Consider the following 56,391-nt stretch of genomic DNA (forward strand, 5'->3'; position numbering starts at 1 on the left):
TTTATGTTTAAACTGGTTTACCGTCTTATTGACAGGCTGGTTCCTCACTGGTTACTGGTTTTCTGTCTCATTGACTGTCTTGTTACCAGTTATCAGCCTGTTTACTGACTGTTTTATACAAGATGACTGTTTCCATTTATCAGACCATTTCCTAACTGGCGACCGGGTTTATATTTAGCTGAACTGGGTTGAGACAGACTGGCAGACTGGTTCCCAGTCATCAGACAGTTTGCCGACTGCTTTGCTGACTGGCGGTTGCCTTTGTCCGCCTGTCCTGCTGTCTAATTGTATTTCTCTGAGTCACTCTCTGTATGTTCATTAGCCTGAAGGCAGATCAGCTGATGATGTCATGCTTCGCTCTGATTGGCTGCCCCTGACTTCCTCCCTCCCTCCCTCTCCTCTTCTTCCTCCCTCTGTATCTCTCACTCATCTCAGTCCCGACTCCCTCCATCGCAACTCAACACAATCCCTCTCCCTCTTCCTCTTCCTCTCCGTTGTGGTGATGAAGGTGATGTGACGGCGTGCGGGGCCAATCGTCTGGGAAGAGGGGCGTGGCCAGAGAAGGAGCTCAGAGCTGAGCGATGCTCAGAGGACCGAGGAGGAAGAGGAGATGACAGGGAGGTAGAGGAGGGTGGGGGAGGCCTTGTCCGAGCCGAGGAGCGCCGATAAACGAGGAGGAGGAGGAGGAGGAGGAGGGAGGAAGCTGCTGCCTGTCGACGGAGGATCCACCTGCACTGTCATGGATAAATACCGACCAAAGAGACCAACCAGCCTGAATCTGTTCCCACAGCTCCCACAAGCCGGCACCCAGGTAGGTCCGATCGGATCGGGCGGACCCACCCAGAGGTCAGCCGATAACTGGGTGACTGTGTGTGTGTGAGAGAGCATCTGTGTGTAATCGAGTGTGTCATTCGGGTCACATCCCTTCTCCCGGGATGCTGAATGTTCCTGATCGGTTCCAGGACTGAAGGAGTCAGAGTGGATCAGGGTGAAGTGATTCATCGAACGACGCCTGGCCGTGTTCGTCCCGGCTGCTGCTGATGCCGCTGCTGCTCTGCCATCTTGGGAAAATATTCAGTTGCAATCATGATTAAATAGTGCCAATTCTGGAAAAAAACACGTCTGGACTGCTGACTCCAGAGCAGTAGAAGATCGGATTTAGCTCATCGTCTCGGGGTGTTTACAGAGATAGGAGGCAGGTCTGGTTCAGATCCAGCCAGACTCAGACAGAGGCTCTGAGAAGAGTCCACACCCCTTTAAAAATAAAGCTTAGAATCTTAAAAAGAAATTATAATATGGATCTTTAAAGGGACGGTATTATGCCAGGCATATAAAATCATTTTATAGCACAATCAAGTAACCGTGTTACCTTCAGTTGTTTTGAAAATGCTGTAAATATCAAATATGACTTAAAGAGAACCTATTATTATTTTACACTTGCATTTGGGTCTCTGGTGCTTCTAAAATTAGCGTAAGTGCTTAGAAAACTACCCAACCAGTTAACATTTTTTGGTGTCTTGAAAATGAGCTGTTTCAAAAACCTTCGGAATGTAACGTCACAAATCAGCTTGTTACCTAGCAACCCCAGCAGAGTTCCGCCCGTAACCTAGCAACCCAATTGGAGGCCCAGCAGGTTTGTTCAGCTGGTTTTACTGGCGTATGCCCTGTACAATGGCTGCTGGAAAAGACAAGAGTATTGTTGTTTATACATGCCATCCAGAAACCACTTGCTGCATTCTTGTTGGTTGTGCAGGATACTGCACATCTGCTTTTCAAAGATGTACAGTTGTATAATTGTGCATCTGTTTGCAGCTATTTTCACGTACAAGTGTGACTAAGTTGGGGGGCATGGCCAGCAGCAGCTTGTTTGGATTGGAAGTTAGAAGAAGCCCTAAAACAGCTCAGAATAGTCTAACAACAAACTAAAACCTCATTTTGTGCAAATAGTGTAGTGAATATGTTTTGTGTAGACCACAAACCTATCCTAACATGTTCCAGGAAGCTTAATAGGTCATCTTTAAAAGAAAATTGACATTACAATTTAATACCTTGATATTGGGCATCTGTCTCTTTAAGAAGCTCCTGTTCTTTCCAAAATGCCGCCTTCAGCATGTCATCACAACACTCCTACATTAAGCCTTGAACAACATTTTCCCCAGTGTTTCTCTGAGAAGTAGTTTGTATAATGAGCTCAGCAGATGTGCAGTTCCACCAGATATTTGCTAATTGCTGTTAGCTAGTCTGAAGGAGCAGAGTGGGAAAGCTTGGAAACTGCAAAAGAACTAATTCTTACCAACTAGTTTTGGTCTAGTTTCTTGTACATATATTAGTACACTTGAAAAAAGTCAAAACTAATTTAAAAGTAACTTTTCAGCAAGACTGAAGAAGTGTTTTCAGTAAATGTCTTTAAGTTAAATCATTTGCCAGTGGAGCCCATATAAGATATTTGTACTAGAAACTAGAAAAAATACTTGGTAAGATTTTGTGTTTTTGCTTTGTGATGCCACCAGCCTCATACTTCACAGTTGGGATGGTTTTCTCCCTGTTAAATATTTTGTTTCCAAGGATGAAGCCGACTGGTGGAGGTTCTGATATATTGACTGATTTCTTTTAATTTTCCCATTATTTAAAAATGTAATGTTAATCTTTCTGTTGTTTAGCAAATGGAAACAATTATTGGCGCTTTAATGGTAATTACGGCCTCAGATGTTTTCAAACCATAAATGATTTCCGATTTTAATTAATCATTTTACTTTTTCTTTTTTTTTTCTTTCTTTTCTAAAAACAAAATTACAGAAAATATTTTCAAAACTTGGCTTTTATTTCAAACATCCCCTCTGTGAGTTGTACAACAGAGTATCAGGCAAGGCTACGATAATTTTTATGAGAAAATCGCCATTCGTAGAAATAAGATGCAATTTTGCCATAAAAATCTGTGAAAATTGTGAGAGAAAAGTTGTTTTAGTGAGAAAGTTATCAGGGTCTGAGGTGAGCAGCTCCGTTTGTGTGACTGTTTCTTTGAAATCGACTCTGTCGTTTCAAAATCCTGCTACTGATAATAATTTGATGCTGATGTGTTAAAAGATGAAATATTTTCATATCTGTGTGTTGTAACATGAGTAAATAGTAGATGTGTAAATATGGAAAATGTGGGACATATTTGGATGGAATTTAATAAACTTTGTCTTCTTCCTCCTGCTCATCAAACTGGATATGAAGGTTTAGTTTTTTATGTTTGATTATTATTATGGTATATTTTCTTCTTAATTATTTTACCTTTTCTCTGACAGTTTACTTGTTCAAAATAAATGAAGATTTAATTTAATTTCATTCACTGGTTAAACTGGTTCCAAAATATAACTTAAGAAGAGGCTCAACTTTCCTCAGTTTCATTTTTTATTATTTGTTATGTTGCAATTCTCATAAAATTAGTGTTTTTTACGACTTTATTCTTGTAATTAAAGACATGAAATTGTAGTCCTGCCCTAGTATTGTGTTGAGTTCAAAATCCAAATAAATAGAAAAACAAGATGGCGGCTCTGGGTGCGCTAGCATCACTCTGAACTATGGAAACCCAAGAAGTGAATTGGTGAAAAAAAATCAAGATTTTTCTAAAATGAAATCTTCACCCAGTCTTGGTTATAAGGCAGATAGTGGAACATGCAGCTTCAGAGTGTCGGCAGGGATTCAAAGTGAAAGGAAAACAAGATGGCCTCCAGCCCTCATTACTCAGAACGAGTTAAAACCGGGGCTTCCCATCCCATAAAACCCACATTTTCACTCACAGTGATCATAGAAATGCAGGAAGGTGATACTTTCAGAAATGAAGCAACCTTTTTTCACTCTGGGCTGCGTTCGGCGCTGTTCTGCTGCTGATGCTGCAGTATTTCAGTCTGATCCCTCAGGCAGAGCATCATCCTCAGCAGCAGCAGCGAGTTCTGGAGTTCCTCCTTAAATGAGCCTCTTCCTGTTTACTGGGTTGGTTCAGACCAGTCCAGCCATCCTTAACAGAACCTGATGCAGACACAAATTAAAGGCTTCAAAGCTTTAAGGAGCACCAAATAATTACAAATCATTTCTTCAAAATAAGATTATAGTTCTCCAGGAGGAAGAAAATGGTGAATGTTTTCTTTAGATCTCAAGATTAAGTTGAAACGATAAGAAAAACTTTTTTGCTGTTTTTAAATCAAAATATTAAGAGTAAAGTGGAAATCAATTGAAAGAAGGCTGAATTATTGCAACACCTTTTCCAACTTTTTTCTCATAATTTGGATTGTTTCATCATGTCAAAGTTTCCTCATTATTTCAACCTTTTCTGATAATTTTGTCCTTTTTCTCATGATTTTTACTTTTATCCTCATAACTTGGATTGTTTCATCATGTCAGATATTTTGTCACCATTTAATCTTTTTCGCATCATTTAATCTTTTTTCTCATTTGGACATTTTTTCTCATAATTTATTTGTTTTTCTTTTCATTTTCAAATTCTTATAAATTTGTATTTTCAAACTTTTTGTTGATCGTTTGACTTTTTCCCATCCTTTCTTGATTTTTTTCATAATTTTGTCTATTTTTCTCATTTGAATATTTTTCTCATCATTTCTCTGAAATGATAAAACAATAAGGATGAGAAAATTAAAAGAAAACAAACTTTTCCTTGGGCTTTTCTTAATTTTTCTCATTATTTTAACTTTATTATTAATTTTTTAAAATTTTTCTCAACAATTAAACTTTTCTTATTTAATCATTTTTATAATTTTGCCATTTTGAATTGTTTTCTATTATTTTGACTCATTATTGCTGAATTTAATCATTTCTAACTTTTTCTCATTATTTTAATTTCTTTTTCATCTCCTTTTTTTCTTTGATTCAACATTTTCCCATCATTTCAATGTTTTTCTCATCATTTTTGACTTCATTTTGAAATCGTTAAACACAGTTTTTTTATTAAGTTGGTTGTACCAACCAGGATTTACTCTAAGTTTAGGTTGGGAAAATAACATAAAATCCTTAAATCGACAGAAGAGACGGTCAAATTAATCTGTGGGTTCCTGCAGAAACAGCAGGAGATTTTTTCCTGATCTGTCCTGCTAGAGAGGAAGAGGAGGATCTGAACAAATAACACCCTAATAAATCCATTTAAGATCTCCACTCTGCAGGTTCTGACGGCTGCCAGTGGATCAGGGAAGGATGTGCTGAGTTGGCGTAACAGGACGCTTCATCGATTAGTTGGGTCTGTTTCAGTCCAGCAGCTCGCTGTGAGACAGAAGATCTGGACTCCTTCTGATCGTTGCCTCTCCGCTTCTGAGATTTATCAGCTGGAAAACGCAGCAAGTCGCGAGTCCAGTAACGGTTCTGGTTCCTCATGCTGAGGATGCACACGGAAAAAACACAAAATCTTAATCAAATATTTTTGGTCTCGTTTATTAGTGCACTTGAAATAAAACAGAACTAACTTCCAAGTAACAATGTAGGATTTTGTTTTAAGTAAAAAAATCCTTAATATTGATGAAACTCTTACTACTTACTGAAAAGTTATTTACAGCGTAGTTTTGTTTAAAGTGTACAAAGATCTTTGCACCAGGAACTAAACCAAAAATATTTGGTAAGATTTTTTTGTTTTTGCAGTGATTTCAAGGAAATTAATGGAAAAGACTCACAAAGTGTCCTGAACTGAAATGAATAAGACAACAGCTGAAAAACATAAATGCAGAACAACCATAAAATGACATAAACGCCCAGAAATCAACCAACAAGGACAAAAATAACAAAAATGAAAGAAAAAAATGATGAAAGATATGTATGAATTTTTAAAAAGCTGGGTCTGTTCTGGTTTAGAAATCCCTTTAAAGAACTTCAGTCTGCGTTCTGACCTGTGATGTGAGTGATCGTCTTTATCTGTTCATGTAGTTTGTTTTTACACCTGGGGAAATTCCTGCGGCTTACTGGGTCAGGCGTTTATATTTAGAGAAACTGAAAGAACTTCCAGCGATGAATGAAAATGTCTCTGGTGTGTTTGAGCTCAGAAAAGAGTGTGTGTTTCGTGATGAAAGTCGAAATATTTATTTTTAGAGGTTTGGATCTGACAAAGTGTTGCTCAGAGTTAACACGGTAACCATGGTAACCAGGTGTGAGACCAGCAGGACAAATTCATGATTGTATGTTGTTTATTCTGGAAATATGCTGGTTCTGATTCTGGTTTGGTCAAAACATCCGAGATTTTTCAAGCAGTAAATCCATTGGATGGATGGATGGATGGATGGATGGATGGATGGATGGATGGATGGATGGATGGATGGATGGATGGATGGATGGATGGATGGATGGATGGATGGATGGATGGATGGATGGATGGATCTTTGATGGTCTTTCTCTCAATATGTTGTTTCTTTCAGGACTCCATCAACAACAACTCTTTGGGTAAAAAGGACAGCTGGAAGGACTCCCACTCTTCCTCCCCACACATCACAGGTACAACAAACAGACATGTGAAGGGTGCAAGACAAGGGTACAACCAACACGTAAAGGTTACTACTAACATGTAAAGGGTGCACCAACATGTAAAGGGTGAAACCATCATGTAAAGGGTGCACCAACATGTAAAGGGTGCCACCATCATGCCAAGGGTACAACCATCATGCCAAGGGTGCAACCATCATGTAAAGGGTGCAACCATCATGCCAAGGGTACAACCATCATGCCAAGGGTACAACCATCATGCCAAGGGTGCAACCATCATGTAAAGGGTGCACCATCATGTAAAGGGTGCACCAACATGTAAAGGGTGCCACCATCATGGCAAGGGTACAACCATCATGCCAAGGGTGCAACCATCATGTAAAGGGTGCACCAACATGTAAAGGGTGCAACCATCATGCCAAGGGTACAACCATCATGCCAAGGGTGCAACCATCATGCCAAGGGTGCACCAACATGTAAAGGGTGCACCAACATGTAAAGGGTGCAACCATCATGCCAAGGGTGCAACCATCATGCCAAGGGTGCAACCATCATGCCAAGGGTGCAACCATCATGCCAAGGGTGCAACCATCATGCCAAGGGTGCACCAACATGTAAAGGGTGCACCAACATGTAAAGGGTGCACCAACATGTAAAGGGTGCAACCATCATGCCAAGGGTGCAACCATCATGCCAAGGGTGCAACCATCATGCCAAGGGTACAACCATCATGCCAAGGGTGCAACCATCATGCCAAGGGTGCACCAACATGTAAAGGGTGCAACCATCATGCCAAGGGTGCAACCATCATGCCAAGGGTACAACCATTATGCCAAGGGTGCACCAACATGTAAAGGGTGCAACCATCATGCCAAGGGTGCAACCATCATGCCAAGGGTACAACCATCATGCCAAGGGTACAACCATCATGCCAAGGGTGCAACCATCATGCCAAGGGTACAACCATCATGCCAAGGGTACAACCATCATGTAAAGGGTACAACCATCATGTAAAGGGTGCAACCATCATGTGAAGGGTGCACCAACATGCCAAGGATGCACCAACATGTAAAGGGTGAAACCATCATGCCAAGGGTACAACCATCATGCCAAGGGTGCAACCATCATGCCAAGGGTACAACCATCATGCCAAGGGTACAACCATCATGTAAAGGGTGCAACCATCATGTGAAGGGTGCACCAACATGCCAAGGGTGCACCAACATGTAAAGGGTACAACCATCATGTAAAGGGTGCACCAACATGTAAAGGGTACAACCATCATGTAAAGGGTGCACCAACATGTAAAGGGTACAACCATCATGTAAAGGGTGCACCAACATGTAAAGGGTACAACCATCATGTAAAGGGTGCACCAACATGTAAAGGGTGCACCAACATGTAAAGGGTGCACCAACATGTAAAGGGTACAACCATCATGTAAAGGGTGCTACAAACACTGCAGCGGCACCCAGGGGTGTCAAAGTTTTGCAGATGTGATGGCAGGTTATTTCATGGACAGTACTTCAGCACCTTTTCTATGATTGCTGTGATTAAGCGACAGTCCGGTCAACATTAATGATAATGATTCTTTGTTAGCTGTTTCCTTCAGGCTCTCAGGCAGGAAGCTGTTAAGCCTCTGAGTTTAGAGTTGAGTAAGAACGTGAAAAGAAAACGAAAAGTTCCTGCAGCACCGGTCCAGACTAATCTTCTTACTACATGTATAATCTGCCTGTTTTCTGTTCTGTAGGTTGAGTAACACATAATCTGATGTTTTCTTTTTTTCTTTCTGTGTTCAGGAGATCCAGCACCTCAGGATGCCAAGCCAAAACCAGAGGACAAAGTCCGGCCCACAGCTCAGCGCCGGCCGGCACCAAAACCGCCCACCGCCGGCACCTCCAACAGCAGAAACAACGCACAGGCTGCCGCCTCAGCCGCAGACGCACGGGTCCGACCACGAGAACGGTCGACATCCACAGCCACGCAACCCTACAGCACGCCGAGGAGTCAGCGGAGAGCCGCAGGAAGCGGGGGAGGCGGGAGAGGAGGAGGAGGGAGAGGAGCGATGAAGGAGAAGAACCTGGGAGAGCTCAGGGGCAACGGGACGGACAGGAGAGGGGGACGGCTGTGTGAGGACAAGGCGAAGGACAAAGACAGGAACGGACATCAGAGGCAGAGGGAGGTAAACGGGCCGAGAGGCCGGCCAGCTGAGGGGAGAGGAAGAGGAGGAGCGAAGATGAGCAGCAGAGGAGGAGCAGGCATCAAGTCCCACAACAAGCTGTCCAACCAGGAGGTCTACCTGCCTGCCATGGTGGTCCCACGCACACCTGTAGCAGCAAGAAGCCAGGAGAAGGGCCAGAACCAGGAGAAGGGCCAGAACCAGGGCCAGAACCAGGAGAAGGGCCAGAACCAGGAGAAGGGCCAGAACCAGGAGAAGGGCCAGAACCAGGAGAAGGGCCAGAACCAGGAGAAGAGCCAGAACCAAGGTGGGAAACCCCAGACAGCACCTCCAGAGAGTTTAGAGAGAAACTAATAACTAGAGAAAGAGTAACTTCAACATGTTTTTACTCAAGAAAAGGAAAAGTAGCCGTCTGAGACATTTTCAAGAGAAAAAATTATTTGGTGAAAAATCTACTCAAGTACTGAATAACTGATCAAATTATTAACCATTTATTATTTAAAAATTACATCATCAGACCAAAATATACATTTCCATGGAAATTATTTGTATTTTTAAGGATATGAATAAAAATAATTCATAGTAACAAAATTCAAGTAACAAAAAATTAAATCAGGCAAAGAAAGTTTTTCCAAATTAGTTCCTTTCAATAAAAAGTGTGCGCGTGCCTGTGTGTGTGTGTGTGTGTGTGTGTGTGTGTGTGTGTGTGTGTGTGTGTGTGTGTGTGTGTGTGTGTGTGTGTGTGTGTGTGTGTGCGCGTGCGTGTATGTGGGCCTGTGTGTGTGTGCGTGTGTGTGTGTGTGTGTGTGTGTGTGTGTGTGTGTGTGTGTGCGCGTGCGTGCATGTGTGTGTGTGTGTGTGTGTGTGTGTGTGTGGGTGGGTGTGTGTGGTTAATTTCTGAGTTGAAACATGTTTGTTTTTCATCCAGTGGGTAGAAAACCCAGAAGTTTTACTGAAGAAAGAGTAGAAATACTTCAACATATCTTCATTCAAGTGAAAGTAAAAAGCAGCCTTCAAAGATATTAAATAGTAAAAGAAAATACTTGGTAAAAAGGCAACTCAAGTGTTAATTCTGTAAAGTGACATCAGACCAAAAAATGTGTCTGTTGTTAACAATAACAAGGAAATTATTATTAATAAGAGCTGATTTAAGATTGGAAGAGATCTGGATGTCATTTTTCAGCAACATTTAATTTATACACTGCAAAAACACAAAATCTTAAAAGTATTTTTGGTCTAGTTTCTAGTGCAAATATCTTAGTACATTTGAAATAAGAAAATCAACTTAAACGTAACATTTTAGCAAGATATAGGAGCTTGTTTAAGTCAAAAGATAAAAACTTTTATCATCCAGCTTTTAGTAGAAAGAGAGAAAAAAGAAAAACAATAAATGATGTGATTATTTGATATTGATTATTGCGACAGGCCCAACCAACTCTGATTTGTTTTCTCAGGCCAAAACCATGACAGAACCCAGGAGAACCCCCCTGCTGCGCTGTCCCGGTCCAGCAGTGAGGGGGGGTCCAACCGGATGTCCCTGAGCTCAGACACAGAGGGGCCCCCTCCTGGACCGCTGCATCCCTCTCTGTCCTGCAGAACCAACCCGGACATCCGAGAAGAAGACGGGGAAGGAGATCCGACTCCCTCCGCGCCCGTCCAGAACCGCCCGGCACGCACGTCGACGGACAAGGACAAACCAGAGGCGGACCGTACCGCCGCAAAGACGGGTGCAGGCGGGGACAAAGCTGAAGACACGGTGGACATTAAGTTGGACCGAACCCGACCGAAGAGCGAGTCGGCATCCGGTCTGAGCTTCGCCTCGGTTAAATACACGCTGGTGGTGGACAAGCATGCGCAGCTGGAGCTGGGCCAGCTGAAGGACTGCCTGCACGGACCCAACGAACACAACGAGGACAGCGACGCCGAGACAGTCTACCAGTCGGCCAATGAGGAGGAAGACCCCGAGTACGAGGAGGAGAGGAGGAAGAGCGAGGAGGCCAGGAAGCTAGGTAGAAACAGAGGAGCTGCTTTATCAGTCAGTCAGTCAGTCAGTCAGTCAGTCAGTCAGTCAGTCAGTCAGTCAGTCAGTCAGTCAGTCAGTCAGTCAGTCAGTCCTTGAAACGTTACATTTAGTCAAGTTAAATTTTTCATTATGTTTTGACAGCAACTCTAACCAGCTGGGTTTTCAGCCTGGATTTAAAGGATCAGTGTTTCGGCTGTTTTGCGGTTTTCTGGAAGTTTGCTCCAGATTTGTGGTGCATAGAAGCTGAAGACTGCTTCTCCGTGTTTGGTTCTGGTTCTGGATGCAGAGCAGAACCAGACGACCTGAGGGGTCTGGAAGGTTGCTATGACAGCAGCAGATCTTTAATGTGTTGTGGTGCTGAGCCGTTCAGTGATTTATAAACTAACAACAGTATTTTAAAGTCTGTTCTCTGAGCTGCAGGGAGCCAGTGGAAGGACTGTAGAACCGGGTGATGTGCTCCAACTTCCTGGTTTTAGTCAGAACTCCAGCAGCAGCGTCTGGATCTGATTGATTTTTCAGGCAGACCTGTGAAGATGCTGTTGCAGTAATCGATGCAACTAAAGATAAACGCATGGACCAGTTTCTCTAGATCAGAATTAGTCCTCTAATCCTGGAAATGTTCTTCAGGTGTTAAGTTGCAAGGGTGAGTCCCTTACCCTATCCCTAACCCTTACTGCGCATGTGTCGGATGTGAGGTGATGGGAGGCGGGGCTAGAACTGCAGTTTTTCCTTCTGCTGTGAGAGGAGCGCTGGGCATGTTGTTAACTATGTTAATGAAGACCATTAAAGTGTGGATGCTAACATCAACAGTGTGATTATTGAGTCAACAATAGAAGGCTGACTTTGTAACCGTCTTTATGTGGCTCTGAAGGTTCAGGTCAGAGTTCATCACTACTCCTAGGTTTTGCAATTCTGGACCCAATTCCCAGAACATATTGCTAAAAAGAAAGACTAAGCAGCTTCTGTTTCCAAAATTTAACAAAACTATTTTTGCTTTAAAGGGGATTTCACATTTTATATGTTTTTATACTTCCATTTACGTCTCAACTGCTTCTAAAAAAAACATCCCAACCGCTTAAAAAAATCACCCTTTGGCAATAAGTTAATGCGTTTTGGTGACTGAAAAATCAACCGTTTCTAAAAACTCCTGACCATTACATCACGTGTGCCATCAGTTAGCAACCTTTACCGTTTTAATAACCGCTTAAATGAGGGCTCTAGCGTATAAAAATCTGGATTTCTTTCTGTTGACTATTATTTTAGTCTTGATTTTTACTTCTTGATTCTACATTTACTTTATTTTCAGTAATGTTTTCAAAGTTTTTAACATTTTTATATGAAGGCAAGTATCATTTGCATAGAGGTAAATAAGGAATTCCTTCTTTAAACTGGAGGAAGATAGAAAGGGCCAAACACAAAACCTGGTGGAACACCAGAACTGTAAGAAAAGCAACTAACGCTGTGCTTTCTACTCCTTGTTTTCTGTTTCAAGAAAGGAGAAAAGAGGAGGAGAAACAAAGACAAGAGGAGAAGAAGAGGAAAAAAGAAGAGGAGGAGGCAAAGAGGAAGAAGGAGGAGGACCTAAAGAGGAGGAGAGAGGAGGAGGTGAAGAGAAGGAGGGAAGTAGTTGCAGTTGCACGGGTCTGCAAGCAGTCCAAGGTTTCGTCGGCCACAACTTCAGAGGAAGACGAGTCTAATGGAGGAGGAAGAGGCCCCAGAAGCAGGAAGTTCCTCAACCTGTTCACCGCCAACAGCAGCAGCCCGTACAGCGCCACAGGTGAGTTTATCTGCAGATATTCCCTTCTCACTCAGCACTGTTGTCACGAATAGAGGAAAAATAAGCCGGTTACATAAAAAAGTACCAGGCTGTACCAAACCAAATTCTTGGCTTTATTTAGTGATTAACATGATTCCAAGGCACTGAGCTCTTAAACATGAACAAGTTTCAGCTTGTAATACATCAAAATTAAGATATAAATACAACAAAAAAAACACAAAAATTATTATAATTTTTTTTCTTAATTTGAACAGAGGAAGCTTTTTTACTGAGTTTTCTGTCCATTTCTGATGGTTTAGCGATTCCTAGTATTATGTTTCAACCATTTCTGTTCATATTTTCAAGGTTTTCTAAAAATAGTGCATCTTAAATCAAAAGCTCCTGCTGGAGGACAGTTCAAAGTGGACAAAGATGATACTAGAAGCAGAGTTTTAAATGCGTGGTACCTGAAATTTGATAGGCTTTTAAATATTGCATAATGCATCCTCTGCAGTGTTGCTGTTGGACGCAGTCGTTTTGTGGTGACCACTGTGAGCTGATATATTGCACAGCTGTAGTTCTGAATTAAAAACTACAATCCTCCAGGAATGTGGAGCATTAACACATTTTAAGCATGGAAAAACAAAGTTGCATGTTTTCTATGAGTTTGCAGGCATGTCAGGTCTATTTCAAGGTATACAGTGTTAATTCACAATACAAAAATATATGAAAATGTTTATATTAAAGCCATAAAGTAACATGTTTCAAACAGTTCAGTAGTCAGATTATTTGAGCTGTAGGAAGCCAGAAACGTTGTTGTGGCGGGTAAATAGAGATGATCTGCACTGGCTGTGGGTTGCAGATAATTTTATTAGCCTTATTATAAACAGTTTAAATAGTTAACATGCTTGAATTCCTGACATCAACTGATAAACCTTCTATAATGTACAAGACTGTAGCATAGAAATACTATTCAGTTATCAAAAGTTAAAAAAAATCAATTCAAGACGTGGAAATGGAGGAATAGGAAGATTATTCAGATGTTGGAACAGAACCAGTTGCTTTAAAGTAACTGGATTATATGAATTAAACCAGAATTAAACTGAATAATTATTACAGATCTGTTTACCACCAATCAGTGATTTTTGCATGACAGATTTCCAGCTCCAGCCCTAAAGCGTCAAACCTTTCCTCCTCAGAAATGTTGACGTTTTCGTTGCTTCCTGAACAACGAGGCTCAAAAACGTAGAACCAGCTCCTCCTCCTCTTTCATTTCTCCATCTCACTTCTTCCTCCAAAACAACAGATAAATCCTCAAATCTTCACCGAAATCGCTCACATCTTCGCTATGCTTCTGTGTATTCAGCCTTAGTTGTTTACATCTTGACTGATTACATGACAAGATGGCGCCGGCCTTTGTCCCAATTACTACAGACGATGCTGTAAAATTTATAGTAGATTTGTAGTAGTCTGTGAGGAATGTTTATTTTTGAAAGCTTTTGTGTGCATCAACACGGAGTCAGGTCCCAGTTTTAAAGTTACAATGAACTATAGAGTAAAACTTGATTAATTTATTAATCTAATTTTATCTAAATAACATGCTGTTTCTGTGCTAAGCTTAATATGTTGATAAGACCAGGAAGATGTTTTTTATCCTACAAATATTTTATATAAATCTTAGCTGTATAGCTGATAAATATTTAAATATCCTAATTTATTGTTGATTTCAATAAATGTATATGTTGAATAGGTTTACAACAAAACAGCATATAATTACATTATATTTTTTACAGTTTGTATCATTTTTCGTAACACTGGCTTATGGTATTACATGAACTCAGAAAGAGATCAGCGTTTCAACTTGTCCAATGTTAAAGGAAATGCAAAGAGAAAAAAATACCTATTTTAACTCTGAATATTTTCACCAACATAATGAGACATTTTACTCTCACCGTTGTTGAATCGACTCTTACAGAGTTCACGTTGAATATTTGACAGTTGGGGTGTGAAGTTGGCTTTTTGCTCCTCAGGTGCCAGCTTGTTTGGTGTGTTTTCCTGCGTTCTGGACGGCGTGGAGAGACAGCAGAGCCACCGGGCCGTCTACAGGTCGGCACAAACACAACACAGACCCAAATAACAAGATGAATGAAAATCATCACACATCGCAGCTGACTCTGTTTCTGTCCACAGGTTTGTTCCCCGCCACGCAGACGAGCTGCAGCTGGAAACGGACGACCCGGTGCTGATGCTGAAGCAGAGCGAGGATCTGTGGTGTCAGGGCTACAACATGAGGACCGGGGCCACCGGCATCTTCCCGGCCTTCTACGCCGTCAGGGTGCCCAAAGACGGGAGCCACGGTACGCCAGGACGGCAGGAAGGCATCCAGTTTTCCTAAACTGGAAGAATGGACCCCTTGTTATGAGAAGAGATTAGTTTAATTCTTTACTGTAACATAAAACCAGTTAAAAAAAGTCTGTGACTAACAAGGAGATGCTTTATTCTTAAGGGAGAGATCTGGGTCTGAGTTTTCAGCACTACTTCATTTATGCACTGCAAAAACCAGAGTTCTGTAGTAACTAACCACATTTATTCAATAAGATTTACCTGAGTAACTTTTTAAAAAAACAAAAAGTACTTCTAGGAGTATTTTTACTACGCTGTACGTTTTACTCTTACTTGAGTAAAATTTCTGGATTTTCTACCCACTGAGTGAAAATCAAACACGTTTTAACAAAAAATCCACCAGACACAGAAACACACACCTGCACTTTTTATTAAAGTTTAATAGTTTTTTTTATTGAAAGAAACTGATTTGGAAAATGTTTATTTTTCCTGATTTTTTTGTGTTTTTTTTGTTATTTTTGTCTTTTTGGTCCTCAAAAAAGTTTCCTCTTAACTTTATAGTTTGGTCGCCTGTTGATGTATTTTCTAAATATTAAGTGATTGATAATTTGATCAGGGGCTGCACAGTGGCACAGTTGGTAGAGCTGCTGCCTTGCAGCAAGAAGGCTCTGGGTTCGATTCCCGGCCCCGGTCCTTCTGCATGGAGTTTGCATGTTCTCCCTGTGCATGGTGGGCTTCCTCCGGTTACTCCGGTTTCCTCCCGCAGTCCAAAAACATGACTGTCAGGTTGCACCAGCAACCCTCCTGACCCCACTGAGGGACAAGGGTGTAAGAAGATGGATGGATGGATAATTTGATCAGTTACTCGACTCTTTACCAAATACATTTTACTCTTACTTGAGTAATTTCTTGGACGGCTACTTTTTATGTTTACTTAGGTAAAAATATGTTGAAGCATTGCTACTTTTACTTTAGTATAATTTTTGGAAACTTTACCACCTCTGGCAAAAACACAAAATCTTACCAAGTATTTTTGGTTTAGTTTCTAGTGGAAATATCTTGGTATGCTTGAAATAAGAGAAAACTAACTTACAAGTAACTGTTCAGATACAGGAGTTTGTTTTAAGCCATTAATTTCATAATATTGATAGAAACGTACCAGTTCCATGAGCAGATTATTTTACTGATGAGGTATTTTTCATGTAACTAGTGAAATAATATGTCAGTGGAACTAGAACTCACTTATGTGTTATAAGTGTATTAGAATATTTGCACTAGAAACTAAATGAAAATATTTGGTCTGATTTTGTGTTTTTGCACAAAAAAAAAATCAAATATCTTGTTACAGTGTCAAAATCTCAAAATGTGAAAAACTATTAGCCTCAAGCTAAGAAAACTGAAAAAAATAGCAATGAATAAATATTTTCCAAGACTCCGCAGTGCCACAGTTATTAACATTTAAAAATAGACGTAGCTGAAACATTTATATGTGTTTATTATTTATTGGTGTTTCTTTATTTGCCTTTCAGTCCGTAACGACGGCTGGACGGAGCAGTTTGTGGTTCGGTTTCTGGGCTCGGTTCAGGTTCCCATCCACATGGGAAACGACGTCCTGTGTGCAGCGATGCAAAAGGTACAAAAAACAAAAATGTTTTAAACAGTTCTTACAGCATCTGGCCTTTCTAATAAATTTACTTTCCATCCAAAAGACAAAACTAAACGGCTATCTGCAGGAAATAAATTCTAACTTTGTGTTTCTTTCTGTGTTTGTCTGCGTAGCTGCTGCAGACATGCAGGTTTTTTTCTGACTGTCTGTCTGTTTGCTCCAACAGGTTGTGTGTAACAGGCGGTCAGCCGGTCAGCTGCCGTCAGCCTGTGTGCTGGAGGTCAGCGTGAAAGGCGTGAAGATGATCGTTCAGGACCAGTGCCACTCTGTTCACCGGGTGAGTCCAATCATTTGGTTTCTCTTTCCAACTGCTAGAACGTCCGATGAAGCTGAAAAAAGGTATGCCGTTCTCAAAACGTTGAGTAGAGATCAATCTGGAGGGCATGCAAACTATTAAATATCTCAATTTAACATTTAAGTTTTATGGGGAAAAGAGTAAAAAAAGGGAAAAATGGAGTCGCAGCACAGAGCCATGAGGAACACCAGAGAAGAATGATTTTTATTTGTGGAATTGAATCTCTGTTTGTCTCTGTGTCACAAAACCTGAACTTTGTTATCCTTAAGCCACTTTATTACCACTGTAACCAACACATTACATTTTAAATTCAACATTTTTAATTGATGTGAGCAAATTATTGCATCACAAAAGAATGAAAAACAGATTTCCAAGCACAGGTCCTTGAGGAACACCATTGAAAATGAATTACAAGATTCCTTGGATTAAAAGTGCTTCTGTGTCTGTCAGGGAGACCAGTGTTTCCATTTCTTCCAGTTGAAGAACATCTCATTCTGCGGCTGCCATCCCAAGCACAGCCGGTGAGCTCAGCGTACCTGAGTCGTCTCACACACCTGGAACTGTTTCAACTCTCTCTGTTGAGTTGCTGCACATCTCATCAGCTGGAAATCTTCTCTTTTTGGTTTTGCTGCAGGTACTTTGGATTCATCACCAAACATCCCGACCAGCAGCGCTTCGCCTGCCATGTGCTGATGTCAGACACCACCTTGCATCCTCTGGCGGAGTCTGTTCGGTGAGAAAGACACACCGACGTTTTCTGCTCCCACATTTTACCTCTTGGCTTCAGAGACATGTTGGAGTTTCTTTCAAGAAGATTAGAAAGGAAGTCGTTAAAATAAGCATTACATTTTAGTCAGTTCTTCTATTAGATTTGCTATTTTGATTCTTTTATTAGTAATCATAACTATTATTTGTCAGTGTACTTCAAGTGCCAAACAAAATTATTTAAGGAAAAATAAAAAATAAGCTGACTTGACTTCAGAAGTGATCAGAGTTTAAAATGTTTCTTTGATTCCTGAAAGGAAATCAAAATATGTTTCAAGATTCATTTTGAGTTCACACCTATTTTAGTGAAAATTATGAAACTGGAAGATTTTAGAGGAGTTGGTGAGATTCCTGATATTTGGTAAAATGGAAAAGAACAAAAATGTGTTACTGAAGAAAGGTAACAGTCAGGAGGAGAGAAGAAAAAATGGATGGATGGATGGATGGATGGATGGATGATGGATGGATGGATGGATGGATGGATGGTTGGATGGATGGATGGATGGATGGATAACTAGATGGGTGGATAACTGGATGGATGAATGGATGGTTGGATGGATAACTGGATGGATGGATGGATGGATGGATGGATGGATGGATGGATGGATGGATGGATGGATGGATAACTAGATGGATGGATAACTGGATGGATGAATGGATGGTTGGATGGATAACTGGATGGATGGATGGATGGATGGATGGATGGATGGATGGATGGATGGATGGATGGATGGATGGATGGATGGATGGATGGATGGATGGATGGATGGATGGATGGATGGATAACTAGATGGGTGGATAACTGGATGGATGAATGGATGGTTGGATGGATAACTGGATGGATGGATGGATGGATGGATGGATGGATGGATGGATAAATAGATGGATGGATAGATGGATGGATGGATGGATGGATAACTAGATGGATGGATAGATGGATGGATGGATGGATGGATGGATGGATGGATGGATGGATGGATGGATGGATGGATGGATGGATGGATGGATAACTAGATGGATGGATGGATGGATGGATGGATGGATAACTAGATGGATGGATGGATGGATGGATGGATGGATGGATGGATGGATGGATGGATGGATGGATGGATAACTGGATGGATGGATGGATGGATGGATAACTGGATGGATGGATGGATGGATGGATGGATGGATAACTGGATGGATGGATGGATGGATAACTGGATGGATGGATGGATAACTGGATGGATGGATGGATGGATGGATGGATGGATGGATGGATGGATGGATGGATGGATGGATAACTGGATGGATGGATAACTGGATGGATGGATGGATGGATGAATGGATGGATGGATGGATGGATGGATGGATGGATGGATGGATGGATGGATGGATGGATGGATAACTGGATGGATGGACTGGTTCCCCCCAGTGAGTAATCTGATTACTTCCTGCTCTGTGCAGACGGGCGTTCCAGCAGTTCTACAAGGAACACGTCGGTTACTCCTGTCCCACTGAGGACATCTTCATCGAATGACCCGTCCTCCTCCTCCTCATCATCCTCTTCCTCAGACTGAAGCCTCACCGTGTGCATGCTACGCCCGGACTGGACCACCAGGACTTCCTCTCTGCATGGTGGGTTCATTCAGCGTTCTGACCGGTCCGAGTCGCCGGGCGAATCCCTCTGAGGACCAAAACGACTGAACTCACTGAAACGTCCCCAATAATCACTTTATATTCACCATTTATTAACGGAAGTTATTTACATGTACCCATGCTTGGATATTTTACTCACCGTTTAAAACTTCAGTCACAGACAAACAACTAGAAAAATCACTAAAAGGACACAAAACAGCAGAGATGCTTTAAAAGACCACTAGGTGGCGCCAAACAGCTTTAAAAGGTGGAAACAAGTGGGAGGAGAAGAAGAAAGCTTCAAAACTAAACAGATAAAAAAGGCACAAAAAGCTGCTTTTACTCTAATATTAGTGCAGCTTGCAGGCCCACAATCCAAAGGTAGTCTATATTAAACGTTTCAGCAAAAAAAAAAAAAAATATATATATATATATATATATATTGTTTTTTTGCAGCTTGAATAATAAAAAGATAATTTATATAAGGCCTCATACAGTGATGGCATATTAGGACCATTCTGGATAGAAAAAAACGAGTAAATTTCCACCGAAAAGCTCAGAAATTTTTAGCTTGATCTCAAGTTTCCTTGTTTTTTCTATAAATTTTCTAGAAAAATCTCAGCAATTTGAGCTTTAAAAGTTGAACATTTGCTAGAAGAAAAATGCTAATTTTCTAGAAAAAAAACAAGAAAATTCTTGAGCTTGAAAAGTCAACAAATTGGTAAAAAAAAAAAAAAAAAAGAAACTCAGAAATGTTTAGATAAATCTTAGAAAATTTCTAGTAAGAAATACTTGGACATTTCTGAGTTTCAAAAGTCAAAAATATTCGACTTGAGTTTTAAAGTTGAAAATGTCTGACTTTTGAAACTCAGAAATTTACAAGTTTTTTTTTTTTTTTAATTTTCTGAGATTAATTTGAAAATTATTTAGTTTTTTTACAAGCAAACTTTTGACTTTTTGAGCTAAGAATGTCACTGTTTTTCTAAATCATTTCTGAGATTATTCTCAAAATTATTGAGTTTTGTTGGTGGAAATTTTACTCCCTTTTTTTCCTCTATCGACGGTACGACGTCGTATCGTACACACAGAGCCCGGTCTTTACAAAACCAAATATCTCTGCTGCATCTTTTAAAAAAAAATCATACACACGGGATTGGTTTCAGAAAATTTTCATCCACATGAACCTGCACAAATCCGCCCCTCTGCGATGTTTTAACCATGCCAGACCCATAGGGGGCAGTGTAGCTCTTAGCTTACTTTCTCCAAATGTCCTAAACAATCCGAAAGGATTCATCAGAGAAGGGAATCTTCACCTGAAAGTGAAGCTGCAGAGTTGGGAGAACAACATTTCTGCTGCTGCAGAGACATTTGGAGCTTGGCTGCATGATCTGTGGAGACCATGAACATCTGAGGCGTTCTCTGATTCCTCTTCCAGCTATGAAATGCAACACAAGTTATTTTAATGAAACAAAAACAGGTGAAATTTTAAACATTTATAAACAAAAAAATCAGTAAAATGTATCAGTTTGGGACAATTTACAACTAAATATTATAATTAAGTTTAAGATGTTTTATCAACACCTAAGTGGGGCTTAATATGGTTTAGAATAAAACTTCTGCATGCCTCAAATCTAGAGAGATCTCCTTCAGCTATATTTATGATTTTATTAAAAGCAAAATAGATTTCTAACACAAACAGAAATAGTGTTTTAAGGGTCTGCAGCTGCAGGATGAATCAACGGAGCAGATTTTTATCTCCACAGTGACGGAGACCTTCATCTGCTCGTCTCTTTGCACACGCTGATGTTTCCAAAAAACGCAAAACAAAACACAGACTCTGTATTTTCTAACATTTAGACTCGACAATCTTCTGTTTTAATGGTGAAGGTGCCTCATTTATGTTTGCTGCTTTCCTTTTGCTTCCAAATGTGACTGAAAACGTTCACACAGGGTTCCTGCAGCTGAGCAACGAGTCAAGGCCGAAATGACGCTGTGCAATCTGTGTGTGTGTGTGTGTGTGTGTGTGTGTGTGTGTGTGTGTGGGGGGGGGTGTGTGTGTGCGTGTGTGTGTGTGTGTGTGTGTGTGTGAGAGAGAGAGAGAGAGGATGCTGATGTTTCTTCTGCTTTATCTGCTCAAACCTGGATTGAATATTAAACATTCAACTTGAAACAGATAGGACCAAAAAGGAAAATGTTTTGAGGTATTGCAACAAATAAGATAATTTCAGACAAGAAATAATGACATGTGAAATAAGGAGGTGGTAATAACGCTGACAAAAAATGTTTTCTTAAAATGCAGCAACATAAAAGAAACCCCAATAAACTTTGTTCATAAAACAGCTCTAAACACGTCCGACTCAAAATGTTTTTATAACGGAGTTTTTATTTACATCCCAGTTTTAAAGGGGAAGCATTATGTATTTTCCAGGCATTTAGTGCAATTTTATAGCACAATCATATATATATGAAATATATAGTATATATATCAAATATGTCTTCACAATTAATGCCTTGAAATTGGGTCTCTGTCTCTTTAAAAGCTCCTGCTTTTTCTGAAACTCCGCCTTCAGGAAGCTGTAACAACATGGCTCCTCTATTAACCCTTTAACCCATTTTTACCGGCGTTTCACTGAGAAGTAGCTCCTATAATGAGTTCAGCAGAAGCTCAGTTCTGCTAGGTATTTGCTAATTGCTGCTGACTAGTCTGAAAGAGATAAAAGGGGGAGGAGCTGTGCCTTGAATCAGGTACGTAGATCCAAAATGTGCAAATTTAAGTCTAGCTGCTGCTTTTGGATGAAAGCTGACAGCGGCAGTAATCATCCTGACGTCACTGAGGGAGCTTTCATGTTGCGCTGCCCTCTGGTGGCTGCCTCAGTCATTGCAGCCTCAGCAAAACAAAGTTGAAACTTTTGGAGTTTGAGCAGATAAAGCCTGAGAGGGTGAAGCACCAAAAATGTTTTTATTTCCATGTTTGATAACAGTGCCTGTTTTTCTTTTTTTTTTTTCTGCACTAACTGACCCACTTCAGAGACACAGAACCGAACCTGAAAAAAGCAAACAAACAAACCAAACAGCAGGTCGTGTTCAGATGAGTGGTCCTGCGGCTCGGTGCGACTGATCGCCTCAGAGCTGGTTGCTGTGGAAACGGTCCTAACCCAGAAGACTTAGGTTGATAGCTGGCATGTTTCTGCAGAAAAAGGTTTTCTCAAACAAAAGAATCTCAAAAGAATCAAAGCAGCACTCCAGGTATGTTTGTGATGAGAAAATAACATTATAAAATGATGTAATGCTAAAAACAAAGTCTGTTTTAAATAAGTACTGCCCCTTTAAGTCTATATAAGAAGAGGATAAAACCACCTTAAAGATAGAATCCATATTTTATTGTCAAAAAAGATTTTATGCCTTATTTAAATCAAAGTATGATCCAGAACTAAGTAAAAAAAATTCCAAGAACTGTTTATTAGAGCCACTTTAAATAAAAAAAAACAAAACAAACAAAAAAAAAACACTCTTGAACCCAACTGCCTCTTCGGCCATGATGGAAAAATGTAGCTGTGTCTCGTTTCCATGGCAACCACCTGAGGCACACCATTCTGAGCTGCTCCTCCAGGAAGTGTCCTTTCTTTGCGTTCCAGCTCTGTGACTCTTAACAGCACGAACATTCACTGTACATACGCCATCATCCTCATCATCTTCATCATCCTCCTCATCACAGAGTCTCCTGTATAAATCCTGTATGTATGTTTGTATAGGAGGTATTACCATACGCTGTGGCTGGGTGTAGCGCCGCATGATATCAGTGTTGTAAAATGAAGAAGCTCAGACTGAAGCTAACTCTGGGTTTTCATGTCAATAAATCAAGTTTACGACAAAAGTCTCAGATCATGGTATGTTTATTTGATTTATTTAGAGATTAATGGTGAATTTAGATTTTCTGTTGTTAAATGACAGTTTGTTGAAAACAATAATTTATTCATCACTGAAAATGTCCTTGTTAGTTCTGAACTTCGTGTTTAATCTGGTTTTTGAAAATTAACATTGTGGCCTTGTGAATTTAAACAATTTTGTATTTTAATTTGTAAAATTGTGATGTAAAAGATGCATTTAGTTTCTGGCTTTTTGTTAGTTTTTGCAAACTTTTTCTTTCTTTTTGTTATATTATTCATCTTAAAGCAAAAGTATATTTTCTGTACAGAGTTTCTACAAGGTCTTGATTTTGATTTTTCCAGAAAAAATTCCACAGTGTTACATAGAAGTGAATAAAAACTGCCTCCATATCAATTTGACATTAATTCTAACCAATAATGACCCAGAAACCTTTAATGGCGTCACAGTTACAGCTTTTATTAATCAGTGAGGGAAGCTGCAGACATTTTGAATTAGATTTTAAATCATTTCATAGTAAGAAGTCATAATTGCATAAACAGGTGACTGACACAGGGTTAATATCTAATTTATCATAAACATCTAACGCAGCAGCAGGTCAGAAACGAAGAAGAGAAGCTTGCAACTATTGACTACATGAATGGGACGGACTGATTTAGTATTTCTACATTTATTCATGTATGACATCTTCAAGAACAGATAGGCTACATGTTGTTTGTAAGGTACATTCATAAAATGTTTGCTTTGTTGTCAACATTTCAATAGAGCTTGTTTTCCATAAATACCACAGATGTAACGATCTAAAATTTTGACATTAGCAAACGCAAAACTGAGCTTTACATCAGAAATATTACTTTAAGAAACAAAGATAAAAATAAAAGGTTCAAACAACTGAAAAATGTTTCTGTTCACATCCAGATGCTCTTCAGATTTTACTTAGACTTATTAGTAATCTATTAAATTGTTCTCTATGCTTTCTGAAGTTCTTTCAAAGTCCTTAATTATTGCTATGCAGCTGCATTGAATTTACTCAATTTATTTAAAAAGAACTTTATTAAACCTACTACTTTGATAAGTTCAGATTTAAAACTGATGTAGCATTCATGATGGCACAATGAAATGACAGCAGGTTAGCTTAGCACAAATTCAATTAGAGATAAAAGATTATTAGCTTTGCTTGAGAATGAGTTGAGAGTTTTGTGTATAAAAATAACAAATAGCTCAAGAAATAAAGAGGAACGCTCATAATTTGACCTAAACAAAGCTAAAATCAAGCTAATGTATTTTGGGCTAATTGTTAAACTAGCCTTAGCTATGTTTGGATAGCTAAACTAAGTTAACATAATGCAGGCTACAGAACTAACAAAACTGAGCAAAATTAGGAGATGCTAAGGAAAGCTAAATTAAAGCTAAGTCAGTTTATCTCACTTTATTTTAGCTTAGTGAACCTAAGGTACACTAAACTAACCCAAACTAAGTTAAATTTAGGTTTAGCTACCAAGCTAAGGTTAAGTTAAGGTAATCTAAGTTCAATCAAGCTAATCAGACATAAACTTAGTGAAGCTAACACATGCTAATCTTGGCTAAGCTACATTAAACCAAGAAAAACTAAATCAAAGTAAGCAAAGCTAGATTTGGGTTAAGCTAGGCTAAAATTAGCTAAGCCAACTATGTTACACTCAAATACAGTAAGAGAAGCTAAGGCAAGCTAAACCCAGCTAACCAGCTTAAAATATGCTAAGCTAAATTCCTCTGAAAATGCACAGCTACAAGAGTTCCAATGAAAATGAGTAAAACCCAAAGGGAAAAAATGTGAACAGTTTCAGAAAGACTGAGAAAGTCTAAGATTTCACAAGAAAGTCTGTATCAGAAAGATGAGAGGCGCTGAATAACAAACTATAAACTTAAAAAATGAACGATATTTCTTAGTTTACAGAGAAAAAGTGGAAGTGTACAGATCAAATGATGTCACTTTGATATCTCTGTCATGCGTGTTTTTACGGCACTATCTGACGTAATGTGGGTTTGTATTGCAGTTTTTTATTAGAATGTGTTTGCCTGCTAAGACTAAGCCCTCCATATGGCGACTCTGCTCTTTGAGACGGACTGCATGGACCCGGTTCAGTTTTCAGAGGAGTCCGTTTCCTCGGTGGAGCCGTCGCTCTCCACCTCCATCTTCCTCCGGTGGTGGATGTTCCTGCGTGGGGAGGCGCGCCTCTGCACCTCCTTCAGCCCCCCGATGGCGCTGCCGCTGCTGTTGCTGCCGGGGCTCACAGAGATCTGAGCGATTCTGGGTTCATTCAGGCAGAAAGACAACTCTCAAAACACCACCACACATGGATTCACTGAACTATTTACACTGCAAAAACAAAAGGTCCAAACGTATTTCTGGTCGAGTTTCTAGTGAAAATGTCATACTACATTTGAAATAAGACAAAAACGTAACTTTTTAGCAAGATAAAGGAGTTTGTTTTAAGTAAATAATTCCTTATTGTTGATTAAAATGTTAGTTCCACTGGCAGATTATTTCACTATATAACTCAACATTTTTCCCATGTTATAAGTGAAATAATCTGCCAGTTGAACTAGTATTTTTTCAACAATATTAAGTAATTATTTACTTAAAACGAGCTCCTTTATTTTGCTGAAAAGTTACGTATTTAGTTTTTGTCTCATTTCAAGTGTACTGAGATATTTCCACTAAGATATTACCTGTGTATTTGGTAATTTCACCTTGATTGGTTATTCAATTGTATTTTGCATACAACTAAAGCCAAATTAATTGAAACTAACAGTCATTCTTTATTTTTAATGTAATTCAGATCAAATTTTAATTAATTTTAGTGCAATATCGCTAATAAAACCCAGTGACTGTAAACTAAATGAGTTTGTTCTCACAGCTTGTCGAGTTCTTGGTCCATTTCTGGGTCGATGAGCAGCTCCTCCTTGCTGGGTAACGCTCCTGAAGCAGGTCACACACACAAACTCAGTTTATCTAATTCAAATTTAATCATGGAAATTAAATGTTGTTGTAACTCATATTAATTAAAAATTCTTCAGTCATTGGAGATGGTGATGGCTGTGGGCAGGAAAGAACTCCTGCAGCACTCTGTATTACAGCGAATTTGGAGAAGCCTCTGACTGAAGTCACTATGTTTTACTAAGAGTCTCAAAGAGGATAGTCAGGGATGTTCATAAGTTTCTTGAATTTGTATGAAATTCTTAAAATTTAGAAAATTATAGACAACAATCAGAAAGTAAACAGAAAATGGAAAAAGTTAATAAAAAAAATAATCTTCTTGTGTGGTAGAGTAAGAAACCATTTTGATTTACGCATTCCTTTAGAGAATTTTAACCAGATAAAGTTAAATCTAGACCACTTGAGTTTTGGCTAAAACATATTTACAGAGGTGTTTTTATTTTAAGTGCTAAATGTTTGTATTTTTTGTAAAATTTTAGCCTAATTATTGCTCTGAGTGTGTTTTTCTTTCAGTAAATGAGATTTTTTTTAATCTGTACACTGCAGTTAACAATCAATCACTAAATTACTTGACTATTACTGCTACAGTTCATAATATGTGTGTTTCTGCTGAACCCACCGATCGTTTGGTTGATGCTCTCATGGTTGGCCAGACTCTGGAGGAAGCCGTAGTAAGAAACTTTGTCTGTCTGCTCCAGTACTTCCCTCAGGCACGTCCTGGACGGACAGCTGCTCGCAGAAAAACGTAAAACATTCACAAAAACAACAGGCACGCTGCGATGATGAGACTTTTCATGGGCTGCTCACCTGTGCTTGAACCGTTCACAAAGTGCGTCCACACACTCAGCCAGCGTGGACGAATCCACGGCGTCCTGCTGCTGCTCCTCCCTGTCGCTCTCCTCTGTTGCCACGGAGACAAGCTGCTCGACGGAGGACGACGTGGGGACGATGACGGTGTTGGGACTCTTCCCGGCTAGCAGATCCTGGTAGATCACCTGGACGCTGTCCAGGAACTCTGCAGGACAACAACAGGAGGAACTGGTTCGTATTTGGCTCATCAGGAAAAAAAGGTGAAGAGGCGGTCCAAACAGTTTGACCTAAATGTTGAATTTTCTTGTGTTTTCTGAACCGGCTGTACCTTGGTAGCAGAACTGCAGCTGGAAGGCATAAATGAAGTCAGAGAAAGACATCAGGCCATCAGAGATGTCGTCTGCCAGAACAACTCTGCAGAATGACAGAAAGAATAAAGCGAAGTTAACGAGCTGTACGTGGGAACAAGATGTCAAGGATCTGAATCTTTGAAAAGATCCAGAACTCTCATAATGGGCATGTTCAGGATGTTCTCTTTTCTGTCTGCTCCACATTGGATTTTATTTTTGCATTGTAAATCTGTTCCTTTATCCGTTTAAAATAGATTTATTCTGGTGAAGTAACATCAGGGGCGGTCCCAGCCTGTTAATGCCCTGGGCCAAACAAGCTAGCACCGTATCAGAGCAGCTCTAGTTTAGATATTTTCTCTCTTCTTCATGGCGTTTTCTGATTAGCATCTCTGCTGAGTGCAACATGAAGCTGTTACCACCTGGAGGCGCTCTGCACTGCCTCCAGTGGGAAGTCAGGGCACAGCAGCTGCAGCAGGGACCTGTACTCCGGCACCGACAGCAAATCTACAACACAAGATCCACAGCAACAATCAGTACAGGAGGGGTCAAAGGTCAAAGGTTTCACAGCTTCATGTAAAAACTCAATAACTATAAAGTCGAACATGTTAACATTAGGTCAGCTCAGCAGAATAAACAAAGTATGTGACCAGATAAATTAGTAATTAAATACACATTAATATATTGCCATCAATTAATTTAAGTATTAGATTATTCATTTTGAAGAATTAGAAAAATAAATGTATTAATTAATTGTTTTTTGATGCAAAAATAGTGTCACTATTACAGTTTTGCTAAGTAAAAATCTACTTCACCCCAGCGTAAAAACGTTTTATCAAAACACAAGAATTTTTTTAAATCGGTGTGTTTTCATTAAGCAAATTTATTTTCAAAATGTTAAATATGGTCAACAGAAATGCAGCAAATTACTGATCCGTCAGTAATTTGCATGTTTTATGATTTCTCCTTTAGGTCATGAAGTCTGCTCATTTGTCTGCTGCCACCGTGTTTCGTAAAAATTGTTGATATAATTTCTGATTTAGACTTCATCATTTTAAGATGCTGCGGCATCGCCTCGCTCACCTCCACTCTTGCCGATCTGCCTGAAGCATCTCCAGAAGACTCTGATGAAGGACGCTCTGTTGTGCTGTGTGGCTCTGATGTAGTTCAACTCCCTGAAGAGGACATGGTTGCTGTTCTTCACACTGCTGAAGCTAAAAACACACACAAAAAAACATGTTTAAGGAAGCAGTTCTGGTGTGATGGACCCGACAGGAATGAAACCGAGTCATCTTCCAAATTAAATTAAACAATGTACTCATAGCCAGCGGGGTCAGAATGTCCAAATTTAAACTACTCACAAGCCACAAAATTCATTAAATTAAAAATGCAAATATTAGTTTATTGCAATTTTTAAATTTTTTATTTTGACCTACTCAGTAATAACATTTTTATGAAATCCAGAAATCCTTAAAGATCAAATACATAAAGGTTGTACTGTTGTTTTATAAAAATAAATTAGTTGTTTTCTATTTTCTTGTCCAAATTTGTACTGTTCTTGACTTTTGGTTGGGGGCCGAACAAATTTCACATTTCAGGGGCCAAAAGTTACTTTGAAATAAAAGTAATTGAGCAGAGATTGAATTTGGTTTGATTTTCTTTTCCGTTAAAAAAATTGTAACAAAAAGGTGATTTATATATGTTGGTAGACAGTTAACTAATTTTGCAGCCATTTTATTCTGAGTGGTTGTTGTATCTAGTAATATCTTCCATCACAAGGGATAGCGATTTAAAACAAAAATAATTACATTTTAGTTGAATTGTGGGTATGACTCTCACAATAACTAATTTTGCTGGGCGATAAATTATATATGTTTTTTGTTTATTTTGTTGTGACCTTTAGTCCAAATTAATTCATATTTCAATTAAAATAGATTAAACAAAAATAATAAAATAATACATAATTTTATTATTTTCACTATTTTCCAAATTTAATCCAGCTCTGAAATTTTTATTTAATTTTGATTTATTTATTTTCGTTTTTGGATTATGTCAGATGGGGTCAAAATTCAAACAAAGAAACTTCGGAACCATTTCATAGTAAAAATAAAAATATATAAACCACATATTTTGTTTCGTTAAATTAATACAAAGCTATCTTGTGTTTAAAGCGGTTCGGACGGGTTAAGCCGGACGGTTCTGTTTAATGCGGGACCTACTATTCTGCGAAGTACCGAACCAGGCCGAACTGGGTGTACTCCTCCTTATGGTCCAGCAGCTGGGTCACGGCATCATTCAGGTAGAACAGAACCTGGCTGTCCGCTACGGGGGAAGAAAATAACAGACAAAAATATGTTCATAGAATCAGAACCGAACCGAGCCAATACAAATGAGGATATGCAGTTCCGACATTACCGAGGTACTGCTCTGCGGGAACGGCCGAACTCAGGCGGTTCATTCTGCTGGTTCTGACGGGATGGATCCATTCACATCATCGTAAAATAAGAGAACTTTATTGATTAGCTGATTCAGTTCTGAAGGCTCTGGATGATTCCGACTGGCATCGTTGCAGCAAAATGCCGCTCCATATATGGAAACAGGAAACAAGACCGGATGTTGTGAGCTACATGAATTTGAGCCCGAAGATAAACCCTCTAGTAAAGGTTCCGCTTCACGTAAGAATCAATAATAATAATAATAATAATAATAATAATAATAATAATAATAATCATCATCATCATCATCATCATCATCATTTTATTATTAATTTTAATAATAACATATTGATATTATTTTAGCAATAATAATAATAATAATAATAATTGTATTATTGTATATTATTATTATTATTAGTATTTGGTACAAACAAGTCATTCAGAATAGCTTTTTTATGTTGTAATGCAGTAGCCACTACTGGGTGTCACTTCTGAGAACAAATAAATACTTATCCTGCTCACCAAAATTAGACAGTTTTGGAAATACTTTGCCTATTGGTGAGCCTTAATTTCATTTGGTGTATTGAGACGTGCAGGATTTGTTGTTGAATGTCTTCATCATGCTCTGTCTCAAAGTTTCCGGTTGCAGCTGGTGGTGTACTGGTGTGGAGGTATTTTCTTAGCGCACTTTGGGTCTCTTACTACTAACTATTCATCATTTAAATGCCATTTAAGTGCCACCTGAATAGTGTTGCTATTGTTACCACAATCTATCTATCTTCTGATTCCTAATTTCAGAATAATGTACCATTTCACAAACCTTAAATCATCTATCAGGTATGGTGGTGGAGGAATGCTAATGTGGGCTTGTTTTTTTATACATTTCAATTGTGAAGTTGACCAAGAACTCATCCTTTTTTGAAGAAAACCCAAGCCAACGCCAAACAGCCAGAATCAATCAGATATACATTGTGGAAAATATACAGAATATGAGCTTTACATCCTATCAACCACTTCCTTCAGAGGTTTGTTTCAAACCTTAAAAAGAAGTATATATCTTAAATATTGTTCTGATATTCATTTCATAATAAGGTAAAAAAAAATTAAATAAAATCAAGGATAGAACACTGGAAAAAAACATATTTCTGTCAATTCTACCATTTCATTAACCTGATTGAAACTTGTTTTACCCTTCTTTTAATTAAAAATCTGCTATTTTTCCGTTTTCATTTAAGGCTGCTAACCTGAAATGCAATTGTATTTTTCTGCTGTTATGAATTTTGTTATAAAACAGTTTTTAATTTAAAAAACAATTTAATTGTACTTGAACAATAGAATTTCGAATTACCCAGTCAAAAACACGGGCGTGTTCCCCGTCAATATGAAATAACCAATAGTAAATCAATCGATATACCTATGAGGCGGGTGTTGTCGCAGAATATCCAATCAAATTGCTACAAATTATGACCTACATCGCTTCCATCAAATCAGCAAATTATTTTGAGATAATGAGGGCGGAGCCTCGTTCAAATCTAGCCAATCATTGGCCACGGCTGATGACAAATAAGGAAACCTATTTGGCAAATTGCAAACGACAGAAAAAATAAAACTGTGCTGTAAAAAATCCGCTTTCACTGGGATTTCCAGACATGTTTGACTGTGAGGGCTCACTATCAGGTTTAATGTAAGAAACCGATGCAGACAGAACGAAGCCCCCGGTCTCCGCCCTCCTCTGTCTCTCCGCCCTTGGACTCTTGAAAAAGATGCATCAAGTTATACATATCAGAGACGTTACCGGATGTGACTTTGCAAAATAAGAGTCAATAAATCATATGTGACCCAAAGATACCAAACAGATACGAAACAAATGTGCAAACTATATGTAGAGTGTGTTATTGTGTCTTTTATACATATATTTTATTCAATATTACGAATACATTAGCTTCTTTAATTGACGCAGGAGACATTGACCTTTACTTTTAGCGGAAGTTGTTTGGGACGTACGTGAAGCTGAGGCTTTAAGACTCGGCCAGACTTCACTAGGGTGATCTCATTATAGGTCCCATAACACTGGGTTGCCTACATCTTATTGTCCTACAGAGACGTCAACAGGTATTCTTTTCATGTCAATTTAATCCTCCACGTCGACCCGCAGTCCATTTTTTCTGTGTCGGTGTGTTTGAGCTGCTGTGGCGGAGAAGTGCGTTGTTCGGCCTGGCTGTGTTGGCGCGGATGGACGGTTAGCTCCTAGCCGTTTCTAGGCAGCTAATGGACGTTAAGAACCATCAGCAGGCTCTCATTGGGAGTACTTTCTATGCATAATATTTTTTCACTCTGTACAAGGCATTAGTAGAGTCACATTGTTTATATTGAATTAACATTATGAATGTTACTGGTGAGGCGCTTTAAACCAGAACCTCCGGGATAAGTAACGGAGCAACGGCTGTTGCTAAGGTAGCTAGTTATCATTGTGCTGGTTTAAATTAAACGGCTCCATAATATTCTAACATTTTCTTAGCTTGAATATATTGCTTTTTTAAACGAGGGTCACGGGTAACTAGCTTCTGACAGGGCTGTTGTTTGGGGTTTTCGGTGGGTTTTCGGGTGCAGCCATGTTTCTGGGTTAGCTTTGCTTGGGGATTTGAATGAATTCATTTGCAATTCAATGACGCTGAACCAAACAAGGAGAGTAAACCTCAAGTTTAGACATTTCTGGATCCTCCCTAATTTAAATATGACTGACTTAATTCTTCTCTACCTTTACCATCGTTTAGTGTTCTCTAGGTGATGCATTAATATAACATTATCCGTGGCATTAGTAATGCTGTTATCCTTCTTGCGTTTATGCGCTTTTACTGTTGTTTGTCTGAATTAATAATGAGATGTTGGTGGATGCACTATGATCCCCATGACTACCTGTCCTACAAGTTGTAGGTGTTTCCCTCGATGCCACACATCTGACTGAAATGAACAGGCCTCTGCAGAGCCTGATTGCATGCAGAAGAGATGCACTGAAGTATTTTATTGTTGCGATATCCAATGATAATGTTGCCGTTTTATTTTTGTCTAATTGTAGTTTCTAATTCGGGAAATGCCTAAAAGGCGATTCCTCTTGATTCTTCAGTACCGTGACCGTTTTTTAGACTTCATTATATTATTTTACTCCATGAACAGAATCATTGAAACAAATTTGTGAAACTTATTAAATACAAGCATACTTTATTGCTCCCAAAGGGAAATTAACATTTATTCACAACATTTTGTATATTTTGCCATTAGAGGAGAATAGTCTAGTCCAAGTTTGAAGAGTCTTGAGTGTTGTAGTTTCTGTAATTTTCTTAAGCTCTGTGGTTCTCTGGGTACTCTGGTTGGAGAAAAGAACCCCCTACACAAGGTTCCTAGTTTTGTGAGTTTAACACATTTGTGTTTGTGCGTTTCCTGTACGGTGGACTCTGAGCTGAAGGCATTTTCATCCCGTTTGCCCAGCTGGTTTGGATCAATGTGAAATATGAGCCTCCAGCTATTCCTTTAATGTGCTTTGAACCATCGCTGCACTTTATGGACTCTTATTGAAATAAAGTGGAACTGTCTTTCAGCATTTTTTCCCTGAGTCTTCCCTACTTCATTTTCCTTTGACTATAACCTTTTTAAGATTAATTTGATCTAACTTCCAGTCTCTGACTTGATCAGTTTGTTTGTTTTTTTAGCCTTTCTCTGTTGAATTTTCTGTTTGTGTTTCATTAAATTTGAAATAAACCATGCTGTTCTTAAACTGGATTTTACATAAATGTCCAACACTTGAGTACATTTGGCATGAGGAGTAAGAAATATTTCATTCTAGAAAGAAAACCCAAATTACTCTGCATCAGCAGAAAGGCTGATAAAATGATTAAAGTTTAAATGTATGATGATAATGCTACTATTTTAATGTCTTGTTTTCAGCTAAGTAACTCTAGGGGAAGCCCAGTCCCCGACCAGTAGCCATGGGGGACGATAGCGAGTGGATGAAGCTTCCCATCGACCAGAAATGTGAACATAAGGTGAGAAACTGGCCGACTGTCCTCGGTTAGAGGTGGTCGTATTTCAATCTGCTTGAATTTTTAATTTCTTAAACGTTGATTACTCCTTTTTTCAGTCAGTCTCAGACAAAAGATGCTTTTATTTTGTTATCGTGACACAAATTGTGCCTTTTATGTCTTCACAGCCAAACATGATATTAAAATCTTACCAGATTTTATGTTTATGAACATAGACTGATGCTCACATGGCTGTTGACATGTTTTGTCTGTTTTGGACTTGGTAGAGTTCTGGTTCATGGGAAAATAGCAGAACAATGCAGTGAAAGAAGATTTATAGGCACATGGCCATATTTTGTCATAAACTCTGGCAGAGTTTCTGAAATCATTTCAGCAATAATCAAGCATCTATTCTTTTGTAAACAATTTGTGTATTGAAACTTGGTCTCGTCATCTAAGTTTCAATTCACAGTTGATTAGCTGTATGAAAGAAACGATAGTTTTGGCTCTTGACTGCAGCTTGGAGACTCGAGGAAAGCAATTAAATCTGAAAATGAGCTGCAAATGGGTTTTAGGAACAGGTCAAACTATCGGGATCAGATCAGACGGACTTAAAACCCAACCTGAGCCTCATCCTGCAGACATCGGGGGTTCAGCTTCAGTCTCTCTGCATGATTAGCTTCCTTTAGATTTTCTTACTCTGTTTGTTTGGATCCTGATGAGGCTTTGCATTCAGGATTAGACTAATACAGTCTTAGTGCAACCTCTAATCCATGGCCACAGACATGACATGGGTCCCAATATTGTTTGGTAAATAGAAACAAACAGGATCAATCTACCTCTGGTCAGCCATAATGTTATATTTTAAAGTTTAAAATATCTAGAGCAGGAGTTTATATTTTGCATTTTTTATCTATTTTCTCCACTACTTAGTAGAAATGTAAACAAGCTTAACGTGTTTTTTTTCTTTTGTGACTTGAGGCTATAATGGCTTCAGCAAACTAATCAGCTGTTTCTGCTCTGAGATCATATCACTGCATAATATCCCAAATAGTTTTTTTTCCCCTCTCCCACACCCTGTATGGTCGGGGTTATTTTGTTTTTAATCGGGTAAAGGAAAGTCCTGATATTTTTTCTGAGCCATAAAAACAAGCAGCCTTATTATGCTGCTTTTAACCAGTTGGTTAAAATGCAGCAGGAGACGCTGTTCTCGGTCATCTAGTCATTAAAGATTAACAAAAGTGGTGATTTTTATTTATTTTTTTCTTGTTTGGTGTGAATCATCTTTTCCCTCCACCTCCTGACTCATTCAGGTGTGGAAAGCTAGACTGAACGGTTATGAAGAAGCTCTGAAGTTGTTCCAGAAGATAGAGGATGAGAAGAGTCCGGAGTGGGGGAAGTACCTGGGACTAATCAAGAAGTTTGTCACGGACTCGAATGCGGTGGCTCAGCTCAAAGGCCTGGAAGCTGCCTTGGCCTTTATTGAGAATGCTCATGTGGCTGGCAAGTAAGTTCTGTTCACAGCTGGAGGTTTACCCACAAGTTTAACATTTGGTGTTATTTTTATAGCAGGTCTTTAAATGATGGAGGAGGTTCAGTGGAGACTCTGATCTGCTCTGTCTCTGTGCTGCAGGACGACGGGCGAGGTTGTGTCAGGCGTCGTCACTAAGGTGTTCAACCAGCCGAAGGCGCGAGCCAAAGAGCTGGGCATGGACATCTGCCTGATGTACATTGAGATAGAGAAGAACGAGGTGGTTCAGGATGAGCTGCTCAAAGGACTGGACAACAAGAACCCCAAGATAGTGGTGGCGTGCATCGAGACGCTCAGGAAGGCTCTGAGGTCGGTGGCTGCTCGATTATTTTCTGTTATTGATGTTTTAATTTGCATCAAATCAATTATTTCTCACAGTTTCCTGTAGAACAAATTCCTTATAAAGTTTTGTATAATCTGAGCTAGTGGGAGCCTGTAGATATTAAACAGAAGGGGCCCCAGAATGGAGCTTTGGGGAACCCCGCATGAGATTTGTTTTATAAAATGGATTTGCAACTTTGAGGGATTTTCACGACCACAGCAGCTTTTCACAAGAAAACAACTCCTGAGTTATTGGTACACTAAACTAATAGTTGGGTTTGGGATAAAATGGCAAGTAAGGGGCTTTACACAACATGTCAGGTTCTGCACTGACTTCCATCTGAAAAGCGCCAACTAAGAGAAGTTGTTTCACTAAGAGACTCTGATTGGTTCTTTGTTCCCTTCATTGCTTCCCCCAGTGAGTTTGGATCAAAAATAGTGACCCTGAAGCCAGTAGTGAAAGTTTTACCCAAACAGTTTGAGTCCAGAGAGAAGGCTGTGAGGGATGAGTCCAAGTTGCTTGCTGTAGAAATCTACAAGTGGATCAGAGATGCTCTGAGGCCGCCGCTGCAGAACATCAACTCTGTACAGGTGGGACTTGATCAGCTTCCTCAGAGTACAAACGGAGCGCTGCTGAATTCAGCTGGATGAGTGTTTGCTTGTTTTCTCTCTGCAGCTCAAAGAGCTGGAGGAGGAGTGGGTGAAGCTGCCCCCCTCGCCTCCCAAGCAGACCCGGTTCCTGCGCTCCCAGCAGGACCTGAAGGCAAAGTTCGAACAGCAACAAGCTCAAGGAGGAGAGCAGTCTGATGGTAAGCCCGGCTCATCTCTGACCTGTTTTATAGTTTGCTCTTTGTTACTGGGCAGTCTCAGACTCCTCTGCTCGTCTCCCAGGAGACGAAGAAGAAGAAACTGCAGCAGCTGTGGATCCGTACGATCTGCTGGAACCTGTGGAGATTCTGTCAAAGATGCCCAAAGACTTCTACGAGAAAATTGTGAGTTTTTCAAAACACTTTTAAATTCAGTCAGGGTTGTCAAACCCAGCCTGAGACTTTCTGATCCAAAACACAACAAACAGTCCAAATCTCAGCCTCTGCTGAAACTCATGACTGTTTCATAATGGCACTTAATTAATGATTACCAAGTTTATTTATGGTTTCCAGTGAGGTACAAAGTAAAGACAGCAGAATAATTGACATGGTTTACAGTGTTACCACCAGCTTACAGCCAAAACTGGGCCAGAATACACCCATCTACAAAGACAAATACACACGTCCAAGAAGCCGTCCAAATGTCAACATCCAGTCCAACATGTTCAAAAGAAATCCAGTTGGGAGTGAAACCTGCTCAATCTGGCAACACTGCTTTCAGTAGAAATGATGAGTAGCAGCTGCTGGAATAACCAAGCTTCACATATGACGGCATTAAATCACAGAAAGCAGCCTGGTTCCACTCGTAAACATCTCTAACGATGCAGTTTGTATTGATAATCTGTGAACGCTGTGAGAATAATAATCCTGGGCTTTTATTTCTGCAGGAAGCTAAAAAGTGGCAGGAGAGGAAAGAAGCTCTTGAAGCTGTTGAAGCTCTGACCAAGAACCCCAAACTGGAGAACGGCGACTATGGAGACCTGGTCCGCGCACTGAAGAAGGTGCAAATATTAATTAATAAAATGTTTCTCAAGTCATTTAAAAACAGATCTGTAGAAACTGTTCAGAATGACATTTCTAAAGCATTTAGTTGGGTGAACCTGATATTTGAACCGTAAAGATCTGCTGGCTGTCTGAGAGAAGAGACGACTCTTCAGTCTTTCTGATTTGACCGATGGGAGTCGAGTTGGAGCTGATGTGGTTTCTCTGCTCCAGGTTGTGGGGAAAGACGCCAACGTGATGCTGGTTTCCATGGCGGCCAAATGTCTGGCTGGACTGGCCTCTGGTCTCAGGAAGAAGTTTGGGACGTATGCAGGACAAGTAAGGGTTATTGGACGTTCTTCCCTCAAATCCTCCAGATTCTTTTACTTTAAATGAAGGAAGTATGTAAGAAGACGGAGACCCGTGAATCAAACGGCTTCCCTCACAGATTTATTTATTTTTTTACAGGTTGTTCCAACTATCCTAGAGAAGTTCAAGGAGAAGAAGCTGCAGGTCGTCCAGTCCCTGCAGGAGGCCATTGATGCCATTTTCCTCACTGTGAGTACAATATGCACTTTTCTTTTGCTGTTGTAGACTACAATCTATAACATGTAAGGAAAAACTACAAAAAAGGGATGCAGGCTGAATTTATTCATTTTATTTGTAATTATTCATTTTTTTCATATTGATTTCAGAGCCATGAAATCATTTAATGTGTGAGCAGTTACCATGGTAACCATACTTTAATGTAGCTTATGACGTGAATCAGTTTTAAAAAAAATTCTGCATCATGATTTTCTTCAGCTTTGCCCTTACTGAGCTTCTTTCTGTCTGGATGAACGGCTCACTTCCTGTCTGGCAGACATGATGAAGCGTTTTCTCTCTGGATTGATTTAATTTTAATCATTTTTTTACTAACTTACTTTGAATCCACTTCCTGTTTACAGACCGTTATCCACCGAGCGCTCTGCTGATGCTGCAGCTCCTAATGTGTTTCAGTAGTGCTGAGACGACTGATACTTTTAATTTTTTCTTCCCCAGACGACTCTGCAGAACCTTTCGGAGGACATCCTGGGTGTGATGGACAATAAGAACCCATCCATTAAGCAGCAGGCGTCTCTGTTTCTGGCCCGATCTTTCCGACACTGCACGCAGGCCACGCTGCCGAAAAGCGTCCTCAAGCCGTTCTGTGCCGCCCTCATCAAGGTTTGTCCTCTGATGCGTCAACAAGCTGAAGACATGCCTGTTGGTCATCGTAAAAACTGATCATTCCTGCTTTATCAACCACAGCAAGTGAACGACTCGGCCCCTGAGGTCCGTGACGCGGCCTTCGAAGCTCTGGGGACGGCCATGAAGGTGGTTGGGGAAAAGGCTGTGAACCCTTTCCTTGCCGACTTGGACAAACTCAAACTCGATAAGGTGAAGAGTAGAACCGGAGATTCCTCCTCAGGCGCTGATGCCGTCAAACGCTGACTTTATTTCTGTTTCTCTAACAGATCAAGGAGTGTGCTGACAAAGTGGAGCTTCCTGGAGGTAAAAAAGGAGCAGCAGGAGGAGGATCAGCATCAGGTGACAAGAAGCCAGCAGCTAAAGCTCCTCCTGCAGCCGAAGCCCCTCCCAAATCCTCGGCGCCGCCGAAGAAGAGCCAAACCGCATCAGCCAACAAGGTACGCACAGAACGAAACCCCAACGGTTCCCATAAATGATCCAGAGTTGCTAAACGTTTTGTTTTCTGCAGCCGTCAGCTGGTCCGGCCAAAAAAGGGAAACCAGCATCAGCAGCTGGAGGGAAAGCCAAGAAGACCTCAGACAGCAAAGAAACCACAGAAGCCGAAATATCTGTAAGTTCACAAGCAGAATGACTTAAATCAGAGCGAGTTTTTACTGACCGGGTCTGGAGGCACAGAAACGACGACGACATGAAGAGATAAAAACTGAGACGTTTATTTTTAGAGCACAGTTCAGGAACAAGGAATTATTTACTTTACACCACTAAACACCAAACGGTAACTGATTATGAAACAAGCAATAAACATTAAATTTAATCTAATACCACCATCAATCATCAGATATATTGATCAATGATCCAGTTATTAGTTAGATGTAACTCTAACCAGGACGGTTTTCAGCCTTTATTTAAAGGAACTCGGTGTTTTGGCAGGTTTTCAGTTTTCTGGAAGTTGAATTTATTGCAATAAAATCACTTACGCTAATGTTGTTGGATTAATTGCAGCTTTAGCTTTCAGTCTGAGAATATTATAGAATCCTTAAATCTGCGTTAAACTCTTTCTTAACGGAGATCAGATTAGATGGCATTAAGTTTTAGTTTCTGATGGTTTGCTGCTGTTTTCAGCCTGAAGCGTGCGAGGAGCTGGCAGCAGCAGTTCTTCCTGCTACGTGTCTGCAGCAGCTGGACTCGGGCAACTGGAAGGAGAGGCTGGCCAGTATGGAGGAGTTCCAGAGGGTAAAGTGTCCCAGTTTACTCTGAAACCTTTGACTTCCAGCAGCCACCGGTCTCTGTGCAGCTGAGCAGAAGATTTATCTCGGATTCCTGTCTGCAGGCTGTGGAGACCATGGACAAGGCGGTGATGCCGTGCCAGGCGTTGGTTCGGATGCTGGCAAAGAAACCGGGTTGGAAGGAGACGAACTTTCAGGTACACTGCTGGAATCCAACAAGCCAAAGCTCAGTGGCGTTCTGGTCCCTGAACGCTGAGCTTCTGGGAGACGACACGCCCAGATCTGTTTCTGTGCCGTTGACGACGGCTAAAGGGAACGATGAGATTTATCACGGCTGACTGAGAAACACAGGAGGGCGGTGCGCTTGTAAACTCATCTGTCTGAACAGTTGGTATGTTTTTGAAAGAAACTGGAATCCAGTTTAATGTTTCAGTAAATCACATAAGGAATATTAAAAAATACACTAGGTAGTTTGATGCAATTGCATAGTTTTACTTTTTTTTTTTTTTTTAACCCTCTTGGCTCATCACAGATTTTCTTTTTTTTTTTTAAGTCACGAATGCTGTTGTAGGATTAACAACTTTTTAGGGACATTAAGGCATGTTTACATGCAAAAACTATATTTAGATATTTAAAAATGTCCCACTTCACATTGGGAGATTTTAACTGATGCCTAAATGCCAGCGATGTGTTCAGCCATAGACTAACCTAAAGAAATAACATTTAAATAACGTTTTGATGCTCTGCAGACTGAGTCAGGTTGGTTCAACTACAGAACAAAAAATGAGACGTCATACCTTCATACGTGTTTGACAGTAAATTAATTCCTTTTCTTTGTTGGAGACACAAATCCATTGGTTTGTTGTTGATTTTATGAATATTCTGGGTTTGATGGCTGATATTTTGCAGAATAAGTTCAAAGGTTGGTGGTGAATAAAAAGGTTGACTGTTTTTAACCGATTCGTTCTCTGAAGCCACTCCTGACCTTTTTAAATAAACTTTAACCGTTACTGATAATATTATTCATATGAGCGACGCCATCATGAAGCCAAACAAGTTTAAACGTTTTAACTTGAGTTTTCCTGAAGGTTCAGACTAAATCCACCCCACACAGCGTTTTCAGTTTCTAACGCTCTGACGTCCTGCAGGTGATGCAGATGAAGCTGCACATCGTGGCTCTGGTGGCTCAGAGAGGACAGTTCTCAAAGACGTCGGCCTCCGTGGTTTTAGACGGTCTGGTGGATAAGATCGGAGACGTGAAGTGCGGCGGCAACGCCAAGTCGGCTCTGACGGCGATCGGAGAGACGTGCTCGTTGCCGTGGACAGCAGAGCAGGTGAACCCGCTAAACGTCAGCGAAGTCGACAGAACTGACTGTGCGGTTTTAACACAGTTTGTTCGCACCTCAGGTCGTCTCCTTGGCGTTTGCGCAGAAGAACCCCAAAAACCAGGCGGAGACGCTCAACTGGCTGGCGAACGCCATGAAGGAGTTTGGATTTGCTGGGTAGGTTTTCCTCGGAGGCAACAGCGTTCCTAGTTAAATCTTCCCACATGAAGTAAATGCATCTTTTTCATGCATTTTTAAAATGCATAAAAGGCTTAAATTAAAAATCTGCAGAATGTGCCCATTTTTAAAATCCAGTTTATCGCCAGAATAATCAATTAGTCAGCAACTGTTTAATTGCAGCCCTTATGAAATGGCTGTAAAATTGTTAAAACTACACGCACATGTAAAATGTTAAAGTAACTTGACTAATTTAATCCCTGTAATGAAATAAATTGTTTTAAAATCTGAAATGTTTTCATGATGGTGTAATGTTAACCCTTTCCTGCCTGCTGTGCAGCATCAAAGTGAAAGGCTTCATCAACAACGTGAAGACTGCTCTGGGAGCGACGAACCCCGCCGTGCGGACGGCAGCCATCGCCCTGCTGGGGGTCATGTACCTGTACATGGGACAGCCGCTGCGCATGTTCTTCGAAGACGAGAAGCCGGCTCTCCTCGCACAGATAGATGCCGAGTTCGAGAAGGTACCAGACCGTTAGACGTGACCCGAACCACGCAGGAGCCTCGGGTTTTCCCTCCGCTCCGTCGCAGTCCGAACGTTAACGACAGAAAACGGCTCTCTCCCTCACAGATGCAGGGTCAGTCGCCTCCGGCTCCCATCAGATCCACCAAGAAGACGGCGGAGGAAGAGGGAGACGAGGGGGGGGAGCAGGATGAGGATGGAGGAGCGGGGCAGGACATCATGGACCTGCTGCCCCGAACTGATATCAGGTCGGTTCTGCAACACCATAATGAAATGAGTGGGAAAGAAAAGTCTGGAAATCACTTTAAATTCTAGAATCTGATTTCTAGAACTGTTCTGTAACTTCAGACTAAAATAATAAAGTTAGACTAGAAATGTGCATAAAGAGCAGAAACCCAGCAACACGACAAAAAATACCCAGAAATGACCTCTTCTGAGGTTTTGCCACCTGTAAATTAATCACAGTGGGGACGATGGTTTGACACATACAGCAGCTAAAAATGTATTTCTGCTCCTGTTCTGACCAGCATCATCACTGAACCATCGTCTCTAGAATAGATAAAAAATGACCAAGGTCAAAATAGTATTTTAATGATGGTAGAACCATCTCTACAAATGGTATTAAAGTTTGTCCTTGTCGTCTTTTTTTCCCAGAAAAGTGCATGAATATTATCAATGTGTGAACAACACTTCAGTCTCTTCACAGTCAGGAACCAGTTTTATTGTTTGAGATCTACAGGATTATTTTCAGGAGCAGCTGGGTTCATGACTTTGGCTAAAGGCCCGTTTCTTCTTCTTTGTTTCTTCTTCTTTGTTCCAATTCATTTTCAAAGTGACAAGATCACATCCGACCTGGTGTCTAAAATTGGAGACAAGAACTGGAAGATCAGGAAGGAGGGTCTGGATGAGGCTGCGGCCGTCATCTCTGAGGCCAAGTTCATCACGCCCAACATCGGGGAGCTTCCTCTGGCGCTGAAAGGGCGACTCAGCGACTCCAACAAGATCCTGGTGAGCTGGACTGCTCTGGGTTTGGCCTCTGGGTTAAACGTTATGACTGCAGTGATGACCGTCCTGTTTGTGGTCTGCAGGTCCAACAGACCCTGAGTATTCTGCAGCAGCTGGCTACAGCCATGGGACCTGGACTCAAGCAGCATGTGAAAGCTCTGGGGTTCCCTGTCATCACCGTTCTGGGAGACAGCAAGGTGCTCCACCTCCAATAGTTCAAACAGAATCTCCATGACAGAAAGCCTCATGTCCCTTCAGCAGTTACAGTTGGTCTGAGTTACGTCTGTCCATCTGCAGGTGAACCTGAGGACGGCTGCCATGGCAACGCTGCAGGCCTGGGTGGAGCAGACTGGGATGAAGGACTGGCTGGAGGGAGAGGATCTGTCCGAGGAGCTGAAGAGGGAGAATCCCTTCCTGCGTCAGGAGGTGCTCCGACTCCTCCGATGCTCCTCCTCACGGTGGGGGTGACGAAGATCAGACTCTAACCCGCTCTTCATCCTCAGGTGCTTGGCTGGCTAGCAGAGAAGCTGCCGACTCTCAGGTCGGTCCCCGCGGACCTGATGGTGTGCGTCCCGCAGCTGTTCACCTGCCTGGAGGACCGGAACGCCGACGTGAGGAAGAAAGCCCAGGACGCCCTGCCCACCTTCATGATGCACCTGGGCTACGACAAGATGAACAAAGCCACAGGAAAACTCAAAGTACAGAGCCGCCAGCGAGGTGGTCCCGGTGTTTGATTGGGACTGGTGGTTCCAACTGGGTTTGTTTATTTCTCCCCAGCCTGCCTCCAAGGATCAGGTGGTAGCCATGTTGGAAAAGGCCAGAGCAGTGATGCCGGCTAAACCTGCGGCGCCGGCCAAAACGGGAGGAAAAGGTTCTGCAGAGCAAAGCAGAGCTCCTTCAGGTGAGCTCACAGACAGTCGAGGATAATTTGGGACAAACCAAACTTGAACAAGATGTTGATAATTCAGATGTTTGCTTGTTGTGCAGCTTCCAGGACCAGCGAGGATTTCACAGATAAACCTGAAGCTAAGAAAGTCAGAGGAGGAGGAGGAGCTGCCAAGAAGGTACGTCTGTTTGGATCAGGGCTGCAGCTAGTTATTATTTTAGTAATTAATTGATTAATGAGATTTGAAAAAACTGCCACATTCTGCAGATTTTTCAATGAACCACATAAGCTTATTTTCTTTGTTACAAATACATTAAAATAAACAAATTGATTAATGTTTTGGATAAGAAAATGAATATTTTGTTGCCTAAAATGCAATAACAGCAAATTTTCTTTAGTGGATGTTTGATCATTTGGAGCAAAGGATGCAGCTGAAAATACTTAAGATATCAACAAGTGAAAAGTTTGACTCCTGCTTAACATCATCAGTTCATCGAAGGGTTTTTCTGTCCCCATTAACTTATAATTAGAAAAAGGCACTTAATTGGAGGAGAGTTTGCTTTTTATATACAAAATATGAACCGAGTGAAGCTTTAATCTGTTTATATTCTCTACCCTGAAGATTTTCCATCTCCTATTCCAATTGTATATATTTTTGTACAGTTTTAGCTTAATTACTGCTGAATATTTCAACAAACTGGCCGTTGAGTCCGTATTCTCCTGTTAATGATTAATCGATTACTAAATTAATTGACGATTATTTCAGTGACGGATTAATTAATTCCAGTTTAGATAAATTACTTTTTCCAAGTAATTCATCCAATTAAACTTTTTTCCTCATTTATTTATTTGATGAGAGAACAGATTCTCTTCAGTCCTTTCCATTAATTAGTCTAAGTTTTTAATATTTAGTCTCTTTTTTTTTGTTTTTGTTTTTTGCCCTCCTCCCCTCATGTGGTTCGTTTTGTGATGTTCATTTATTTTCACCCACCCAGCCTCCCTCTCCCACGGAGGAAGCTCCGCCTCCCTCCAATCAGAAGGAGTGTAATGGTAGCAAAAAGCCGCCCGTCAAAGGGAAGGCTGCTGCTGCTGCTGCTGCTGCTGCTGCTGCTGGCGGCCAACAGGTAGATGAACGCGGGCGGGCGTCCGGATGATCCCACTCTTTCCTGAATGCTGTCGGCTTGGCAGATGTTAACCTCCGCCTGGCTTCTCTCAGTCTAACTTCAGTCGCTAACGCAGCCTCAGGGCGTTCACTCAGCTGTGGAAATGACACACCTCGTGTGACGGCTTTCTAGCATTAATGTCTGTCTGTTAACCTGCACGGAAATCTCTCCATCATAACCCTCCTGGTAGCTCTGGTTTCTTCTTTCCCTCACCTTTCTGTCCAGTTCTCATTAAAACTTTGTTTTAGAAAACGTCTGGCTTCTGTTCGCTCACTGCGTCTGTCTGTCTGCGTCAATCAGGGTCCAGCTGGTAAGAAACCCGCCACTAAAGGCCTGAAGGATGATGAGGATAAGTCTGGGCCGATCTTCATCTTGGTCCCCAACGCCAAGGAGCAGAGGATCAAAGAGGAGAAGCAGCTGAAGGTATCTACAACTGCTGACTTTTGTAATTTATCAATGTTTTTAGAAAGCAAACCTTCTTTCTATACATACAAATTCAAATTACACAGCAGGATCAACTGAGAGTTTGTAAACAAAATGTTTAAGTCCAACCTTCTCAGTGTTTACATGACTAAAATCAGCCAACCTTAGTGAAAATATTAATTTACACTAAGGTAGGATTAACATGTCTCAAACACAGCTCATGCTGCCATCAGACTTTCTACGCCTGGAATGACAAACATCATTAAAAGTAATTGAAACAATTTCTTCAAACAAAACCTTGATGAAATTTATTTTTTTAAATATATTTTTTTCCAGTTGATGGATACATTTCTCATTACCTGGTGACTGTTTTTGCTATGAATCCAAAGCAGAAAAACATTAAATTTAATGTAAATTGTATCATTATTGCAACATTTACCATAAATATCACATATTGTATCTTTACATAAATCTCTGCTTTCAGCATCTCTGGCAGTAGAAAGAAAATCATGTTGAATTCTTTTTCTGTGGTTTTTGACTCGTTCTGTGATTATATTTTAATTTACCTTTTGATATGGTATTTAAAACTTTTTGGTTAAAACACGTTTGTTGTTCATGCAGATATTTTACTCGAGCAGTAATGGTGATACTTCATAATAAAATTACTAAAAAGTGTAGTAAAAGTACAGCCTCCTCCCCCACCAAGAATGATTCAAGTAAAAGTAACTAGTTGCCTCCAAAATCTGTGAACTTTCTGAACCAGAAAGTTTAGGGTAGCACATTTAGTCTTTAGTCCAGACTTGGGAATTCTGGGTAACTTGCCGCGTGTTAGCAATGCTAGCTTGAGCCTCAGGCTAGCCCTGCCAGCTGAAATCTGACGCTGAACCTCTGGGCTCCAGATTCTGAAGTGGAACTTCATCACCCCTCGGGACGAATACGTGGAGCAGCTGAAAACTCAGATGGCCGCCTGTTTCGCCAAGTGGCTGCTGGACGAGATGTTTCACTTCGACTTTCAGCGACAAGTGAAGGCCATCGGGGTCATGATCGAGGTAGGAGGCTGTCAGCGCCGCGGCTGCCATGAACTGGGTTCTGTTCCTAACCGATGGACCGTCTCTCTGGCTGACAGAGGCTGAACAGCGAGAGCGAGGCGACCGTCAGCTGCCTGGACCTGATCCTGAAGTGGATCACACTCCGCTTCTTTGAAACCAACACCACCATCCTGATGAAGGTGCTGGAGTATCTGAAGCTGCTGTTCACGATGCTGAACAGGGAGAACTACCACCTGACGGAGTATGAAGCCAACTCCTTCGTCCCCTACCTCATACTGAAGGTACACACACACACACACACACACACACCGTCAGTCAGGGGCTTAATGAACAGGGTAAATATTAGCATGAAAATGTCAAGTTTGTAACACCTGGAATATGTTAGCAGACAGTTGTTGCGCTCCACAGTCCTTTGTGTTTTCCACCCCTCCTGACCCTAATGGGGCCGGGACAGGTTCTGGTGCCCATCCTCAACCAGACATTTCGGGGGTACACCCTGGACAGGTCGCCAGCCCGTCTCATTCTGATTATATTCCTGCTTGTTTTTGGTTTTTGTGCTCATGTTGCTGTGAACGGCTCAGCTTGTCGTTCAGAGTGAGATGCTCATTGTTTCCCTTCAGGTCGGAGAGTCGAAGGATGTGGTTCGTAAAGATGTCCGGGTCATCCTCGGCATGCTGTGCAAAGTTTATCCAGCTTCCAAGCTCTTCCCGTTCCTCATGGAGGGAACCAAGTCCAAGAACTCCAAGCAGAGAGCTGGTAGGGCTTTTCCAAAAATTAAACCTGTACATGTCGCCTTGACGTAAACGTCTAGCCCAGGTCAGCCAACCTTTAGTTCTGTTTGCTCCTTCATGCTGAGTGTTTTGGTTTCCTCAGAGTGTTTGGAGGAGTTGGGCTGTCTGATCGAGGGCTACGGGATGAACGTGTGCCAGCCGACTGCGGCCAAATCCCTGAAGGAGATCGCCGTCCACATCGGAGACAGAGACACGTCCGTCCGAAACGCTGCCCTGAACACGGTGGTGGCCGTCTACAACGTCTGCGGGGACCAGGTCTACAAACTCATCGGAAATGTAAGAGACAAAAGAAATAAAGTTTGGAGCTGGAAGTTCCCTCCACAAAATCAGAGACTAATTTTATTTGGATTTTTTTCCAGCTGTCAGAGAAAGACATGAGCATGCTGGAGGAGCGGATCAAACGATCGGCGAAGAAGACGCCTGCGGCTCCGGCGAAGCAGAGCGCCGCCGAGAAGACGCAGCGGGAGCAGCCGACGAACCCCAACGCCACCTTCCTCCGCAAGCCAGCGCAGGAAGACCCCGGAAAGCTCAAGTAGGTCCCCGTTTTTTACTGGAAACCAGTAAAACATGCTCCAGTTATGAACGGAAATATAAAGTTTAAGATGCTTTACAAACTCACACTTGGATGAATCTGCACAAACTGACCACAAAATGATCAATATTTATCAGATTTCTTCCTTTAACCAGTAGAAACTGAGTAACTGTATGGACCACAGCAGTTTTATTTATATTTATCATGCATTCATATCACAACAGTGTTTAAATTATTATTGAAGGTACCCAATATGGACTCCGTCTGGGGAAAACAAGGCAAAGAAAAAGTTTATATAGATCAATCTGTCCACTGTCGCCCCCTGCAGGTTTGTTTTTGCAGAGCAGTTGGCATCTGCAGGTTGTTTCTCATAATTCACTCTATTGGTAATTTGGGAACTTATTCACCTGGTAAAGGGTTGCCAAGTATCGGGGGAAACTAAGGAACTAAAACATTTTATTTACATTTGATAAAGAAACAAACCCAGTTTTACACAAAATGTCAAAGTCTCTGCTTTTATCATTTAAATCCAATTTCAGTGTTTTTAATTAAAGTTTGCATATTTTATCTTGGAGGTGAATTATTGACATTATTCAGCTCTGGAAAAAATTAAGAGACCATTTAAAATGATCAGTTTCACTTTTTATAGGTATGTTTGAATAAAATTAACATATTTCTTCTGACATGTCTCTGAAATTCCAAGCATAAATTTTGTATTTGCAGAAAATGAGAAATCATCAAAATAATGAAAAAGATGCAGAACTTTCAGACCTTGAATAACGCAAAGAAAATCGAGTTCATATTCATTTAGAAACAACAACACTAACGTTTTAACTCAGGAAGAGTTCAGACATCAGTATTTGGTGGAATAACCAGGAGCTTTTCAATGTTCTCTCCTTTTTTCCCAAAGCTGTATATTTTTTCTATTTTGTGATCTCTAGTCTTTACAACCTAAAACTGGAAATTAAAGTATTTAATAGATGATTGTTAGAACCAAGTGATAAAGAGCCCGACTTTCTTGTTACATCCTTCATTTAAAATGTATCCATGTGTTTCTCTCTGACGTCTGTTTAAATGTTTGTGTGTGAGACTTTCTGACCTTTCCGGCCGTTTTCTCACCAGCATGCTGGCCGTTCCTCTTTTACCCGTCTGTGTTTAAATGTTTGCCAACATCTGATCTGTCCTCCTGCTCATCCTGGCCTCTGAGCCGCTGCATGCTGGGTTGCTCTCACAGTCGCACATCAGATCAGTGAGTCTGTGAAACCAACCTGCCTCTGGTCGTTTCTGTCTCCTAACCCTTCATCTTTCTTCCTGTGTGATCTGCTCTGCCTGCCTTCCTTTCCGGAGCAGAATAATGTATCGCACGTATAGGATGTGAGTACAACTCCTCCTCCTCCTCCTGCTTTCTGTGTCGTCACTGTAAATTCACCCTAATGCTCGTCATAAATCAGCCCAACAACCAAAAACCTGCTGAGTTCTGGTGAAGCACTGCACTAACTTGCTCATCCCTCCTCTTCCTCACTCGCCTGTTTATGTTTGAGAGAACCTGAGAATCGGATCAGGCCGGCTGCTTGGCGTCCAGTCAGCCGCTGAGTTGTGAACATTATTCCCAGCAGCAAAAGTGGAAAAGAATGTTCATTCTTACTAATGGATCATCTGATCCAGATTCTGCAGGCTGTTTGCAAACATTTTTACAGCGTTTCTCATCAAATTAGATGAAGATGTGAAGGAAATATTGGTTTAGTTCCTTCGCAGCCATAGTGTTTACTCCATGTTGAAACGCTGAGCCGTGTTCCTCGGCCTGGATGTTGGGAGGAGTTTACCTGACTTTAAAAAGTTTAGAAGCAAAATGAAAACCTGAAGCTGATGCTTTCATAAGTTTTAGGATCATTTGTGGCTCTAATATTGCTTGTTTAAATTTATTTCTGAAGAGGAAAAGATAAAAGTCTAAATTATTTTTTGATCTTTAGTCATAAAGTTTCTGAGCTGCTCCTGATCAGACTCGGATGTTAAAGACCAGCATGTAACAACTACTGACTTGGCAGATCAATTACTCTTTACTTGTTTTCTAAAAGTTGAGATAAAAACTGGAAACTCCTGAAGTTATTTAATTTCATCTAAAGCTTGTTTGGGTTTTTGTCCTATAACGTCGTTGACGTCCCGTTTCGCCTCCTTCGGCCTCTGATTCTGTTCATCTGTTATCCTTCACTTCCTGTGTTTAGATGAGCTAAAAGGTTCGTCTCAAGCTAACGGTGCTCATGATGATCCGTGGTGCTGCAGGTCAACGTCACTTTGTCAAATAAAAGACAGAATCATGTTGAATAGATTTGAGTTTAGATTTTTATGACGGATTGTCCTTAATCTAGGAAACGCTTCACAGCTGCTTGTGTCCATGTTCCCTCTGTGGTCTCTGTAGCTCATGAACTCCTGCGATCGGTTCGGCCATGTTGTTTTGTGAGGTCAGTGCTGCGAAGCTCCAGTTCAGACGGACCGACCCAACCTCAGCATCAACGACCTTTCCCGCTAAATTCAACATGAAATGTGACTTTTACGATGTGTAAAATTCACGGTTTCCACTCAGACCTGAAGTGGCCAAAATTTCCAGAAAAGGAAATTTAAAGTTTTAGGAAGAGAGACCTGCTTCGATGCTCTTACAGCTTCGCTGTTGTTGTGGCGTCATTACAAATTTGTCGATTTTCCATTAATGTCAAAAAACACTTTAGCAATCGCAGCGTTTCTAAGTGTCTTTACGCTCCAAGTCATTAAAACGTGGCGCCACCATCCTCCTGCCAGTAGCAACGTCTGGTGGTTGATCACTTTCACTCATGTGAAGTGAAAAAAGTGTTTTTAATGTTGGTTTTTATGCGGCTGAACAAAACCACTTCATCCTGGCTCAGAAAATGTCTTTATAAATTGTCACGTTTCCATAAAACAAATTTATTTTAGGAAGTTCAATTTGCACACGGTTTGGGTCATATATGTCAAATATCGCCCGACTCGGTTCAGAGCCGTAAACGTCTGAGGTGATTCAGTATGGAAGTCCAGACTGGAGCTAGGAGCACTGATCTCTACCCAGTAGAACTGACTGGTTCCTCTGCTGCCCGTCCAGTCAGTCCCGGCAGAATGCGCACAGCGACCATCCCTCCATCCCCAAGGAGTTCCAGCTGGACCTGGACATGATAGAACAGGACCAGCGGAGCGTGTGTGAGCTGCCGGACCTGGTCCAGCACCAGCTGGATGAGCTGCTGGAGCCCGTCATGATCCCGGAGCCCAAGTAAACGCACCGCCGTCCCCAAACGGAACCAGTCCGACTCAACCAGAAACGGCCTTAACGTTCCTGTGTTTCCTTCCAAGGATCCGCTCCATCTCTCCTCACTTTGACGACCTTCACAGCAGTACGGCCTCCACCATCAACTTCGTCATCTCTCAGGTGGCGAGCGGCGACATCGGCACCAGCATCCAGGCGCTGGCTCAGGTCCGGTCCACCTCCACTAACCGCTCTACATCACTTTTTACATGGTTGCATGTAAAATCTGAGAATCTGCCAATTTATTCACCTGATTTAGTATCAGAATAATCTGACTAAAATAATTAGTTGCAACCCATAAAAATAATTTATACTTCTGGAAAAATTAGTCTGAAAACGTCTGGACTCGTTCTGAAAATAGTCAGAACAGATCAGACTGAAACCTCATTATCCAAGAACGATTGTGTGCAAAAGATTAAAGATGTTGAATATTATAAAAAAAATTTAGTCCTGAGCAGTATTCACTGAATGCAGAGACGGCTATTTATTCATATCTTAAGTTTATTCATCAGTTTTTAAAATGCATTCTTCTGCCTTTGAGGACATTTATCAATATGGCCCAAAGTTTGACCTTCCTCATGACCTTCTCCTCTCAGATTGACGAGGTTCTGCGTCAGGAGGACAAGGCCGACGTCATGTCGGGTCACATCGACCAGCTGCTCATCGCCACCATCATGCAGCTGCGCCTCATCAACAGCACGCACCTTGCAGACGACCGCGTGGACAAGAAGGACCTCATCAAGCTGTACAGCTGCATCATGGGAAACATGATGTCTGTGAGTGAGCGCTCGGAGCGACGCCCTGCTGCTCGGTGACCTGCAGGCGACCTCTAACCCCGTTCTTCTCCCCTCAGCTGTTCTCCATGGAGACGCTGGCCCGCGAGGCGTCGATTGGCGTTCTGAAGGACCTGATGCACAGCCTGATCACGCTGATGCTGGACAGCCGAGTGGAGGACGTGGAGGACGGGACGCAGGTCATCCGCTCCGTCAACCTGCTGGTGATCCGAGTTCTGGAGCACTCCGACCACACCAACGTATTCAGGTGGGTAGAAACGGATCCGTCTCTCTGACTGGGTCAGAACTCTGCAGCCTTTATCTCTGAGTGTGTGTGTGTGTGCTGCTTCTAAAAACCACCCAGCTGTTTTTGGAAATCATGTTTTTTGGTGTCTGGAAAATGAACCATTTCAAAAACCTCCTAAATGTGACAACCAATAGGCGCTGCAACGTTACCTAGCAACCAAGCTGTACAATGGCTGCTGGAAAAGACTAGTGCTTTATTGTTGACTTACCATCCAGAGACCACTTTCTTGTTTTGTTGTTCAGGAGGCTCCACTTCTGCTTTTCAAAGATGTACGGTTTTATAATTCACATCTGAGTGTAAACTGAGTGGGGGCATGATTTCAAAGTGACAGAACTATAAAATAGCTTAACTCTCGTTATCCAAGTGATTTTGTGCAAAAATGTAATGAAAATGTTTTGTGTAGACCTTTCCTAACCTGCCCAGGGCAGCATGATGGATCACCTTTAAGATGTAGTTTGTGTTTGGACTGTTGAAATGGGGAGTTATAAACGTTTTTAGTGGAATCTGAAGTATTTGCATGTTTTAGCTTTTTGAGACTCCGGGGCTCGACTGCAGTTGGGTTGAGCTGAAGTTTAGAGCCACTAAAGGTCCAAACTCATCACAGCGAGTTGCAAACCCCCAGTTTGACCCGTTTCTCCCGTTCCCGCAGCGCTCTGCTGGTTCTGCTTCAGGACACGCTGGTCTCCAACGCCGGGTCTCTTAAAGTCTCTGAACTGGTGATGAAGGTGAGTGCCGGTTCCACTGCAGACCCGGCTCAATCGGTCGGCTCTGCTCCGCTCTAACCGTTTATCCTCCTCAGTGTCTGTGGAGGATGATCCGCTTGCTGCCAGAGAATATCAACAGCCTGAACCTGGACCGGATCCTGCTGGATGTCCACAACTTCATGAAGGTTTTCCCGAAAGAGAAGCTGAAGCAGCTGAAGACGGATGTTCCTCACCGGACCCTGAAGACCCTCTGCCACACGCTCTGCAGGCTCACCGGGGTCAAGGTAACCAGAGGTCACAGACCCGGGGGGAGACGTGTTATTCCTGCCGGTTTTGTTCTGATCATTCTCGTTTCTGGGCAGATTCTGGACCACCTGTCCATGATAGAAAACCGGAACGAGTCGGAGTTGGAGGCCTACCTGAGGCGAGTCGTCAAACACTCGGGGAACCTGTCAGGAACGAAGAGCGACCGCGGCAACGAGAAGAGCGCCCACGGGACGGTGAGCGACAAACTTCAGAGGCGGTTGGAGCTGAAGGCCTGATCCGTTCCTCTGGTCCTCAGATTCTACTTCCTGTTTTCCTTATTTCTGAAAGTCCTTCTGGACCCACAGATTTAGAAAAGATTCACTAAAGTTGTGAAGTATGAAGAATTTAGCAGGAAATGTAAAATAAAGACCTAGTGACAGAGCTGGCCGATAAATCGATTTTTGAAGATTTAATTTTTGGATTTTGCTTATTGCATTCCTTGGGTTTCCATAGTTCCAGAGCCGCCATCTTGTTTTACAGCTTTTATTTATTTGGACTTTAAGTTACTACGATGAAACATCAGGGCCATGCTACGATTCATTTTATTTTAATTACGAGAGTAAATTGTACGACAATAGTAATAAAAAAAGAAATATTAGGAGAATATAATAGTATTTTTATAAGAAATCCAACATGAAAAATAACTTTAAATGAGGAACGTTGAACATTTTGTGAAGTCATGCTCTGATACCAAGTTTAAAGAGAATACTTAATAATTAATATATCAATACTTGAGACATGGGAGTTTATTTTAACTAATTTCTGGATATTGATTTAAAAAGTCTTTAACACATTTCTAAAATTTTATAGGTGAAAAAAATCTGCACTTATCAATATTCAAGAATTATTGACTTAAAACGAGTTATTTCTTACTGAAAAGTTCATTGAAAGCTATTTTAAGTGTAATAAGATATTTAGTCTAGAAACCAGACCAAAATACTTGGTAAGATTTGATGTTTTCGCAGTGAGACGATTTTCCTGATCTTAAAAACTGGAAGGAACCAGATGTGAGACGTGGATCCAAACTGAAACCAGCATCAAAGTTTCTTCAATTCAGAAAGAAATGATGTCGTTACTCAGGTCTTCAGAGCCGTCGGTGATGCAGGAAGAATCTCCAGTAACAGTCAGTTGCAGCGTGTCTGAATAGGCCTCTGACTGAAGACTATTTCTGTATGACTGTCTGTTTCCAGACAGCAGAGACGATATTCGATTCAGAAATACTTTGATTCCAAAGGGGAATTAAATATTCCTCACTAGCATTTCCTGGATGACATCATCAGTTCAGACATGTGCAAAGATGATTATTTGCAGTTTGACTGTGGGGTTTTAGTTCCATCAGACCCAGGCTTTGACTGGTCCATAACTTGGGTTCTGGAGATAGTTGGGCTTTTAGATTCTGATTCTAGATGTTTCACCCTGCAGAGGTTAAAATGTGCTGAATAATTTGATGTCTGCTGTGCTGCAGGACGACCGCATGTCCAAGGCGAAGGTCAGCGACATCCTGTCCGAGATCTTCAAGAAGATCGGCTCCAAGGAGAACACTAAAGAGGTCCGGTTCTGCTCTGGCGCCGCCTCGTTGACCTTTGACTCCAGAGTTGATTGGTTGTTAATCTGAGGAAACCGTTTCCCCTCCAGGGCCTGACCGAGCTCTACGAGTACAAGCAGAAGTACTCCGACGCCGACCTGGAGCCGTTCCTCAGAAACACGTCGCAGTTCTTCCAGAGCTACGTGGAGCGAGGCCTGCGGGTCATCGAGTCGGAGCGCGAGGGAAAACCTCGGATCCAGAGCTCCACAGGTTCTTCTGGGTTTTTTACGTCTGCCAGCCTGGTGGGTTTGTGTGTGTGTTAACGTCGCTGTGTGCGTTTGCAGTGATTCCTCAGCACAACGTGGAGTCCAGCCTCAGCAGCAGCAACGAAGAGCTGAAACCCGCCGTTTACTACGAGAGGCTGAAGATCCTCCGGCAGAGACAAGGCCTGGAAAACACGACCAGGGTGAGTCCAAACATCCGCCGCCTGGTTCCGGTTCCATGATGCCGCTGGGGAAATTACCCATTTATTAAAAATTTTTATAAGATTTTGTTTGAGTTTGGAAAAAGTGGAAACTTTTTAGAAAAAAACTTGTAAATGTCAATTTTTTATTTATCTAATTGTGAAATTGCTCGGTCGCCATGGTAACCGCTCCCCTCTGACGGCGCAGGCTCTCAGCAGCGAGGACGAGCCTCCGCAGCGGCCAGCCATCTCCTCCCTGCTGTCCTCCAAGCCGTCCGTGGCCTCGTCCACCGACATGCTCCACAGCAAGCTGTCGCAGCTGAAGGAGTCCCGGGAGCTGTACCAGCAGGAGCACAACGCGCGCTCCGGATCGCCGACCCGCGCCCGCGCCGCCTCGCCCGCCACCGCCAACCTGGACGACCTGAAGAAGCGTCTGGAGCGGATCAAGAGCAAGCGGCAGTGAGGCGGTTCGACCGCTCCCCTCCCCCCGTCTCCCCGCTCCCAATGCACGGACAGGAGGAAGGCCGCGGCCTCCTCATCCTCACACGCAGCCTGACTCCGCCCACTGTGCCTGTGTGATGAAAACATTAAAGCAACACATCCAGAAACCCTGCAGCTGCTTCAGGCCGTCTGTATTATAACGCTGACCTGTCTCTAACCCGTCATCCGGCTGTAAATATCTAACCTCCTCCTCACAGCGCCCTCTGCAGGTGGGTTTAGGTTGCATCAGGCTGTAGATACTTCTAGTCCTCATAAGCTCATCTGTTCAGCAGCTGGCGCTGGTTCCGGTTCCAACCCGCCTGGCTCTCCTCCGTCGTTGTGGCTTGAAGAGCATGGCATGTCTGTGGCTGTTTTTATGTTGGTGTAAATACTTTGTTTTAATAAAACTGCAGTTTTCCCTGCATCACCTGTCAGGTGAGCCCGTCTCTCACCTGTTCGGCGACGGGATCAGATAACCCGGTTTTTGTATTTAATTCAGACGTCAGAACTGCAGTCATCTCTTTGTTGCCGTCATTGTATAATCCATTGTTGAAAACATCAATAAAAATCTTTTTTTAACAACAATTTATGGCGTTTTTATTCTGTTGAAAAACTTAAAAGCTCAGACTAAAACATTTAAAACACAGTTTTATAAACTGTTAGAAACTAGAAACTCCTGAAAAATATAAACCAAAGTATTTTTTTTTATCAGGCTGTTCATGCAACCGGTCTTAAAATCATGCATCTAAAATGTAAAAACACATTTTGTCTGTAAATGTTTTTTACTCGGGTCTCCTGAAGTGGCAGTTTAAAAAAAAAATTGTGTATTTGAAACTTTTAATGTTTACAAAATTGTATCATATTTTGAGGTTGAATGAAAAATTTGTACAATATGTCAATATTTTTTCCTAATCGATTGGTAAAATGATCATTGGTTGCAGCACTAGATGCCTGGATAGTTTGCGTTGGCATCAAGATTCATTTGCTTGAGTCATTCCAGCTGCTCATTCAGGTGAAAAGGTGTAAAACAGATTCAGGTTGGTTGCAGTTTGCAATGTCACCACTAGATGTCGCCAAACGTCACAGCCAACCATTGGAGACATTTATCACTGACCGTTTTTGAATTTGTTTTCTAAG

At 41.3% G+C, this 56,391-nt stretch overlaps 3 protein-coding genes across 5 annotated transcripts; 2 read left to right on the forward strand and 1 right to left on the reverse strand.

The window, feature by feature from the left end:
• Positions 1-475: 475 nt before the first annotated feature.
• Positions 476-19,526, forward strand: LOC106907882 (C-Jun-amino-terminal kinase-interacting protein 1-like). 2 transcript variants are annotated; one of them, XM_088006767.1, is made up of 12 exons: positions 476-811; positions 6,396-6,471; positions 8,259-8,843; positions 10,093-10,647; positions 12,154-12,438; positions 14,448-14,523; positions 14,608-14,774; positions 16,290-16,393; positions 16,593-16,703; positions 17,172-17,242; positions 17,356-17,454; positions 18,936-19,526. In XM_088006767.1, the coding sequence occupies exons 1-12, from the start codon at positions 740-742 to the stop codon at positions 19,006-19,008; spliced, it is 2,274 nt and encodes a 757-aa protein (XP_087862893.1). In that variant the 5' UTR covers positions 476-739; the 3' UTR covers positions 19,009-19,526. The 2 variants fall into 2 exon arrangements, with proteins under 2 accessions (XP_087862893.1, XP_087862894.1); XM_088006768.1 differs by having other exon boundaries at positions 8,259-8,831.
• Positions 19,527-23,424: 3,898 nt separating this feature from the next.
• On the reverse strand, positions 23,425-29,736 carry cstpp1 (centriolar satellite-associated tubulin polyglutamylase complex regulator 1). Its single transcript, XM_014973777.2, has 9 exons — positions 29,544-29,736; positions 29,348-29,450; positions 28,212-28,342; positions 27,551-27,635; positions 27,110-27,195; positions 26,779-26,986; positions 26,591-26,700; positions 25,890-25,953; positions 23,425-25,281 (listed from the first exon to the last, which is right to left on the reverse strand). Exons 1-9 carry the CDS (start codon positions 29,584-29,586, stop codon positions 25,113-25,115), a joined length of 999 nt encoding a protein of 332 aa, XP_014829263.1. The 5' UTR covers positions 29,587-29,736; the 3' UTR covers positions 23,425-25,112.
• A 1,844-nt stretch (positions 29,737-31,580) lies between these two features.
• On the forward strand, positions 31,581-55,839 carry ckap5 (cytoskeleton associated protein 5). 2 transcript variants are annotated; one of them, XM_014973770.2, is made up of 44 exons: positions 31,581-31,675; positions 33,506-33,603; positions 34,893-35,086; positions 35,213-35,419; positions 35,851-36,022; positions 36,108-36,240; positions 36,323-36,423; positions 36,966-37,079; positions 37,294-37,398; positions 37,528-37,617; positions 38,101-38,265; positions 38,350-38,478; positions 38,556-38,726; positions 38,798-38,899; positions 39,412-39,522; positions 39,620-39,712; positions 40,664-40,849; positions 40,923-41,017; positions 41,358-41,541; positions 41,649-41,788; positions 42,374-42,548; positions 42,629-42,742; positions 42,843-42,971; positions 43,049-43,243; positions 43,323-43,446; positions 43,533-43,609; positions 44,427-44,555; positions 44,895-45,017; positions 45,917-46,066; positions 46,144-46,347; positions 46,687-46,822; positions 46,940-47,133; positions 47,217-47,389; positions 50,499-50,663; positions 50,744-50,864; positions 51,293-51,472; positions 51,550-51,737; positions 52,426-52,501; positions 52,576-52,764; positions 52,843-52,980; positions 54,252-54,335; positions 54,422-54,581; positions 54,656-54,777; positions 54,983-55,839. In XM_014973770.2, the coding sequence occupies exons 2-44, from the start codon at positions 33,547-33,549 to the stop codon at positions 55,235-55,237; spliced, it is 6,150 nt and encodes a 2,049-aa protein (XP_014829256.2). In that variant the 5' UTR covers positions 31,581-31,675; positions 33,506-33,546; the 3' UTR covers positions 55,238-55,839. The 2 variants fall into 2 exon arrangements, with proteins under 2 accessions (XP_014829256.2, XP_087862279.1); XM_088006153.1 differs by lacking the exon at positions 44,427-44,555.
• Positions 55,840-56,391: the final 552 nt, after the last annotated feature.

The sequence above is a fragment of the Poecilia mexicana genome, unplaced genomic scaffold, assembly GCF_051168715.1.
Source record: "Poecilia mexicana isolate PSO_F unplaced genomic scaffold, ASM5116871v1 scaffold_6, whole genome shotgun sequence".
In the NCBI taxonomy this organism is placed as follows: Eukaryota; Metazoa; Chordata; class Actinopteri; order Cyprinodontiformes; family Poeciliidae; genus Poecilia; species Poecilia mexicana.

Coding starts and splice junctions, on each gene's coding strand:
- LOC106907882 (XM_088006767.1), top strand. CDS start 740: ATGGATAAATACCGACCAAAGAGACCAACCAGCCTGAATCTGTTCCCA. Junction 6,472..8,258: donor TTCCTCCCCACACATCACAG/GTACAACAAACA, acceptor TTCTGTGTTCAG/GAGATCCAGCACCTCAGGAT. Junction 14,775..16,289: donor GCCCAAAGACGGGAGCCACG/GTACGCCAGGAC, acceptor TTTGCCTTTCAG/TCCGTAACGACGGCTGGACG.
- cstpp1 (XM_014973777.2), bottom strand. CDS start 29,586: ATGAACCGCCTGAGTTCGGCCGTTCCCGCAGAGCAGTACCTCG. Junction 26,701..26,778: donor TGTGAACGGTTCAAGCACAG/GTGAGCAGCCCA, acceptor TTCTGCGAGCAG/CTGTCCGTCCAGGACGTGCC. Junction 25,282..25,889: donor GACCAAGAACTCGACAAGCT/GTGAGAACAAAC, acceptor GAATGAACCCAG/AATCGCTCAGATCTCTGTGA.
- ckap5 (XM_014973770.2), top strand. CDS start 33,547: ATGGGGGACGATAGCGAGTGGATGAAGCTTCCCATCGACCAGAAATGT. Junction 38,900..39,411: donor CCACAGAAGCCGAAATATCT/GTAAGTTCACAA, acceptor TGCTGTTTTCAG/CCTGAAGCGTGCGAGGAGCT. Junction 50,865..51,292: donor GCATCCAGGCGCTGGCTCAG/GTCCGGTCCACC, acceptor TTCTCCTCTCAG/ATTGACGAGGTTCTGCGTCA.